Below are 72089 nucleotides of genomic sequence, written 5' to 3' on the forward strand. Positions count from 1 at the left end.
GCTTTCATCTTAAATAATCGTGTACTCTGTTTATTTTTATTGAAAAGCTTTGTAGAAACTGTTAATTTAACAAGTAGTAAAAGCATTTCTTCTATTGTAACAGCATTGTGAGTGTTCCAACACCACATGGGCTGCAGCGGTTCCAAAGGCTGCTCACCACCAAGGGCAACTCAAGATGGGCAATGAATGTTGGCCCAGCCAGCGAAGCCCACATCCCTTCAATGAATAAAAAATAAGGAACATCATTCCTTGAATAATTCCTTGTATCTTGTTCCAAAATAATTCATTGCTATGCATTATTCAGCACCATATAGCAAGTAAAAGAGGAAAAGAGCAACAAATATAAATACTGTAGCACTCCAATCCTGGTAACCTGAATGGATTAAAAAAAAACTTTTATTTCGGAAATATCTCAACTCCATTCCCAGTTATTGCCTCGATCCTGATCGCCATACCTCCTTGGTCGCCCCAATCCCCCGATTGCCTTTCTTCCCACTCCCATTTCCCGAATGACTCGAGTTGGATGGTGGCATACTGATGTCACTGGATATACCCCAGCGTCCTAGGCTTTTGGGCGGCACGGTGGCACAGTGGTTAGCACTGCTGGCTCACAATGCCAGGGACCCGGGTTCAATTCTGGCCCCAGGTAACTGTGTGGAGTTCGCACATTCTCCCCGCGATTTTTATTAATGACTTAGAGGAGGGGGCTGAAGGGTGGATCAGTAAATTTGCTGATGACACCAAGATTGGTGGAGTAGTGGATGAGGTGGAGGGCTGTTGTAGGCTGCAAAGAGACATAGATAGGATGCAAAGCTGGGCTGAAAAATGGCAAATGGAGTTTAACCCTGATAAATGTGAGGTGATTCATTTTGGTAGGACAAATTTAAATGTGGATTACAGGGTCAAAGGTAGGGTTCTGAAGACTGTGGAGGAACAGAGAGATCTTGGGGTCCATATCCACAGATCTCTAAAGGTTGCCAGTCAAGTGGATAGAGCTGTGAAGAAGGCCTATAGTGTGTTAGCTTTTATTAACAGGGGGTTGGAGTTTAAGAGCCGTGGGGTTATGCTGCAACTGTACAGGACCTTGGTGAGACCACATTTGGAATATTGTGTGCAGTTCTGGTCACCTCACTATAAGAAGGATGTGGAAGCGCTGGAAAGAGTGCAGAGGAGATTTACCAGGATGCTGCCTGGTTTGGAGGGTAGGTCATATGAGGAAAGGTTGAGGGAGCTAGGGCTGTTCTCTCTGGAGCGGAGAAGGCTGAGGGGAGACTTAATAGAGGTGTATAAAATGATGAAGGGGATAGATAGAGTGAACGTTCAAAGACTATTTCCTCGGGTGGATGGAGCTATTACAAGGGGGCATAACTATAGGGTTCGTGGTGGGAGATACAGGACGGATATCAGAGGTAGGTTCTTTACGCAGAGAGTGGTTGGGGTGTGGAATGGACTGCCTGCAGTGATAGTGGAGTCAGACACTTTAGAAACATTTAAGCGGTTATTGGATAGGCACATGGAGCACACCAGGATGATAGGGAGTGGGATAGCTTGATCTTGGTTTCAGATAAAGCTCGGCACAACATCGTGGGCCGAAGGGCCTGTTCTGTGCTGTACTGTTCTATGTTCTATGTTCTGCGTGGGTTTCCTCCAGGTCCTCCGGTTTCCTCCCACAAACCAAAGGTGTGCAGGTTAGGTGGATTGGCAATGGCAAAGTCGCCCATTAGTGTCAGGAGAATTAGCAGGGTAAATATGTAAAAAAAAGAAAAAAAGGGGGCGGCACGGTGGCACAGTTGTTATGTTGGGTTATGGTAATAGGGCCTGGGTGGGATTGTGGTCGGTGCAGACTCAATGGGCTGAATGGCCTCCTTCTGCACTGTAGGGATTCTATGATTCCTTCTCTTTCCTATCACAAGGCCGCAATCAGAGGTGTAGCAGGCTGAAAGTTATGGTCTTTATCAATGGTCTGTCTGGAGTCACCCAAAAAGTATCTACAACTTGGATGGAGGCCCAATGTCATTTGGGGCAAGTATCTACCAATTCCGATGTGATCCGGGATTGAAGCCAATCTCCCCACCCTGCCACCATCACCGACCCACCCCAATCCTCCCCACAAGTATCCCAGGGTTAAGGAATGTGGCCGAATGACCTGAAGAGATTGAATTGTTCACATGCTGAAAGAGCTTCAATCAGCAAACCTGATTTTTGGTACAAGTTATTTTTTTAATTATGCTGGGATTTCCTGTGGCCAAGCTGGCCTGAGCTTACTAAAGGACACAAGATGTTAGATGTCACGGCCTGTCCCCAAACAGAAAAAGTTGGTTTCAGGCATTTTGGAGCCACTGTTTACTTGTATGGGTATTAGAATGTATGCTATGTGCACTCAGGTCTAAACATGATGGGGTATGGAGGGTCCCAACCCTCTGTGCTGGCTCGATTGATTGGCCTAATCGAATGATGCAATCAGGTTTCTGATCAATTAATTGGTTGCTAATTGAGGTATAAGAATGCTAACACAAAGAGCTGATGTTCAGTAAAAAATCCAGGGTCACAGGAGGAGGCAACATCTGGAAGAGAAGCCTAATATCCATGTGTCAAAATCCTGGCCAGGTTTCAGACGCAAGGGGAAGTCTACTTTCAGTTAAGCAAAATAACGGATTGTGAGTATTTACTTTATGAATTGCAAGTATTGACTATTGTCTAAGTAGCTACAAAATAAAGGAAATTGTGTTGAAGTATCTAAAGTTGACTTAGTGTCCTTATTCGCTGTTAGAGGTTAAAACACAGGTTTGTAGATCAGGAATCAGACATATCTGGTCATGTGGCCGCCTCTGGAGTGGAAGACAAACCTGCCAATCAGGTTGACTTCAAGTCGGGAAACTGAAAGCTTCACACAGTGAAGTTAAATCTTCCCCTTATCCCATATGTTATTGAATCCCAGCCGCTTCACCTCATCACAGCCCCGTGTGTCACTAAATAAAATCTTCCCCCATCGAATCAGGTAATTGTTGTGTCTGTGAGACAAATGCTGAGCTGCAAAACCAATGGATTTTTATCACATTATCTTCAGACTGTGCAGAATGTAACGGTAATCACCAACTGTGCTGGACTGGTGCGCCAGATGTGGGTCAAATAATGTTGTCTCTTGTAAAGCTGTGCCTGGCAGTGCGACTGAATTCAAACTTATTCTCGAATTGGTCACATTGCTTGTCTGACATCCAGTTTTGAACAAAGAGAAATTTCCTCCAATTAAACATTGGGAAGACATTGGGTTGAAAATTTGGTAAACTCCAAAATTTAACATGGGGATCATGGTCAATCTGTTAAAAATAATGAAGATAGCACACAAACAGCGTACTGTCTGATAATTTCTTTGGCTGTGGCCTCCAACCCATAGCAGAGTAGAGTATGAATGCAGAAATATAGGGGGAATATTAACATAGATGAGTGGGTGGGACTGGTGGGTTAAGTGGGCAAAAATTCTGAGTGCGTTGGAAAGCTAGCCCAACCTTCTGACTTCTGGGATGTATGTAATGAGACAAAGTGTATGAAGCCAACCAACCCTGCAGGAGATGGGTTTGCATTTTAAATATGTTAATAATTTGGAACCCTGGAGTTTAATACGCTTTGGAAATCCAGCAGCTACAACGAGGTGGTCCAGCTTTTTCTGAGGCCTGCACCAAATATAGTTCGCTGCGCTTCTTAATGTCAGACTGCACCTTCTAAAGGAGATGTACATACTGGCTGAGGCAACTCTTCAACTGTCTGGGAGACACTTTACCAGCAGAAAGAAAACAGAGTAATGGCACAACAGGTCAGTGAGAGGGCATCTAGGCTCTCTCCAACTCAACATTGGACGTCTTCATCGAAGAGGTTCAAAGGACGGGAAAGGCCATTTAGAGAAAGGGAAATGCAAGGAGTCTGGCACCTAGTCCTGGGATACAATGGTGGAAGGAGTTTAATGACCTCACATGAGTGGTAAAGGTCAGTGAATGTACCGTCAAATGCCTCATCTTACTATCATTGCACTATCAAAGTCATACACTGCTCAATGAATCACAGCCCTTCACTCACCCAAAAAGGAACAATCTCTTGCAATCTGGAATTATGCCTAATATTCATATGTTGCACCTTACCCTCACATACCTGGGTGCTCTGGTTTCCTCCCACCAGCTGAAAGATGTGTTGGTTAGGTGCTAAATTCTCCCTCAGTGTATCCGAACAGGCGCCGTAGTGTGGCAACTAGTGGATTTTCACAGTAACTTCATTGCAGTGTTAATGTAGGCCATACTGCAAATCTCACATCCACACCTCACAGCTTCCACAACTGCTTGCTGTTTAACTATGATAGGCACATCATCCTACCAAATCACAACACAATCACTGACACTCTTCCTAGTCGCTTGTAGGGCAAGGTGCAAGGGAGCAGCAATGAAACAATGAGTGCACCTACATGTCCTCACCCCCTTGGAGGAGGCTGTGCTCGGCATTATTGGCAAGGGCATCACTGAGATCATGGCAAGGGACATTGCTAACGCCACCCAGGATGGCATGATGTTCCAGCTTAATGCACCTTCTGAAATATCCCTTCTGCTTTGGTTGTGCCAGCATCACAACCTAACATGTATATTCTAAAGTTAAAGTTTATTTATTAGTGTCACAAGTAGGCCTACATTAACACTGCAATGAAGTTACTGTGAAAATCCACTAGTTGCCACACTACGGCGCCTGTTCGGATACACTGAGGGAGAATTTAGCACCTAACCAACACATCTTTCAGATGGTGGGAGGAAACTGGAGCACCCGGAGGAAACCGATGCAGACACGGGGAGAACGTGCAGACTCCACACAGTGACCCAAGCCAGGAATCAAACACAGGTCCCTGGTGCTGTGAGGCAGCAGTGCTAAGCACTGTTCTACCGTGCCGCCCCAACTGCCAACATTTAGGGATGTGGTTAACATCATGATAATGACCAGATAATCTGTTTATGTGATGTTGATTGAGGGATGGATGGATAGAAGCAAGCACAGTGGGGATAACCTCCCCTGCACTTTTTAAAAATAGTTCCATGGGATCTTATATCCACCTGGGCAGGTAGATGGGACCTCAGCTTGACTGTTTTTCGTCAGAAAGACAACACCTCTGACAGTGCAGTGCTCCCTCAGTACTGCACTGGAGTGTCTGTCTTGATTTTATATACTTCAGCCCCGAAGTTGGACTTGAACCCTGAACCTTGTAATCCAGAGGCAAAATTGATCCAACTCAGCCTTGGCTAACACCTTCCTCATCCTGTAATCTGGCATAATGGACAAGCTAGATATAGTAGCATCATGCATCCCAGCCCCACATTCCCCTTCCCAAGCCACCCTTATACATTCATGCTTTCAGATTGCAAAGACCTACTGCCCCACCAGCCAGTAGAGCCTGAGGAGCAGAGACCTGAGGAAGGAGCAATGTCACTTGTTCTGACCCTCACTTCAACCTGCTCAGATACTGCAAACGTGAGTTCATCCATAACTTACACAAAGTCCCATTCACCTGTCACTCCTGTGGTTGCTGAGCGACATTGCCTTCTGGTCTAACAACACCTCAACCTGTTTTCAAATCCCTGCATCGCCTCTCCCCTCCCTACTTTTGCCATCCTCCTCTGGCCGTAGAACCCTCCAAGACCTCAGCACTCCTCGAATTCTGGCTTTTTTGCACCGCTGAGGAAGCATCCAATAAGTCGCTGCCCGGTGGGTGTCTCACGAGGTAGAAGCCATTAGATCGGAGCAATATATTCGCATGGAATACGGATTGACAAAGAGGGAACGGCACGTTAAGTCTCTGCATTGAAGTTTGAGCATGTACTGGATGCCACACACTGGGACTGATGTGATGAAAAGTGTGCTGCAACGCGACCCCAAGGCTGTAGAAAGCCAGGTGTCTTCGAAGGCCGTAACGGTGGCTCTGTTGCCCTAAGGATTGCTCTTCTAAATTTCTTCCGCATCCGGCCTATAAACACTGGTCTGAGATTGGTCGATCCTAACAGTGGGTATTTGCATTATGAAATTGTTGTTTTCCCAATGTTATGATGTGGAGATGCCGGCATTGGACTGGGGTGGGTGCAGTAAGAAGCCTCACAACACCAGGTTAAAGTCCAACAGGTTTATTTTGAATCATGAGCTTTCAGGAGCCGCTCCTTCCTCAGGTGAGTACTTTTCCCAATGCTGACACTTTTCACATCTCCTTAAATTATAAATTTGACTTTCCACAGTATATTGATGGATCGTTTAACTCATAACTGTAGTTACAATTCATTAAAATCAGCTACAGGCATGTTTTTGCCCATATAACACATTTTAACCAACCACTGAAATAATCACTCAAAAAAACTGGGGCCATGCAACTGTAAATAACTCTAATGTAAATAATTCTATAGCAACTCCTGGCATTTAAGCCATGGCCTATTCAGAAACACAAGGGATGTCATCCATGCAAACAGCAATAAACCTTAATTTGAAGGATTTCCAGTCAGCGCCTTTGAAGTGGAGTGTTGCCTGATCCTGAATAGGAAGCAATGAATAAGCAACTGTAAGCAGAACAGGGCACTTGGAGAGCACGTCAGCATCAACAAAGTCTAATGAATAGAGCCCCTACCTTCTGAACTCAGGTGATGGACCGAGTAGGCAATGAGAATGAGGCATGCACCAAGAAAACAACGACAAACCTCAGAATCTAACTGTGCAGAAAGATGATAGAGTGGTTAAGTCCTGGCACAGCACTGACCTTCCTCATTGCCTGCAGAGATGCACTGCTGATCAAAGGTAAACTCCAGTGTCACACCAAGGCCATGTTTACACTGTGCTGACGTAGATGTCACGTTGGAGTGAAGCCTGTGGTCTGCTGACTTTTCATCAAAACACCATTCGAATCTGAGAGAGTTAAATCAGTACTGGATGAACTCCGGAAATGGCACTGTCATACAAAACATGTCTACTCTGTCATCCGGCAAGAAAGTTATGATTCAAACTTGAAAGTTTTATTGAAGAAGCATTTAGTCACTGGAGATGAGTGAAATACTGAGGTTGTTGTGAGGAAAGAAGTTTTTTTTTGTCGAACTCTAATTGTAACAAAGCAATTTGGTTCGGTATGAAGGCAAACATCCAACTCTCATGATGTGAGTTGAACTCACATCATTTTCATTTACTAATAATGAAATTTCTTTCCTTCTTTCATGGGATGTGGGTGTTGTTGGCAAGGCCAGCATTTGTTGCCCTTCCCTAATTGCCCTTGAATTGAATGGCTCACTTTGGAATGTGGGAGGACACCAGAGCACCCAGAGGAAACCCACGCAGACATGTCATGTCGAGAATGTCACCCAAGGCTGGGAATTGAACCCAGGTCCCTGGCGCTGTGAGGCAACAGTACTAACCACTGTGCCACCGTGCCACCACTTTGCTGTGCTGCTTCCACCCTGTGACCTTTGGGTTGGTCCAAGAGGTATTTTTGAAACATTTCTATTGGAGTAGATGTTATTATGAGCTTGATTATTCTGTTGGCTGGCTCTGATACCATAAAGTCACGATCATGCAACTTGCCTCTGCATCTACACGTGAATTAATTAATGATCTCTGTTGATTGTTGTCTATAAGTCATGCATTCCAGATGGTGTATTTGTAAATTAAGCTTCACTTGTAAGTGATCTTCAAGTGTTGATAATATTTTATCTGGATTTTTAAGATCATCATTTGACAGACCTGAAATGTCTGTACAGGCCTTTATTGCCTCCAGCAATTTTAATCTTAATGGCCTGCTTATCTGCTTCAGAGATATTTAGTCCAGAAAACAGAACACATTATTGGAACAAAGTAACCTCAGAGAGGAGGTGCATTGCCTTCCAATTGAGGTTGAAAATGTTGTGGTCATCCTATGGCTTTTTGCAGGATTAATAAGATTATCTGAGACAGGAATAAATATTCAGGCTTTTTTTTAGTCTCTCAGAATTTAGTTTGGCTCCCTGCATTGCAGTACCTGAAGAGGCCACAGGCTTAGCTAGTCATAGGTTGTTGCTGGACTGCAATGGTGGTGCTGCAGAGCTGTAGCCTCACCTTAGCTGACAAAACTGTGATTTTGGTGTGAAAATGTACTGTGAGCTTGAAAGGCAAAATTGAACAGAGAAAAAAGACTTGGTACAGCTTTCTTTCAGCAGTTAAAAGATGTTGGGAGCTGTTACTTCTTCCCTAGTCCACAGTCCAGTGTTTAAACTCGTCTATCTGAAGAGAATGGTCTGAAACAGTTAGGAATTCACCTCAGTTCTGCATGAAGCTAGACCCGCTGGAGCCAGCTTTTTAATGCCTGTTCCTGCACAAACCGTGTAGCAGAAATGTTTATACTACTTAAATCCTCTTGAGTTTAACAATCTTACTGGGACCTGATCAGTCTGATGGCTGGAGTGAGATGCAATGTCCCAGAATGAAGGCACAGTGTGTAGGATTCCTACAGTGCTGCAGAACCACCTACACATGGTGAGTGTTTGATAGTTGTTTTACTTCCACACCAGTTTTTCCACTGTTTGTGGAAGAATTGAGGCTTCTGTACTCCTTAGTTAAATCCAAAAAAAAAACACATTGCCACCATGTTGCATTCTTCTAGTTGTTGGAAACATATTTCTCATATGACAAGGATTGGTAAAACAATAATATTTAAAGATAAGAGTAGATATATAGAGGATTAATTGGAAGGCTGAGTAGGCACAACTGCCTTGATGGCTGATTCTATATGCTGAGTGCAAATTCACGGAATAACACATCACATCCTGGTTAGAAGTGGGTAATGATTGACAGCAGTTCAAAACACCCTCCTTCAAAAGGACATATCACGACACTCATCTTCCAGTCATTTTGTGCTTTGTTTGCCATAATTCTAAGGTGTTTTGCAACTTTAAATCTCCTCCCACACCTTTTAGGCTTCAGAGTGGGACCTTTTATACATGTTGTCTCCCTGTGCAACCCATCACTGGTGGCACTGACCTCACCCACCTCGCTGTTCCTTTGAAATTTTTTTCCCAAATTCCCTCTATCGCGCCGCTGCTTTCCCCAACTTTAAAAACCTTTTCAAAACCCACCTTGTCAACCAAGATTTCAACCTAATTTTCCCACCATGGCTTGGCATTTGTGCACTTATCCCTTTGCCCCGCTCCTTTTTTTGCAAAGCATGGGACTTTTTGTGTGTTAAAAATGCAGTATAAATGTAGGCGTTTGCTACCGGAGACATCTTGGTGGTGTTCTGGAGACTGCTGAGTCAAGCTCCCTGCCCTGTCAATCAAGTGAGTGTACATAAAGCACTTTAACTAGATTATCTCAAAGCATTGTAAATTATCAGATATCACAAAGATATCTGTTGCACAAAGCAAATACATTAGCAAACAGACTTCAACTAAATGTGCTACCGGGGTAAAATATATGGGCACGCAAAGTGCTTCATAAATAAATGTTACGTTTGCAACATCAGAAGTGGCGGAGGTTATTTCAGCTTCTGTTAATTAATGCTCCTTCACCATGCTCTACAGTCTGAGCCCACCCACTGCCTCCAGCTGCTCCTGAAGTCCCTTTGATCCTGGTTGGAGCAAAAAGTTTCAAAAGAAACAAATGTTCCAATCTGAATACCCCAAAATTATAGTGGTTTAGCACACTACAAAAATGAGTGCGAAGATTTTCACGAAGTACCTGTAGATATAGTTTGGAAGTGTTGACCATATTAGTTTGATGCCAGCTTTAGAATCTGTTCACTGAGGAGCAGCCAAGAGCACTTCAATCATTTTGTCCCCTCTCTTCAAAGATGTGAAACCCCTAGTTAGCCTTGTAGCGTGGTTCCTCCGTGACTTCATACTGTGGATGCCAGACATGGAAGTGCTTCGATGGACCCTTTGTGAAATCCAGAACCAAACTGTGAGGTAGATGTGCAATTAAAAGGTAAAATAGCTGCGGGGACAGAGAGATATGGTCTATTGTGACCTTTCACTCAGGTCCCCTCCAGCCCCTCCCCCTCATACACCACCCCCCCCCCCCCCCCCCCCCCCCACGCACTCCCCCCAAGTCCGTTCCACAAGCAGTCATATCATTTTGCCAGAATCCCACAGGAGTTGGACCAATGAGTTAATAAGAAGCAAGCCTAATATGTGGAAATGTCTATGGACATCTGGAACAGCAAAGTGATGAGTAAGTCACAATCAGAATCGTTGTAGAAGCCGGTTATTTGTCATATAGCTAATGTTGAAAGTCTGAATCTTGGAATGGCAGAGGATGGAAGGCACTAAACGTGTACACACATACACTCAGATATCCAAGCTTCCATGAATAGCTTGAAAGGTCTGCAAATCATTGCAGAAAGTTTGCATCTCCGACTTGTGGAACTACTAATATGTGTAATAGGATGCATAGGAAGAACGGTGGCAATGTAGTCTCCAATTTATAGTGACCCCACTGATGGTGAAGTAGACAGTCCAGATCAAGAAGCTCAGGATAAGTTGCCGTTTCTGTTACAGAAAGATAACTGGTGGGTCTACTCCATCCAGACCCGAGTTGAGCAGGTTCTGCTGACGTGGGATATTTATGGTGAAGTCTGTGTCCGTGGAACTCGGCTTGATTTTAAGCAGGGCATCAGAATTGCTCTGAGAAGGAGGAGCAGAAATTCCTCAGGAGGAAAACAGAGCTTAGAAACATAGAAACTAGAAGGAATAGTAGGTCATTCAGCTCTTTGAGCCTGCTCTGCCATTCAATTTGATAATGGCTGATCAAATTCAAAGAACAAAGTACAAAGAATATTACAGCACAGGAACAGGCCCTTCGGCCCTCCAAGCCTGCATCGACAATGCTGCCCGACTGAACTATAACTCCCTACCCTTCAAAGAACAAAGAAAATTAAATTCAATATCCTGATCCTCTCTTTCCCCATATCCCTTGACCCCTTTAACCCCTAGAGCCATATCTCATTTCTTCTTGAAATCAGACAACGTTTTGGCCTCAACTGCATTCTGTGGTAGTGAATTCCACACATTCACCATGGGTGAAGAAACTTCTTCTCACCTCAGTCCTAAAATGTTTACCCATTACCCTCAAACTATGACCCCTAGATCTGGACTCCTTCACCATTAGGAACATTGGGCCTGATTTTACCATCAAGTTGGCCTGTCTTCGGGCCCAAACACTTGGTAAAGTCGGGCATGAGGTGCGTAGCATGGTCTGCACCCGCCTCTGTGCCAGTTCCCCCTTTACCAAGGCTCAAGAATGGCCGCGATTTGGACCGTGCCCAGATGCGACGACCATTTAAATGCATTTGCATGCATTTAAATTGACTTAATGAGCTGCAAAGCCAACCTTACCGGCACTTCCCCCTGTACCACAGCGTTCGCCCATCCAGAATCAGCGCAAAACAGACATGCACCATAAAAGTCCGATTCGGGCGCTCCAGTTAGTGAGGAGGTAACTGCCGAGTGTCCGACGGCTCTCTGCTTGAGATCAGTGTGGGGGAAGGGGGGTCCACTGCCACTCTGCTTGAGATCAGTGTGGGGGAAGGGGGGTCCACTGCCACTCTGCCTGAGATCAGTGTGGGGGAAGGGGGGTCCACTGCCACTCTGCCTGAGATCAGTGTGGGGGAAGGGGGGTCCACTGCCACTCTGCCTGTGATCAGTGTGGGGGAAGGGGGGTCCAGTGCCACTCTGCCTGAGATCAGTGTGGGGGAAGGGGGGTCCACTGCCACTCTGCCTGTGATCAGTGTGGGGGAATGGGGGGAGTGGCCCGTAATCAGTCTGTGTGGCGGGAGGAGGTGGGGGGATATAGTGGGCAGTAATGTTGTGGGGGTGGGGCAATGACGGTGGGGACCAGAGGGAGGCATTATCCAGCCTCGGAGCGATGTGGCAGGGGAACCGCATTCTATCATTTCTCTGCACATGCGTGGTTGAAGGTGCCGATCGGAGCTGCAGGATTTTGGGTGCATTAAGCCCCGCCCACAGGCTTCTGCAGCATGATTCAGAATCACTGATATTTTTACAGGCAGAGTGCATAAGGGGGCGCCTGAGAACGGGTCTAAAAGTCAGATCTGAAACACTCCCAGTTTCAAGTCCGCCCAATACTTAGAATCAAAATGGTAAAATAGGGCCCATTATTTCTGAATCTACCCAGTCTATCTTGTTAGAATTTTATAAATTTTTATGAAATCCCCTCTCACTCTTCTAAACTCCAGTTAATATAATCCTAACCGGCTTAGTCTCTCCTTATTTGACGGACACGCCATCCCAGGAATCAGCCTGGCAAACTTTCACTGTACTCCCTCTGTAGCAAGGATGTCCTTCCTCAGATAAGGACACCAAAACTGCACAAAATACTCCAGGTGTGGCCTCACCAATGCCCTATACAATTGCAGCAAAACATCCCTGTCCTTATACCCAAATCCTCTCGCTATGAAGGCCAACATACCATTTGCTGTCTTTACTGCCTGCTGTACCTGTACGCTTACTTTCAGCGACTGATGCACAAGGGCACCAAGGCCTCGCTGAGTATCCACCTCTCTCAATTTATGTCCATTGAAGAAATAATCTGTCTTCCTATTATTGCTACCAAAATGGACAAACGTATATTTATCCACATTATACTGCATCTGTCATGCAGATACCCACACACTCAGCCTGTCCAAATCATGCTGAAGCATCTCTGCATCCTCCTCACAGCTCACCCAACTTTGTATCATCTGGAAATTTGGAGATAATACATTCAGTTCTCTCTTCCAAATCATTAATATATAATGTGAACAGTTGGGGTCCCAGCACAGATCCCTGTGGAACCCCACTAGTCACTGACTGCCAATCAGAAAAAGACTCATTTATGCCAACTCTTTGCTTCCTATCTGCCAACCAGCTTTCTATCCATTTCAAGACATTACCTGCAACCCCATGAGCTTTAAATTTACATAAAAGTCTGTTGTGTGAGACCTTGTCAAAAGCCTTCTGAAAGTCTAAATAAACCACATCCACTGGTTCTCCTTGGTCAACTCTACTAGTTACATTCTCAAAGATTTCCAGTAGATTTGTCAAGCATGATTTGCCTTTTGTAAATCCATGCTGACTATTTCTGATTATACCACTGCCTTCCAAATGCTGAACTATGAAATGGACTCTAGCAACTTCCCCGCTACTGATGTCAGGCTCTCTAGTCTATAGTTCCTTGTTTTCTCCCTACCTCCCTTTTTGAAAAGCGGGCTTACATTAGCTACCCTCCAAACTGTAGGAACCAGTTCAGAGTCCAAAGAATTTTGGAAAATAACCACCAGTGGATCTACAGTTTCCAGGGTCACTTCCTTAAGAACTTTGGCATGAAGATTATCAGGACCTAGAGATTTATCCACCTTCAATTCCATCAATTTCCCCAAAACCATTTCTCTACTGATGCTGATTTCCTTCAGCTTCTCATTAAAACTTGTTCCTATCAGAACTTCTGGTACATTATTCATGTCTTCCTTTGTGCAAACTGAAGCAAAGTATGAACTGAATTCCTCGGCCACTTCTTTATTCCCCGATATGAAATCTCTCGTTTCTGACTGTGAGGGGCCTACATTCGTTTTTGCCAATCTTTTTCTCTTTCCATACCTTTTACACTCAGTTTTTATGTTCCCCGCAAGCTTACTCTATTTTTACTCTATTTTTCCCTTCTTAATCAATCCCTTGGTCCTTCTTTGCTGAATTTTAAACTGCTCCCAATCCTCAGGCCTATTGCCTTTTCTTACCAATTTGTATGAGGCCTATTGCCTTTTCTTACCAATTTGTATGTTTCTTCCTTGAATCTGATACTGTCTCTAATTTGTCTTGTAATCCAAGGTTTGGCCACAGTTCCCTTAAAACTCTTTTTTAAAATACTTTTCCAATTCAATCAAATCAAGTCCAATTCAGAGTCGCAACAAGTTGAGACATTTCCGATCCAAGCTGACAAGACAGGGCATGCAACCCTTTACCCTGTCTTGGGCCTGATCTACATGAGCCAAGCTGATTGGAGTAGGCGGAGGTTTCCTCCTCCAAGGCTTGATCTCATTTGCATCTTAGCCAAAAGGCCGAGATGCCGCTTTTAAAAATTGCTTCATATGAAAATGAAGCTTAAATGCAACCCAATGACCTCAATTAAGTGCACCATCCGCATAACTACACTTGATCTTAGCCAAAAGGCCGAGAAGCGATTCCCTTAAAACTCTTGCACCAAACAGGAATAAACAACTTCTGGAGTTCACCTATTCGTTCTTTAAATGCCTGCCGTTGCCTGTCCACTGTCTCTCCTTTAAGTAATGTTTCCCATTCCATTATGGCCAATTCATGCCTCATACATCAGTTTGAAAGACTTTGTGAATCACTGAGATCACTAAAATTTGAGTGGACTTCTAAGCCAATTCATAAGATCCGTCTTAGTTACATCTGCCATTCTACATGTAATTCATAGTTTGTGTTCAACCACAATTTGCCTCTCAACTCATGTTTAATTCAGATTCATTCTGGATGTTAGGATATAGAAATAGATAGTATTTAGTGTTTGCTTTGTTGAATCTTATATTGTATTTTTTTCTGTTTTACATAGTGGAATCTTGTGGCTTCCTTCTTTTCTTAAATAACTGGAATTTCATATTTTTTAAAATATCAATTACTTACCTTTGCCGAGATCATAACATTGAATAGTTTGCCAACATTTGTAGGATATGAAACTGCAGCAGCACTGAATAGATTCATTGAGAATCTTCAGCCTGACTTCAGTGGAAAAGAAAACCATCTTAAAATGGGCTTTTGGTTCTCTGTCAGGGTGGCACAGGGGCACAGTGGTTAGCACTGCTGCCTCACGGCTCCAGGGACATGCATTCAATTCCAGCCTCAGGTTACTGTCTGTGTGGAGTTTGCACATTCTACCCGTGTCTGCATGGGTTTCCTCCGGGTGCTCCGGTTTCCTCCCACACGCCAAAGATGTGTGGGTTAGGTTGATTGGCCATGCTAAATTGACCCCGAGTGTCAGGGGGATTAGCAGAGTAAATACGTTGGGTTACAAGGGTAGGGCTTGGGTGGGATAGTTGTCGGTGCAGGCTCGATGAGTCGAATGGCCTCCTTCTGCATTGTAGGGATTCTATGATTCTATAATTCTCTGAAACCATGGCCGCGATTTTCCCATTGCGACCTGCAACTTTTCTGTCGCATCGCGGTGGGAGACGCACATCTCCGGCCTTGAACAAGGATTTGCACATGCGCCGGGAACGCATGCGCATCTCCCAGAACCGGTGAATAGTCACTGGTCAGACCACACTGGAAATCAGCGGGAAGGCAGGCAAGTCATTTAAATCTTTTCTGCATGTATTTAGATATGTTCATTAGTTAATTATCGGGACCTTTCAGGTCCCGATCAAATCTCCCACCCTGCCAAGATTACTTCATTCCAGCAGGGTTCAGACTAGCTCCCCACATTCTGGGAATGAGTAGGAGACCCCGCCGGAATGAAGAGGGGGCAATCGGGGCCCCCCAAGGGATCAGGCAGTGGGGGTGGTGTCCGCTGGGCATGGGCACCCTGGCAGTACCAGCCTGTGCCCCCAGCACTGCCCAAGGGCACCTTGGCACTGCAGTGCCAAGGGGGTGGGGCCTATTGTGGGCAGGGCCTAGGGTTGCTCAGTGGGCGTGGGGGGTCCTGCTGCCACTCTGCATGGGAATCGGTCTGGGATGGAGGGAGGGCAGCGATAGCGGTGGGCTGGGGGAGGAGGTGGTCTGCTGCGGGGGGGGGGGGCTGCCTCTGGGGAGGTCTGTCCCTGGGGGGGTTCAGCAGGGGGGGGAGGTCTGCCGGGGTGGGGGGGGGTGGTAATTGCCACTGCTGGGGGGGTGGGGCCTGGACATCTGGGCGCTCTGGGACAGGGGGGGTCAGGGCTGGCCCGGGAATTGCTGTGGGGGGGCTGTAGGGGCAGCACTGCGGGGGTCCTGGGCTGGCCAGCAAACAGGAGGTTGACAGTTTGGGGCCACTGCGCATGCACAGAGCTCCAGAACGGTCAAACTCCAGCGTGAATAGGCCCCACCCCCACTGGGTTTTCAATGCGATTCCCGACTGGGACCTCTTCAGTGCACAGAGTGCGGAGATTCACGTGAGAAGCTGAACTGACAGATCAGTCGGGATTTAGAACAGTTTCCCCACCAATTCAGCACTTGTGGGAGAATCGCGGCCCACGTCTCAGGTATTTTTTTGTTCGAACAACTCCATATCCTTTCATCATGGCTCGTATGAAGATTGGGGCATGAGGTATGGTATCAGGAAAGCCAATGGCAGCCTGCCTCTGCACAGTGAGCTTCTTCAGAAGAAAAATGGTGAAAAGTAGAGCAGAAAACTCATCCCATTTCAAGTCTTGTGCTGGTCCAAAGATGTACGGGTTAGGTGGATTGGCCATGCTAAATTGACCTTTAGTGTCAGGGGACTACCAGCTTAAATACGTGGGGTTATGTGGATAGAACCTGGGTGGGATTGTTGGCAGTGCAGGCTCGATGGGCCAAATGGCCTCCTTCTGCACTGTAGGGATCCTATGGTTCTAACATTGATTGCCACTTTACCAACTGCCCAGGTACGCATAAATTAATGGGTAGCAGGTATTAAGATGTTTTTAAATTTACAAGTTATTGTTGGAAGAGCAATTCTACAGCATTTATTGTAGATATGATGAAGAGCTTTAACTTTCGATCTTTATCTTCAGCTGTTCAGTACAGAACCTTGAAATTCTCCTGGCATTGGGAAACAACAGGGGGAGCTAAAGAGTAGGGGATTGGTCGGGCTTCAAAAGGAAACAGATCAGCCCTCAATCTCTCACCAGTTTCATCTTTTACCAACAAATAGAACATTCCCTCCAAACAAGCAACGGATCTCGCTCCACAATGGCAGCAGTCAGCTTCTCAGACATGTTTGCGTTAGTCCTTTTAACTCACCCAAATAAAAGCTGTCACCCAAGAGTTGGACCCCAATCAAATGTCTTTCAACTCTTTAAGGGTGGAAAAGTCCTTTGCAACTTTGAATATACAGACATAGTTTCTATCATATTACATCTGTCAAACCGCTCTTTTAAAAATGTGTCATGATAGATACAGGCCAGAATCACAGTCCATTCAGAATAAACTAGGACAGACTAAATAAATTTGACAATTTTTTTAATAGGAGCAATGTGTGTGTCTATCATGAATAGATTGATTGCATTCTTGTTTTTCCACTTTAGCGCTAAACTTCCACTGATGCCCTCAAAGGATCAATGACAGTCCATTGCTTTAAATAAGAATGTCCTACAACAATAAAGGAGTGAAAATCTGTGAGCACTCATGCCAGTCATGCCTGCTGAGAACTTCCAGCACTGACCTTAATACATTGACTGAGGTTGTGATTGGAGGGAGCTAAATGCAATGGCCGGAATTCTCCCATCCCGCCGCCCGCCCCCAGAGGAATTGTTAAGGGTGGGGGGACGGACCATGCAAAGATCCATTGACCTTGGGTGGGATTCTCCGGTTTTGAGGCGAGCGTGGCCGGAGAATCCCACCCTACATCTCCAGATTTGCAGATGATATTGTGAGGAGGATGCAGAGATGCTTCAGCATGATTTGGCCAGGCTGAGTGTGCGGGCATATACGTGGCAGATGCAGTATGATGTGAATAAATGTGAGGTTATTCACTTCGGTAGTAAAAATAGGAAGGCAGATTGTTATTTGAATGGGTGTAAATTGAGAGAGGTGGTTATTCAGCGAGACCTTGGTGTCCTTGTGCATCAGTCGCTGAAAGTAAGCCTGTAGGTACAGCAGGCAGTAAAGAAGGTAAATGGTATTTTCGTCTTCATAGTCAGAAAATTTGAGAATAGGGATAGGTATGATAGGTATAGTCCATTGGTGAAGCCACACCTGGAGTAATGTGTGCAGCTTTGGTGTCCTTTTCTGAGGAAGAATTTGGTGGCCTTGCTATAGAGGGAGAACAGCGAAGGTTTACCATGCCGATTCCTGATATGGAAGGTCTGTCATATATGGAGAGACTAAGTCGGTTAGGATTATATTCACTGGAGTTTAGAAGAGTGAGAGGCGATAGTTATACACTACGCCCAATACATAGAAACATTCAAAGAAAATAGAGGCCGGAGGAGGCTATTCGGCCCTTCAAGCCTACTCCACTATTCATTATGACAATGGCTAATCATCAAATTCAATATCCTGATCCTGCCTTCCCGCTATATCCCTTGATCTCTTCAGCTCTTAGAGCTATATCTAATTTCTTCTTGAAATCAGACAACGTTTTGGCCTCAACTGCTTTCTGTGGAAATGAATTCCACACATTCACCACTCGCTGAATGAAGAAATTTCTCCTCACCTCAATCCTAAAGAATTACCCCTTATCCTCAAACTAGCCAATTAGCCTAACCTCAGTTGTTGGCAAAATTCTAGAATCCATCGTTAAGGATGAGATTTCTAAATTCTTGGAAGTGCAGGGTCGGATTAAGACAAGTCAGCATGGATTTAGTAAGGGGAGGTCGTGCCTGACAAACCTGTTAGAGTTCTTTGAAGAGATAACAAATAGGTTAGACCAAGGAGAGCCAATGGATGTTATCTATCTTGACTTCCAAAAGGCCTTTGACAAGGTGCCTCACGGGAGACTGCTGAGTAAAATAAGGGCCCATGGTATTCGAGGCAAGGTACTAACATGGATTGACGATTGGCTGTCAGACAGAAGGCAGAGAGTTGGGATAAAAGGTTCTTTCTCAGAATGGCAACCGGTGACAAGTGGTGTCCCGCAGGGTTCAGTGTTGGGGCCACAGCTGTTCTCTTTATATATTAACGATCTAGATGACGGGACTGGGAGCATTCTGGCCAAGTTTGCCGATGATACAAAGATAGGTGGAGGGGCAGGTAGTATTGAGGAGGTGGGGAGGCTGCAGAAAGATTTAGACAGTTTAGGAGAGTGGTCCAAGAAGTGGCTGATGAAATTCAACGTGGGCAAGTGCGAGGTCGTACACTTTGGAAAAAAGAATAGAGGCATGGACTATTTTCTAAACGGTGACAAAATTCATAATGCTAAAGTGCAAAGGGACTTGGGAGTCCTAGTCCAGGATTCTCTAAAGGTAAACTTGCAGGTTGAGTCCGTAATTAAGAAAGCAAATGTAATGTTGTCATTTATCTCAAGAGGCTTGGAATACAAAAGCAGGGATGTACTTCTGAGGCTTTATAAAGCACTGGTTAGGCCCCATTTGGAGTACTGTGAGCAATTTTGGGCCCCACACCTCAGGAAGGACATACTGGCACTGGAGCGGGTCCAGCGGAGATTCACACGGATGATCCCAGGAATGGTAGGCCTGACATACGATGAACGTCTGAAGATCGTGGGATTATATTCATTGGAGTTTAGGAGGTTGAGGGGAGATCTGATAGAAACTTACAAGATAATGAACGGCTTAGATAGGATGGACGTAGGGAAGTTGTTTCCATTAACAGGGGAGACTAGGACGCGGGGGCACAGCCTTAGAATAAAAGGGAGTCACTTTAGAACAGAGATGAGGAGAAATTTCTTCAGCCAGAGAGTGGTGGGTCTGCGGAATTCATTGCCACAGAGGGCTGTGGAGGCCGAGACGTTGAGCGTCTTCAAGACAGAAATTGATAAATTCTTGATTTCTCGAGGAATTAAGGGCTATGGGGAGAGAGCGGGTAAATGGAGTTGAAATCAACCATGATTGAATGGTGGAGTGGACTCGATGGGCCGAATGGCCTTACTTCCGCTCCTATGTCTTATGGTCTTATGGTCTTATGGTCTTATGACACCAAGTTCTAGGTTAGCTGGAGGCTCTTGCCTTCACAATACGGTTGAACGTGGCCACCGAGCTGGGATACAATAAGTGAGAAACTCTGATGTGTCCTGCAGGTTTTCAGGGTCCAAAAAGGGTACAATGAAGTTGAATATAACAGCATGACATTCTCTACCAAAAGAACACCAGAGCACCAGAAGCGGCATGGTGGCACAGTGGTTAGTACTGCTGTCTCACAGCGCCAGGGACCCAAGTTCAAATCTGACCTTGGGTCACTGTCTGTGTGGAGTTTGTACGCTCTCCTCATGTCTACATGCATTTCGTCTGAGTGCTCCGGTTTCCTCCCACAGTCCAAAGATGTGCAGATTAGGTGGATTGGCCATGCTAAACTGCTCCTTAGTATCCCAAGCTATGAAGGTTAGATGGATTAGACATAGTGAATGTGTAGGGTTATGGGGATAAGGTGGGGTAGAGGGCCTGGGTAAAATATTCAGATGGGCCAAATGGCCTCCTTCTGCACTGTAGGGATTCTATGATTATATTGATGCTCAATAGGCCTCCATGGTAGCCACCAGCAATGTGCAGGCATCACTTAAATATGACAATCAGGGTCCTATGCCTGAGTCATCATACTCCATCAGTTAAATTGGTATCTGTGCCCACATCAAAAGTCATCTCTTTAACCTGCAGACCAAATGCTGGGCAGGAAGAGACAATAGCAATTGCGGTGGACTGAAAAGATTGAGTACGTGGACTTTAACAAAGAGGTTGTGCTGGAATCTTTGAATGGCATCAAGATAGATAAGTCGCCGGTCCGGATGGGATGTACCCCAGGTTACTGTGGAAGGCAAGGGAAGAGATTGCAGAGCCTCTGGCGATGATCTTTGCGTTGTCGATGGAGATGGGAGAGGTGCCGGAGGATTGGAGGATTGCAGATGTGGTTCCTATTTTCAAGAAGGGGAATAGGGATAGCCCAGAAAATTACCGACCGGTGAGTCTAACCTCAGTGGTTGGTAAGCTGATGGACAAGATCCTGAGGGACAAGATTTATGAGCATTTAGAGAGGTTTAGTATGCTCAAGAATACTCAGCATGGCTTTGTCAAAGGCAGATCGTGCCTTACGACCCTGGTGGAGTTCTTCGAAAATGTGACTAAACACATTGACGAAGGGAAAGCGGTAGATGTGGTTTATATGGATTTTACCAAGGCGTTCGATAAGGTCCCCGATGCAAGGCTTCTAGAAAAAGTGAGAGGGCATGGGATCCAAGGGGCTGCTGCCCTGTGGATCCAGAACTGGCTTGCCCAAAGGAGGCAGAGAGTGTGTATAGATGGGTCTTTTTCTAAATGGAGGTCGGTCACCAGTGGTGTGCCCCAGGGATCTGTTCTGGGACCCTTGCTGTTTGTCATTTTCATAAATGACCTGGATGAGGAAGTAGAGGGATGGGTTGGTACGTTTGCCGACGACACGAAGGTTGGTGGGGTTGTGGATAGTCTGGAGGGATGTCAGAAGTTACAGAGGGGCATAGATAGGATGCAAGACTGGGCGGAGAAGTGGCAGATGGACTTCAACCCAGACAAATGCATAGTGGTCCATTTTGGCAGGTCAAATGGGATGAAGGAGTACAATATAAAGGGAAAGATTCTTAGTACTGTGGAGGATCAAAAGGACCTTGGGGTCCGGGTCCATAGGACTCTAAAATCGGCCCCACAGGTGGAGGAGGTGGTTAAGAAGGCGTATGGTGCGCTGGCCTTTATCAATCGAGGGATTGAGTTTAGGCATCCCGGGATAATGATGCAGCTATATAAGACCCTCGTCAGACCCCACTTGGAGTACTGTGCTCAGTTCTGGTCGCCTCATTACAGGAAGGATGTGGAAAAGATTGAAAGGGTGCAGAGGAGATTTACAAGGATGTTGCCTGGATTGAGTGGCATGCCTTATGAGGATAGGCTGAGGGAGCTCGGTCTTTTCTCCTTGGAGAGACGTAGGATGAGAGGAGACCTAATAGAGGTATATAAGATGTTAAGAGGCATAGATCGGGTGGACTCTCAGAGGCTTTTTCCCAGGGTGGAAATGGCTGCTACGAGAGGACACAGGTTTAAGGTGCTGGGGGGTAGGTACAGGGGAAATGTTAGGGGGAAGTTTTTCATACAAAGGGTGGTGGGCGAGTGGAATCGGCTGCCATCAGTGGTGGTGGAGGCAAACTCAATAGGGTCTTTTAAGAGACTCCTGGATGAGTACATGGGACTTAATAGGATGGAGGGTTATAGGTAGGCTGGGGTGTGGAATGGTCTGCCCGCAGTGATAGTGGAGTCAGACACTTTAGGAACATTTAAGCGGTTATTGGATAGGCACATGGAGCACACCAGGATGATAGGGAGTGGGATAGCTTGATCTTGGTTTCAGATAAAGCTCGGCACAACATCGTGGGCCGAAGGGCCTGTTCTGTGCTGTACTGTTCTATGTTTCTATGTTTCTAATAGGTAGGAATATGTTCGACACAACTTGTGGGGCCGAACTTTGTGCTGTAGTTTTCTATGTTTCTATGTTTCTATAGCAACGTTTACAAGAAATATTGAAAGAAATTCTCACCTTCTTCAAAGTGAGCCTCTGGTGAGTTGTTTTACGGCTGCGAGGATATTTCTGAGCCAGGCTATTGCTTGATGTGGCATTTATTTCTCTCTTTTATACTTTCACAAAGTGAGTTTGTGAAGGGCAAAATATGTGTTTCAGAATCTGTTATTCTGAATTACCTTCATTAAAACAGAAGGGGCAAAAGAAAAGAAGTGGTGTAGTTACAGCAATGCGGTTGACTCTCAACTGCCCTCCAAGGACAACTAGGGATGGGCAATAAATGCTGGCCAGCCAGCAACGCCCATATCCCACGAATGAATAAAACAAATGTCATATCTGTCAGGAACAGCTGTGAGATAAATAAAGTTGGTCTCATAGGATTGGGTAAACCACAGAGTGCGGTGCTGGATAAAAATCTCGAGTGTGAAAAATCCAATCTAACACTACATAACTCCAGGCCAATAAAGAGAAGAGGACTATCTGCTTCAGAATGTGATAAGAAAGGCAGGTGAGAATAGGGAAATCACCTTATAATTGGAGATTTCAGCCAACCAAATATAAATGAAGACAGTTCTAGGGCTTTCAAGTCAGAGTTGGCGTAAAGCAAAATCGCTTCATCAAACAGTGGGAGTAATCATTGACTGAGGGTGATGATGTAAAATGGGAGATATACTGATACAACTGACATATCGACTGAATCAATGTAGCCTATTGTCTAAAGTCAGAATTATTGTGTGTGTAAGGAAGCTCTGAAAAACAATGTCCACATCAACTAAATATCTGTACGTGAGCTGAACACCAGAGAACATGATTCCTGGCACTCTTGGAAGCCAGGCAGTACTGAACAATCCAGTCTACCATGATCCGATAATCATTTAAATCAAAACCCAGGAACCTATGTTTATACTTTAAAAGGCAAATAAAACTTGGAAAAAATTCAAACAGATTGGAGAAAGATGTTTATCAGCTTTTTAATAAAAGACAAACAGAAAACATGTTTAAAAGAATAATTCTGGATGTGTAGGACAGGTACAGAAAGATTAGGAAGATCAAATTCAACGGGTGCAATTTACTGACCTTACCTGAGGCAGGTTTGAAGGTGCAGGATGTACTTAATCAGGCCAGAGTGAGCTCCCAACCACCATCCTGCCTCTGCTCTAACGAAGACCAGGCAGGAAGGGTCACGGACAGCTTTCCTGCTCCAATGCCAATTGAAGCCCTTAAGTGGGCAATTAATGCTCCATCATCAGCTGCTATGTCTTCAGTCACCAAGGCTCTAAGCTCTGCAGTCCCCTCCTTAAACCTCTCCACATCCCTACCATCCTCTCTCTTCCTTTTACAACACTCCTTAAAACCTACATCTCTGACCAAACTTTTAATGACTGATCTTAAAGTTTCATCAGATAGATCATTAACAAACTTTGTGAATCATCTTGGGATGGTTAACTAACCTCTCTTACAACCAATATGGGCCACGGTTGCTGGCTGTCCATCTTCCATCCTCATGGTGCTCCACAGGTGTTCAGTGACTTCCTTGACCCAGGGAGGCAACACACTATCCTGGATTCAGCCCTATCCCCGAATATTGAATTTCCTATCATTATTGTCATGTTCCAATATATTATCAATGCTTTATAGTTTTGAAAACCACAAGAGGGCAATAAGAAGATGGCCACCTGAGGATCAGCTGACTTATTTTGTGAATTGAAACATTCTGCTGTCTCAAGGGGAAGCAAAAGACATTTTCCCAACTGATGCTGACTCAATGGCCGGTATTTTACAACCCTGCTCGGGCGAGGCTTGTAAAATCCCACCCGAGACCAACGGAGAATTCCATTCCGCAAGCCTCGCCCGCCCTGGTATCGGGGCGGGCGTGCCAGTAAAATTCCGGCCGATGCCTTTCCCCAAAATAAATTCAAAAAGATAATTTCAAACTGAATGGGTCTTTCAAATACAAAAACACTCGCCGTCTCAAACTCTCAAGGTCATCACACAGGATGTATAATCGAATTGGTCACCCACCTCATTAGGACAATGATTTGGATTTGTAACAGGGGAGCCGATGGCCTAGTGGTATTATCACTAGACTATCAATCCAGAAACTCAGCTAATCTGGGGACGCGGGGGTTCGAATCCTGTCACGGCAGATGGTGGAATTTGAATTCAATAATAAAATCTGGAATTAAGAATCAACTGGTAACCATGGACCTGATTTTACCATTTTGATTCTAAGTGCTGAATTTGGGCACAATTCAGATCCGACTTGGAAACCTGCTCTCAGGCGCCCCCATACACACTCAGCCTGAAAAAAAAAATTGCGGGTCTGAATTGCGCTGTGGGCGGGGCTTATTTCGCTCGAAACGCTGCTGCTCCGATCGGAGTTTTGAACTGCGCATGCAGTTGAAAAACGCACCCCTGTCACATCGCTCTCGGACAGCAAAAAGCAGATAAAGTGGCCCAGGAGCAAAAAGCCGGAGTGATGGCCCCCACACATATCGCCCCACCCCCACAAGATAACTGTCCCCCTTATCCACCCACCCACCGCCCCCCCCCGCTACCCAGACCAATCGCGACCAAGTGCCCCCTTTCCCCCCCACCGATCACCCATAGAGTAGCAGCGGACCCCCCTTCCCCTGCCCCCCTGACCCCCCACCAGAGAACCATCTGGCCCTCCCACCAGAGAATGATCAGGCCTCCCTCCGCCCTCCCCCCACCAGAGATACTACATCTGACCCGCCTCCTCCTCCCTCCCCCCCGCCCTACACCAGAGAATGATCTGGCCTGCCTCCCCCTCCTCCTTCCCCCTCCCACCAGAGATCCATCTGGCCTCCCTCCTCTCCCCTCCACCAGAGAATGATCGGGCCTCCCAGCTCCGCCACCCCCCACCCCCCCCTCATCAGAGAACCATCTGACCTCCCTCCCCCCCAACAGAGAACCATCTGGCCTCCCTCACCCCCCCCAACAGAGAAACACCTGGCCTCCCTCCCCCCCTCCCCACAAGAGAACCACCTGGCCTCCCTCCTACCCCCCCACCACCCCCCCCAACCAGAGAACCATCTGGCCTTCCTCCTCCTCCCTCCCCCGCTCCACCAGAGAATGATTGGGTCTCCTTCCTCCCCCCCCCCCCCACCCCTCCAGGGAATGATCTAGCCCACCTCCCCCTCCCCCCCCCCCCCCCCCCCCCCGCCCCTCCTACCACCTATCTTAGTCAGAGAGCTGTTAGAAATTCTGAACTTACCTCTTCAGAAGCTGGAGCGCCCCAAACAGACCTTTGCCGAGCAGGCCTGTATTGTGCCGAATCTGGACTCGCGAACACGATGGTAAAGGGGAAATTCAGGTAAGATTGGGCATCCAGCTCATTAAGTCAATATAATTGCGTTTCGGGCGTGGGTCGAATCGCGGGCACAACGCAATGGTAAAATCGGGCTCCATGAAACCATTATCGATTGTGGTTCACTAATGTCCTTTAGGGAAGGAAATCTGCCGTCCTTACCTGGTCTGGCCTACATGTGACTCCAGAGCCACAGCAATGTGGTTAACTTTCAACTGCCCTCTGGCAACTGTGGATAGGCAATTAATGCTGACCAGCTGGCGACACCCATGTCCATTGAATGAATGAAAAAGGCCGCCGGGATGAGGCAGCCATTTTTGATGCCCGCTTTTAAAACAGTGAGAGTCAGCACTGCAGAGACAGTGAGACCGTCAAGAAGTCATCAAACAGGCTACAGTTACTCATTCCCTCTCTCCCTGAACATTATTAAGCCACTGGGTGATAGTATCTATAAACATACTATCCACGCAGCTCCTAATATTATAGATGCACCTTAGTGATGCCAGGTGTTGCTTAAGCTCCAAAACTTGGTAGTTCAAGCTGTCACAACTGACAACCAGAGCACAAATGATTATCCAGGACTTGAGGGAAGCATCTTAGAGTTCCCACATAACACAGGATGTACACCTGGAGGTCAGAGCAGTCCTGCCATTCGTCTATCTATTAGTTAATAAATCTTTCCACTGCGATAACCCCAATGCTGCTAATAAACCTTACTACTGCAAATAATCCTCACTGCTATTAATAAACTTTAGCAATACAAATAAACCTCACCACTAGTGATTGGGTTATAGGCTTTCCTAAAATATCTCAAAAAGCTTAGTCTGTGTGAAAGAGAGTTGAGGTCAAAAGTTTCAATGGCTCACTGTGTCAGAATGTAGGAGAAGATTCACACTCAGATTGAAAAGAACAAATTTGTGAGCCTGGCACCCTGGCACTGCCCACCAGGCATTCTGACACTGCCAACCTGGGGGCCGGGCCTGAGGGGTGGGGCCTAAGGGGAGGGATGGTACCTGGATGGGGGAGGGGCCTTAGTGGAGGCCGGCAGGGGGAAGCTGCACATTCTGCAACCAGCGATCAGCAAGTGGTGGGTAGGGGGCTGATCGGCCAGGGAAGCCAGTGATCACGTGCTGGGGGCAGGGGGAAGGCGTGCGATACCCAAGTGGTGGAGGTGACTGACAGATCTCTCTGTTCTGTTGCACATTACGTCCTCTACTTTGAGCTGCCGGCTTTCCGGCGAGCATAGGCCCCGCCCCCTTCTCTACTGGTGGATTCTCTGGATTCTCCCAAAAGTGCTGAATTGGTGGGAAAACTGTTCTAAATCCCAACTGTTTTGTGAGTCCAGCTTTTCACCTGAATCTCCGCACTCTGCGTAATGCAGAGCTCCCAGTCGTGAATATCATTAAAAACCCAAGGGGGCGGGGTCTATTCGTGCCGGAGTCTGACAGTTCGGGAACTCTGCGCATGTGCAGTGGCCCCAATCTGTCAGCCTCCCATTTTCTGCCCAGCCCGATCGCTGGCCAGACCGGTACCCCCGCAGTGCTGCCCCTCCAGCCACCCCCTGGCCCGATCGCGGCCCCCACAACAATTCCCGGGCCAGCCCTGACTCCCCCCCCCCACCCTAGAGCGCCCCGATGTCCAGCCCACCCCCCAGTAGTGGCAATCCCCCCACCCCCCTCACTCCAGCAGACCCCTCCACTGAACCCCCGCAGAGGCAGGCATGTGTCCCCACCCCCCCCGCCAGCAGACCACTCCTCGCCCCCCCCCCCCCCCTCCAGCCCACTCCAATCGCTGCCCTCCCTCCATCCCAGACCGATCCTGATGCAGATGGCAGCAGGACCCACCACCCCCACCGATTGTGCCCTAGGCCTCGCCCACAATAGGGCCCCCCCTTTTTGCACTGCCTGATGCCCAGTGGGCAGTTCCAAGGTGCCCCCTGGGCATGGGCACTTTGCCCCTTGAGCAGTGCCAGGGGGCACAGGCTGGCATCTGCCCGACCCCGTGGGGGTCCCCGATTGTCCCTTCATTCCGGCAGGGTCTCCCACTAGTTCCTCGAATGTGGGGAGCTAGTCTGAACCGAAGTACTCCTGGCAGGGGGGCGGGGGGGGGGGGGGGGGGGGGGGGGAGGGGGGGTGGGGGGGGGGGGTGGGCGGGGGGGGGGGCGGGGGTGTGGGCGGGGGGGAGCGGGGGGGTGGGGGGGGAGATTCAATTAACAAATATTCATATTTAAAATACATGCAGAAAAGATTAAATGACTTACCTGTCTTCCTGTCGGTTTCCAGCGTGGTCTGACTAGCGACTGCTCGCCAGCTCTGGGAGATGCGCATGCGTTCCCGGTGCACGCGTAAATCCCTGTTGAAGGCCACAGACGCACGTCTCCCACCGCCAACCGACAGAAAAGTTGCAGGTCGCAATGGGAGAATCGTGGCCAGATTGTGCTTCATTTTTTTGCACAGTTGGCATAAAGATTGGACTTGTGTCTTTGCTGAGAAAATGGATCTGAAACTCTCCCATTTTCATGCTCATTCGGGACTTTTTGTTTTTAATGTTTTGTTACAGCAAACACCTTAAAACATAAAATTTACCGTCATTCTTTCAGCTTTTAACTGGAAATTCAAATTTCTTGAAAAACATTACCAGCTTCTCTGGAGATTGTAACAAGGCTGAGGAACAAGACCATCTGTCCCAGCACACTTGGGCCTTTAGTCTGGTGTTTAATACAAAGAGGAATAAATACCAGTATGCGCAGTTTCCTGAGAAGTGTTGGAAGCTTTTATTTCAACAGTGAATATTTTACTGCCAATATGATGGAGAGGGGCAGGTAGATATTTTTCCTGAAAACTGCCCCCCATGTGAGACTTTCCCCATCTACAAAGTGGCTGGTTCCCGTAAGATTCAGTTGAATTTAGAAAGAACTAGAAGTTACGAAGGTCAATGTGAAGCTGTATCACTATCATTGCTACTATTTTAAGATTACACGGTTATTAACTGTGGCTATTGGCATGAGATTCCCAGTACAGACTCTTGCTGACAGGATCTACAGTAAAGCAATCACTCTTCTGTACAATGAGTCAGAACTCTGCTATGGTGTGCCCTGAAGTGTGAATAGCAACAATGCAGATATGGCAGAAGTTAACATTACATTAATGCCAATTCCTTTCCAGTTTATTTTTGGTTTCAGACTCATATTGTAGGGTGTTGAGTCCTATTGAAGAATGAATAGCCCCATGCTTCCTTAAAGGGGTTGGAATCCATGGTAACTTATTGTTAAAGCAAATTATTGGGGCACCTCAATGGATAAAGGCATAAACCTGGTGAACGTTGAACATGATGTGGAGATGCCGGCGTTGGACTGGGGTAAACACAGTAAGGAGTCCAACAACACCAGGTTAAAGTCCAACAGGTTTATTTGGTAGCAAACGCCACTAGCTTTCGGAGCACTGCTCCTTCGTCAGGTGAGTGGGAGATCTGCTCATACACAGCAAACAGGGCATATAAAGACACAAACTCAATTTAACTGAACGTTGAACATACAGAGCTGGAAATTTCCAAATTGATCTCTTGTCCTGTGTTTCAGTTAGTTTTTTGTCAGCCATTTTAGTATTCCTTCCTGGGCAGTTTTGCCGCAAGTCTGGGATTTACTGCTCTTTCCCAGTTGCCCTGAAGAGATGGCAATGGGCTTATTACTTGAATTGTAGCAGCCTGATACATGTCAGAGAAGAGTTAAGAGTCAACCACATTGCTGTGGGACTGGAGCGTGTGTTGGTCAGACTCAGTTAAGGAAATGGGTCTCCTTACCTAAAGGACGTTTACTGAAGTAGTTGGGTTTCTGACAATCAGACACATTCATGGTCAATAGGGGGGATAGTGATAATGTCCCTGGACTAGCAAGAAGTCCAGGCTAATACTTTGGGGACTTGGGTTCATACCACACCACAGCAGCTGGTGGAATTTTACCAGTGACACCACACCTCATGAAATAATTTTGAAAAGCAGATCTAGGTATCAATGAAGTTTCCACTTCCAAGTGTTTATTTTTTTTCCATTCCTAACGTAACATTAATAATTTTATCATGTTAATTTAGATTTGTCTAAGAGACATCGCGGCTGCCACCAGAATGCATGTGTACACAACACAAAAACAAAATACTGAGGCAAAAGGAAAGCGGACAAGAAACATTCAGCAATTGAGACAGCAAATGTGGAGTGAAACTGAGTTAATAGGATGAATTTTCACCCTGCCAGGATGTCTGGGACCTGCTTGCGGACAGACTGAAGGTGTTCTGCAAAGCGACCACCCAGTCTGCGTTTGGTCTCTCCGATGTAGAATAGACTGCATTGGGAGCAGCAAACGCAATAGACTAGCTTGAAAGGAGGTGCACTTGAAGCGCTGCATCACCTGAAATGAATATTTAGGCTCTTGGATGGTGAGCAGGGAGGAGGTAAAGCTGAAAGGGCTACACTATGTGGAGTTGATTAAGGATGTGCGTGACGGCAGCCATCTGTTTCCAAGGCTACTCATTTAGGCATGGTTTATTCCCTTCCAAGGATGGTCCCATCATTAGGATGTAGTATTGATATTATTACAATCATTGTACGATTTGCATCGAAATTGATCCACCGCCTTTGGACACCTGATGGTAAGACTGGTAAAAGGCTGCAGCCAGCCACAGCATTGGTGGGATTGAATCATTATTGGCCAATTTCCCCGCAGTTGGGAGGCCCCAATCTTTAATTCAATGTGAGCAGCTTTGCATCCGAACTAAAACACGTATTCTATAAGGACATAAGAACCAGGAGCAGGAAAACGCCATCTGGCCCCTCGAGCCTGCTCCGCCATTCAATACGATCATGGCTGATCTTTGTGGACTCAGCTCCACTTACCCGCCCGCTCACCATAGCCCTTAATTCCTTTACTGTTCAAAAATGTATCTATCCTTGCCTTAAAAACATTCAGTGAGGTAGCCTCAACTGCTTCTGCTGGAAATACTTTACAGCGACACAATCTGTGTCTTCAATAGGAACACGGCAGGAAAATATGCTTCATGTGATTGGACAATCTAATAAGACATAAGAAGTTTATGTTTAAACTGGGCTATTACTGTAAAGGGAAGCTTGTTCAGCAAAGTACACTCTCCCCACCCCCCCAATATTTAGTCACTGTTTGGAATCATTCTATCCAAAGAAGAATCTGCTTTTTGGATTGCTTTCCACAGCCTCGGAGGAGAGTTGATATTCTGGGTGGGACCAGGCATTGAGGAACTGCTCAGCTGTCTGCAGCCGGTCTATCAGCAAGTGACTGTGTGGAATCAGCTGAGACCTGATTCCTTTTTAGCCCTGGATACCAACCTCCAGCCTTTTTAAAAATGGAACTGCCCAAAGGGGCAACAGTATAGGTCGATAATGAGAATCCCAGCTAATTGCTTAGTTGACATTGGTTCAGTGTGATTTTAATGAATGAGGTTGGGACGGGTGGGGCTCAGACCCAGAGTTAGGTTGTTTTACATTCAATTTGCTTTGACTTGATTTATTATTGTCACATGCATTGGGATAGAGTGAAAAGTATTGTATCTTGCGCACTATACAGACAAAGCATACCGTTCATGGGGAGAAGGAAAGGAGAGGGTGCAGAATGTGGTGTTACAGTTATAGCTAGGGTGTAGAGAAAGATCAACTTAGTGCGAGGTAGGTCCATTCAAAAGTCTGATGGCAACAAGGGAAGAAGCTGTTCTTGAGTTGGTTGGTATTAGCAACATAAAAATAATCCTGTTTGAAAAGGTTTTCCACTTGGGAAGTTTAGAATCTCTTTAAAATGATTACATAGTAAAAGATTATTTCTAACAAGATTATTCCCAATCTTAAATTATACATTTTTGTATGAAATTCTGTTGGAATATTTTCATACCTTTTCCTTCCAGAACGAAAATGTGACCAATAAATGGATTGCACATTGGAATAGATGCAGAATATTCTGGAATAACCTAAGCAAGTAATTTAGTATACATGAGGATAAGCAAAAGCTATTTTGATTTGTCCCCTCTATTGAATATGATGGCAGGTGACTGGTGGCACCTGTCCCCTGACAGAATAGCAGGATCCCATCCCAGATTCTGCGTTCAGAATCTCATTAATTATGCATAAGCGAGTTCCCCTTCAACTCTCTTGGCGGACTGGCAGTTGATTCATCCGCCCTCGCTCAGGTGACGGGTTCAAAGCTCCCGGCACCATACTTAAACACCAGTTCACACATTCATAGCACTCTCTCCAACCCACTTGTCTCCACCAGACCATGCAGGATGTCACAACCCAGAGGGAAAAGGCTAGCAATCTCAGCCCGTACCTCGATGCAACCTCCCTCCCCACAGCCCAGCACCTGCCCCCCATCCCTCCACAAAATCCATCACAGATGAGATGCCCATGCCACACTTGGACCTCTACCCACCACATCTGCAGTCTGCGTGCATCCCCTTCCAGTAAACGCTGTGATGTCTCTATGTTTTTAACCTTTTTTATTAGTGTTACAAGTGGACTTACATTAACTCTGCAATGAAGTTACTGTGAAAATACCCCAGTCGCCACACTCCGGCACCTGTTTGGGTACACTGAGGGAGAATTTAGCATGGCCACTGCACCTAACCAGCACCTCTTTCGGACTGTGGAAGGAAACCGGAGCACCCGAAGGAAACCCACGCAGACACGGGGAGAATGTGCGGATTCCGCACAGACAGTGACCCAAGCTGGGAATCGAACCCGGGTCCCTGGAGCTGAGAGGCAGCAGTGTTAACCACTGTGCCGCTGCCATTGTGAGCTTTTCATGCAGTTTTATTAGGATCCAGCTTCCCTCCACCTGGTCATCCCTCTGCCTTCCATTCTTCAACTCCTTGCCTCCACATTGACCCCTTGTCTTTATCGAGCCACATACACCGCTCCCCCCCCCCACTCCACCCCCACCACGACACCATCATCACCAACACCTACCTACCAGCCTCACCCACCACTTGACTCCAAATCAACATTCAGACCTTTGTTGTGGTGGCTGCGTGAGTGCAGTGAACAGTGAATTGAGACAGATGCTGCCAGACCTGCCGAGTTTATCCGGCTTTTCTGGTTTTATTCGAGCAGAGTATTTCCCCAGTTATGCCCTCTCGCACTGAGGGGGCAGACAGAAGATCCACCCATGAATCCAGCACCAACAAGCTTTAAAGCAACACAATCCCAGCAAAGTCAGCTTCTGCTCTAAGTAGACCACCAGAGCAGAATTCTCGCTTTAACAACAGGCCCTGGGGGTCCTTAGTATCTGAAGTGACCACTTGGTCGTTTTCTCAATTGGTAGGCCAGACACTTCCTACGACACATAGAATCCCCACAGTGCAGAAGGAGGCCATTCGGCCCATCGAGTCTGCACAGGTCACAATCCACTCATGCCCTATCCCCCTAACCCCACACATTCACCCTGCCAGTCCCCCCCCCCCCCCCCCCCCCCGACACTATGGGCCAATCAACCTAACCCACACATCTTTGGACTGTGGGAGGAAACCCACGCAGACACGGGGAGAATGTGCAAACTCCACATGGACAGTGACCTGAGGCCAAAATTGAACCCGGGTCCCAGGTGCTGTGAGGCAGCAGTGCCAACCACTGTGCCACCGTGCCGCCCCATAAGGGAATTTATTTGAAGAAAGCTGGGAAAGACAATCGAACAAGCCATCGGAAAAATCTCCCACAGCTTGACAGCTTATCAGCTTTTCGAAAACCGAGAGTTTCTGCTTACGCTTCCTGCTTTAATTCACCGTGTTTGACAGCAATGTATTTCTTCATTTTGTTCGGTTCTCTGCTAGGGAAGCAGAAGTCTACAACGTACTCAGATTACCGCGGAATAAGAGCAGCATCTCAGGGATATAAATGTCCAGGCCCATTCACACCTGCATACACTCATCCGGCACTTAGAAACTGCCAGTAGTTAAAAGCAGCTGGGATTAGGGGGACAACGTTAACAGAGCGAAAACAAAGACAATCTGTATGAAGAAAATGCACTGGGTGACAGCTATAAAATGAGAGGAAAATCATCCGCACTGACAGACATTAAATGATATCTGACACCACCAAGAATATTGACAGAGAGAGATGGGAAACATGTAGTCACAACTGTACAGACTAAAAATTGAAAATTTGGACATGTAATGAAACAGATATTAAATGTCTAAAGAATTAAACTATATGTTGCTCCAGATCAAATCTTTAGAGGTTAAAACTTACTTTTTTAGGCAAATAAGTGACGATTACAACAAGGCTTCACTATACTTTAACTAAAATGTGGAGAAGCGGTTTGTTTCAGAGCAGATACAGTGGCATAGTGGTTAGCATTGCTGCTTCATAGCGCCAGGGACCCAGGTTCAATTCCAGCCTTGGGGTGACTGGCTGAGTGGAGTCTGTGTGTTATTCCTCCAGGTGCTCCGGTTTCCTCCCACAGTCCAAAGATGTACAGATTAGGTGGATTGGCCAGGCTAAATTCTCCCTTAGTGTCGGGGATTAGCAGGGTAAATAGGTGGGGTTACAGGGACAGGATTGTTGTCGGTGCAGGCTCGATGGGTTGAATGGTCTCCTTCTGCACTGTAGCAGTTCTATGAGTCAGAGAGGTTTACAGCATGGAAACAGGCCCTTCGGCCCTTTTTTTTAAACCCCTAAACTAATCCCAATTGCCCGCATTTGGCCCATATCCCTCTATACCCATCATACCCATGTAACTGTCTAAATGCTTTTTAAAAGACAAAATTGCACCCGCCTCTACTACTACCTCTGGCAGCCTGTTCCAGACACTCACCATCCTCTGTGTGAAAAAATTGCCCCTCTGGACACTTTTGTATCTCTCCCCTCTCACCTTAAACCTATGCCCTCTAGTTTTAGACTCCCCTACCTTTGGGAAAAGATATTGACTTTCTAGCTGATCCATGCCCCTCATTATTTTATAGACCTCTATAAGATCACCCCTCAGCCTTCTACGCTCCAGAGAAAAAAGTCCCAGTCTATCCAGCCTCTCCTTATAACTCAATCCATCAAGTCCCGGTAGCATCCTAGTAAATTTTTTCTGCACTCTTTCTAGTTTAATAACATCCTTTCTGTAATAGGGTGACCAGAACCGTACACAGTATTCCAAGTGTGGCCTTACCAATGTCTTGTACAACTACAACAAGACATCCCAACTCCTGTATTCAATGTTCTGACCGATGAAACCAAGTGTGTTGAATGCCTTCTTCACCAGTCTGTCCACCTGTGACTCCACTTTCAAGGAGATATGAACATGTACCCCGAGATCTCTTTGTTCTGTAACTCTCCCCAAAGCCCCCTACCATTAACTGAGTAAGTCCTGCCCTGGTTCAATCTACCAAAATGCATCACCTCGCATTTGGCTAAATTAAACTCCATCTGCCATTCGTCAGCGCACTGGCCCAATTGATCAAGATCCAGTCACTGTCCACTATGCCGCCAATCTTGGTATCATCTGCAAACTTACTAACCATGCCTCCTATATTCTCATCCAAATCATTAATATACATGACAAATAACAGTGGACCTAGCACTGATCCCTGAAGCACACCGCTGGTCACAGGCCTCCAGTTTGAAAAACAACCCTCTACAACTACACTCTGGCTTCTGGCAAGAAGCCAATTTTGTATCCATTTACATACCTCACCCTGGATCCCGTGAGATTTAACCTTATGCACCAACCTTTCTTTGTTCTTTGTTCTTTGTAACCTACCATGCGGTACCTTGTCAAAGGCCTTGCTAAAGTCCATGTCGAAAACATCAACTGCACTGCCCTCATTTACCCCTTCAAAAAACTCAATTAAATTTGTGAGACATGATTTTCCACTCACAAAGCCATGCTGGCTGTCCCTAATCCGTCCTTGCCTCTCTAAATGTCTGTAGATCCTGTCTCTCAAAATACCTTCCAACAACTTACCCACTACAGATGTGAGGCTCACTGGCCTGTAGTTCCCAGGCTTTTCCTGCAGCCCTTTTTAAACAAAGGCACAACATTTGCCAGTCTCCAATCTTCAGGCACCTCACCCGTGACTATCGATGATTCAAATATCTCGGCTTGGGGACCTACAATTTCCTCCCTAGCCTCCCACAACGTCCTGGGATACACTTCATCAGGTCCTGGGGATTTATCTACCTTGATGTGCTTTAAGACTTCCAGTACCTCTTTCTCTGTAATATGTACACTCCTCAAGACATCACTAGTTATTTCCCCAAGTTCCCTAACATCCATGCTTTTCTCAACAGTTAATACAGATGAGAAATATTCATTTAGGATCTCACCCATCCCTTGTGGGTCCACATATAGATTACCTTGTTGATCCTTAAGAGGCCCTACTCTCTCCCTTGTTACTCTTTTGCCCTTTATGTATTTGTATAAGCTCTTTAGATTCTCCTTTGCCTTATCTGCCAAAACAATCTCGTGTCCCTTTTTGCCCTCCTGATTTCTCTCTTAACACTACTCCTACACCCTCTATCCTCTTCAAGGGATTCACTTGATCCCTGCTGCCTATGCATGTCATGTGCCTCTTTCTTCTTCTTGACCAGGGCCTCAATATCCTGAGTCATCCAGGGTTCCCTACTTCTGCCAGCGTAGCCTTTCACTCTAAGAGGAATGTGCTTACCCTGAACCCTAGTTAACACACTTTTGAAAGCCTGCCACTTACCAGACGTCCCTTTGCCTTCCCACAGACTCCCCCAATTAACTTTTGAAAGTTCCTGCCTGATACCATCAAAATTAGCCTTGCCCCAATTTAGAATTTTAACTTTTGGGCCAGACCTATCATTCTCCATAGCTACCTTAAAACTAATAGAACTATGAGCTGAGGTACAAGGTGGCCACAGTTAATTCCGAAGCTCTGAGCACTGCCTTGATGTAACTGAATAAATCCATCTTCAGACTGATGGCTGATGAACTCCTGAGCCAAACATAGGGTGGGATTCCCTTCCCCCAGCTTTGTGGCTCGTCCACCATTGACCAGCAGTGAGGTGTTCTGGTCCCACCGCTGTCAATGGGGTTTCCCGTGGTTAGCGCCCTCTTGAGGAACCCACAGCATGAGGGTCATCGTCAACGGGACCAGAAGACCACATCGGTGGGAACAGCCAAAAAATCCAACCCATACGTTAAGAATGGCTATGTTCACATTGCCAGGGAGGTTTATCTGCATAGAATTTATTTGATTTGATTTTTAGTTAATGGTTTCATGGAATCCTACACCACCAGAGGAGCCTGTGCTGATTCTTTGAATCCGATTACTTGCACTCTCCTGTTCCCTCATCATAGATCATAGAATTCCCATAGAATGGAGGCTATTTAGCCCATCGAGCCTGCACCAACAACAATCCCACCAGGCCCTATCCCCACAACTCCGCATATTTACCCCACTAATCCCTCTAACCAATGCATCCCAGGACACAAAGGGGTACTTAAGCCAATCAACCTTCAAACTGTAGGAGGAAACCGGAGCACCTGGAGGAAACCCACGCAGACACGGGGAGAACGTGCAAACTCCACACAGACAATCACCCAAGCCTGGAATCGAACCCAGGTCCCTGGAGCTGTGAGGCAGCAGTGCTAACCACTGTGCCACTGTGCCCTGTAGATATTTCCTCTTTTATAAGTTACCCCTTCATGCAGGTCATATAATACATTGCATAAAATAATTCCTCCTCACCTCCCCTCTTCTTCCTTTGGTCAAAGACCTTAAATCTTTGTCCTTTTGTTAACGACTCTCTTGCCAATAGAAACAGCTTTTATCATTCACTCTATTTTTTGTTAGTGGGTGCAGTGGTCACCAAGCCAGGTAATAGCTTCCACAGTAGCAAGATGGAGCTCTGTGAGCCCTCCGCTGCATTTTGTCAGGGGACAGTCTTCAGTGATGTGAGTCATTGATTGGGGTGCAACACAATGCTGTCCCCGCAAGGCCCAATTTGCAGCATAAAGATCTTGGCCAGTGCAGTAACAGTGTCCAATGTTGGCATGGCAGGTTAAAGTCGGGTGAGCAGGTTGTGTGATCTACGATAAGGAGGTAGTTTTTACTGGTGATGTGTCGGTTCAATTCCTAATACCACAAGGTCTCTGCTGTTATTCCTTGGCACAGTGGTCTTGGTCATATAGGCTGGTGTATTGGGAGGCGAGCAGCAGGTGGATTGGTAAGGTCCTGGTGTCGTGGTAGTCTTGGGTTGATGTAAACCTTCTCCAGGAGCTTTCTTGTTGCAACCTCCTCCCTAATGTGAGGGAGTGGGATGTTGCTCAGGACTGGGAGCCGGGGGAGTTGAGTTGATCAGAGGGCACCCGAGATGATACACATTATTGAATTGAGCTGGGTATCTGCAAGTCCACAAATCCTTGAAGGTGGCAACACAGGTGGAGAAGGTGGTGAAGAAGGCATATGGTATGCTTGCCTTTATAGGACGGGGCATAGAGTATAAAAGCTGGAGTCTGATGATGCAGCTGTATAGAACGCTGGTTAGGCCACATTTGGAGTACTGCGTCCAGTTCTGGTCGCCGCACTACCAGAAGGACGTGGAGGCATTGGAGAGAGTGCAGAGAAGGTTTACCAGGATGTTGCCTGGTATGGAGGGTCTTAGCTATGAGGAGAGATTGGGTAGACTGGGGTTGTTCTCCTTGGAAAGACGGAGAATGAGGGGAGATCTAATAGAGGTGTACAAGATTATGAAGGGTATAGATAGGGTGAACAGTGGGAAGCTTCTTCCCAGGTCGGAGGTGACGATCACGAGGGGTCACGGGCTCAAGCTGAGAGGGGCGAAGTATAACTCAGACATCAGAGGGACGTTTTTTACACAGAGGGTGGTGGGGGCCTGGAATGCGCTGCCAAGTAGGGTGGTGGAGGCAGGCACGCTGACATCATTTAAGACTTACCTGGATAGTCACATGAGCAGCCTGGGAATGGAGGGATACAAACGATTGGTCTAGTTGGACCAAGGAGCGGCACAGGCTTGGAGGGCCGAAGGGCCTGTTTCCTGTGCTGTACTGTTCTTTGTTCTTTGTTCTAAGACTGGTGTGGGATGTATTGTACCATACTGGCACATAGTACTGTGCAGTTGAGTAGATGGTGGCATTTATTTTATCAAAATCCCTCAGAGTTCTGAACACCATTAAGTTTCTATACAGGAAAACAGAATTACATGCCAGTGCTAGACAGCATAATTGTACAGGGTAAGTTGGCCATTATCTCTGTATAGATTAGCATTTTTCTGTGCCATACCTTTGCCTTTCTTGTTCTCACTTCTTCCTACTGAAGCTTGCCGCTGTGCACTGTGATAGCCATCAGTATCATTTCTGTACATCAATTCCTTCCTCTCAACCCACATGCGGCAGACAAAAGCCCGAACACAATAAGAAAGCTGACGCCAAGCTGTTCAACACTGGAACTGACAGCGAATAGTAGTCTGAATATACCCAGATGCATTTAAACTAAGATGGGGTTGATTGTATTCTCAACATACCAATGTGAATTTGGACTCCTATACACACAAGCTCCTGATCTTATTGCTCCATACCACAATCTATTTATTATCATAAACTGTCAAAACAATTAGGCACTTCCTCTTCATTTGAAGCAGCGACCCTCACATAACAAGCTTCAGTCTTTCAAGTTGCAGATGACCATGGCATTTTTTGACAATACACGTTTAAGGGAAAGGAGTTGTTTTAAACCTGTGCATATAAAAGTGGGGTCACCTTATCTTTCCTCTTTAGCTCAGTCACAACAAGCAAGCAGTTATTACTCACTCGGAAAAGCATTTCCTCAACTCCCAGAGGTATGTGGTCCTGAAATTGTAAGGAACTGTTGGTTGTTCTGGCCTGTGGAATGGGCAGCTGTGAGTCAGGATTTCTGGCACATTTCAGAGTCAATTTTAGCAGCAAGAAAATATGTGGCAAAGGGAAGCTTTGCTGCTAAGGGGTGGCATGGTGGCACAGTGGTTAGCACTGCTGCCTCTCAGTGCCAGGATCCCGGGTTCGATTCCCGACTTGAGTCACTGTCTGTGTGAGTTTGCATGTTCTCCCCGTGTCTGCATGGGTATTCCCTGGGTGCTCCTGTTTCCTTCCACAGTCAGAAAGATATGCTGCTTAGGTGCATTGGCCATGCTAAATTCTCCCTCAGTGAACCTGAGCAAGCACCAGAGTGCAGATACTAGGGGACTTTCTCAGTAACTTCACTGCAGTGTTAATGTAAGCCTACTTGTGACACTAATAAATCAACTTAAATTTTAAAACTGATTGCGTTGAACAAACTCTCCCCATAGTTCATTGCATCCAAATCTCAATTGATGAACTGATAAAACAGCTTGATCTAACCTAATTCTTAAAACAACCTCTCTCGTCTCCTTTTTAAATATATTTCTGTACCTAACTATAGCAATCTTGTATTTCCAAAGTTGTATTTGTTCTGATGGAAGCTGAGGATAGGAATACGCATTTAGAAAGAAGAAAGACTTGCATCTCCCTTGTGCCTTTCACGAGTTCAGGATGTCCCAAATCATTTACAGCCAATGAAATGCTTTTTGAAGTGTAGCCACTGTGGTAATGTAGAAACAGTAAGAAGTCTCACAACACCAGGTTAAAGTCCAACAGGTTTATTTGGTAGCAAATACCATAAGCTTTCGGAGCACTGCTCCTTCGTCAGATGGAGTGGATATCTGCTTAGTATTCATGCCACCCCTTAGTATTCTGTAACTTGATTTCTGTGTCTGTGCACTGTTTGAGAGCAGATATCCACTCCATCTGACGAAGGAGCAGTGCTCCGAAAGCTTATGGTATTTGCTACCAAATAAACCTGTTGGACTTTAACCTGGTGTTGTGAGACTTCTTACTGTGCTTACCCCAGTCCAACGCTGGCATCTCCACATCACGTAATGTAGAAACACAGGAGCCGCAATCAATCTGCAAAGTCATAGAGCCATATCATAGAAATCATAGAAACCCTACAGTACAGAAAGAGGCCATTCGGCCCATCGAGTCTGCACCGACCACAATCCCACCCAGGCCCTACCCCCACATCCCTACATATTTACCCACGAATCCCTCTAACCTACGCATCTCAGGACACTAAGGGCAATTTTTAGCATGGCCAATCAACCTAACCCGCACATCTTTGGACTGTGGGAGGAAACCGGAGCACCCGGAGGAAACCCACGCAGACACGAGGAGAATGTGCAAACTCCACACAGACAGTGACCCAAGCCGGGAATCGAACCCAGGTCCCTGGAGCTGTGAAGCAGCAGTGCTAACCACTGTGCTACCGTGCCGCCATAGAGATATACAGCATGGAAACAGGCCCTTCAGCCCAACCCGTCCATGCCGACCAGGTTTCCTAAACTGCCAGCATTTGGTTCATATCCCTCTCAACCTTTCCTATCCGTGTCCACAATCAGCAATGAGATAATGACTAGATAGCCTGTTTTATTGATGAATGGTTCAAGAGCTGAATATTGGTGAGGATCTTGCAGAGAAGTCCCCTGCTCTTCCTGACCATGGGATCTTTTAACGTCCACCTGAGATGGGACTGTTTTATTTAAATTTATTCTCTCATGAATGTGGGCATCACTGGCAAGACCAGCATTTGTTGCCCATTCCGAATTAGCCTTGGACTGATTTGTTTAGTCATTTCAGAGAACAGTGGATCTAGAGTCACATGTAATCCAGACCAGGGAAGGACAGCAGATTTCCTTCCCTAAAAGGATATTAGTGAACCAGATGGGTTTTTACAACAATCAACAATGGTTTCATGGTCATCATTCCGGAGACTAGCTTTTAATACCAGATTTTATTAATTGAATTTAAATTCCACTAGCAGTCATGGTGGGATAGGATCATTAGCTTGGATCTCTGGATTCCTAGTCCAGTGATATTCCCAGTATGCTCTGTATCTCCACTTAGTTTAACATCTTAACCAAAAGACCGTACCATACTGCCAACATTCTGCACTGGAGTTTCCGTCTAAATTTTGCACTCCAGTCTCTGAAGTTGGGATTTGACAATCTTTATGATTCAGAGGCCGGGGTCCTACAATCGAGTTACAGTTAAGATCTAAGCAATTCTTCCCCTGGTTATTTTGATACGGAGGTTTCCATCTTTGCACAGCCCAGAAGCTGGGTTGATTTGTTCTGATTTATTATTGTCACATGTATTGGTATACAGTGAAAAGTATTGTTTCTTGTGCGCTGTACAGACAAAGCATACCATACATAGAGAAGGAAAGAAGAGGGTGCAGAATGTTGTATTACAGTCAGAGCTAGGGTGTAGAGAAAGATCAACTTAATGCGAGCTAGACCCATTCAAAAGTCTGATGGCAGCTGGGAAGAAGCTGTTCTTGAGTCGGTTGGTACGTGTCCTCAGGCTTTTGTATCTTTTTCCCAATGGAAGAAGGCGGAAGAGAGAATGTCCGTGGTGTGTGGGGTCCTTAATTATGCTGGCTGCTTTTCTAAGGCAGCTGGAAGTGTAGACAGAGTCAATGGGTGAGAGGCTGGTTTGAGTGATGGATTGGGCTTCATTCATGCCCCTTCGTAGTTTATTGCAGTCTTGGACAGAGCAAGAGCCATACCAAGCTGCGATACAACCAGAAAGAATGCTTTCTATGGTGCATCTGTAAAGGTTGGTGAGAGTTGGAGCGAGCATGCCAAATGTCCATAGACTTCTGAGAAAGTAGAGGCATTGGTGGGCTTTCTTAACTATAGTGTCGGCATGGGGGGATCAGGAGAAGTTGTTGGTGATCTGGACACCCAAAAATCTGAAGCTCTCAACCATTTCTACTTCATCCCATTTGAAGTAGACAGGGGCCTGTCCTCCGCTATGCTTCCTGAAGTCGATAACTATCTCTTTAGTTTTGTTGACATTGAGGGAGAGATTATTGTCGTCGCACCAGTTCACCAGATTCTCTGTCCCTTTCCTGTACTCTGTCTTGTCATTGTTTGAGATCCGACCACTATGGTGGTGTCATCAGCAAACTTGAAAATCAAGTTGGAGGGGAATTTGGCCACACAGTCATAGGTGCATAAAATGTATAGTAAGGGGCTAAGGACACAGCCTTGCGGGGCACCAGTGTTGAGGGTGATCATGGAGGAGGTGCTGTTGCCTATCCTTACTGATTAGGAAGTTCACGATCCAGTCACAGAGGGAGGTGCCAAAGCCCAGACCATGGAGTTTGGAGATATGTTTCGTAAGAATAATGATGTTGAAGGCTGAGCTGTAGTCCATTAGAAGGAATCGGACTTAGGTGTTTCTGATATCTAGGTGTTCCAGGGTTGAGTGCAGGGCCAGGAAGATGGTGTCTGCTGTGGATCTGTTGTGGCAGTAGGTGAACAGTAGTGGATCCAGGCAATCTGAGAGGCTGAAATTGATTTGTGCCATGACTAACCTTTCGAAGCACTTCATGATGATGGATGTCAAAGCCATCAGGCGATAGTCATTCGGACATGCTGCCTCGCTTTTCTTTGGTATGATAGTCGTCTTCTTGAAGCAAATAGGGACCTCACATTGTTGTAAAGAGAGGTTCAAGATGCCTGTGAATACTCCCGGCGGCTGGCCCCCACAGGACCTGAGTGCCCATCCGGGTACCCCATCCCGGCCCCCCATCCCGGCCAGTCGCTTTCCGTTGATTGACCTTTGAAAAGGCTGCTCTGACGTCTGCAACGGTGACCTCGGATATACGTTCATCCGAGGCTTCCGGGATGAAGGGCGTGCTCTCGCTGACCTCTTGCTCAGGTGAATTGAGACTCAATCAAAGATGGAATATAAATGGAAATTGTGCTATTTTACTTCTTATGTGACAGCACTTTAACTGACAGAGAAGTCAAATTTCACACCCGTTAGCGCCTAAATATGAATACCATTTGAGTTACAATTTTGATTCCTCTCTGCGGCGTACACACCCAAATTCTATCAACACTTCCTGACAATAATTGGCTTCTGGAACACAATCCAGCTTTATAATCATATTCCTAGGCAAGTTTCCACAATCATTCTCGTGCTTTTTTTTGCATTCTTTCCATTCATTTCCTTATTTTTCCCCTTCAAATACTTGTCAAAGTGAGAGATAACAATAAAAGGAACTGTAATTTTATTTCACCTGTCATTAAAAAGTGCTCGTAGGCAGAGAATGCCAAGGATTTGATGTAATGTATGTAACAACGCTCCAGTCTTGAGTTTTGTCACACACCATTTCTGCACCGATGGGCGAAATCGTGTTGAAATGTTGGAGGCGGGGCAGGGGGAGGGGCGGGCAGTCGAGGGCTGTCTCTCCGCTGGCAGCTGGAGACCACTGAGAGGCACACGCTGCCTCTTTTCAGGAAAGTCTGCTGAACCGTAAGCCAACCAGGCAGTGGCTAGGCCAGCCGTGAGTCTTCCCCTGGAATCAAGACTCTGAGGGCGCAAGTCTCGCCTACGCTGGCCTGCTGGCCAGTCAGAGGCCGGCTGCAACTGTGCTCAGCAGCGCCACTGGTGAGGCCATGGCTGCTGACAGAAGGACAGACACCTGAGTGTCCCAGGACTGTGGAATGATCCAGGCACAAGTAAAGGATGGCGAGGTGGGGGAATTCCCAAGCTGAGGGCTTGTGCAGAGAAGAATGCAGGAGGGTCAGTAGATGGGGTGGGGGTGGGGGGGGGGGTTGCCTCTTAACGGGGCCCCCATTCCCAATTGGACATGGGCGGTATTGTGGCACAGCGGTTAGCATTGCTGCCTCACAGCACCAGGGACCCGGGTTCAATTCTGGCCTCAGGTCACTGTCCATGTGGAGTTTGCACATTCTCCCCATGTTTGCATGGGTTTCCTCCGGGTGCTCCAGTTTCCTCTCAAACTTCAAAGATGTGTGGGTTAGGTTGACTGGCCGCCTCTTAGAATCAGGGAGATGAGCAGGGTAAATATGTGGGACTACGGGGATAGGGCCTGGGTGGGATTGTTGTCAATGCAGGCTCGATGGGTCGAATGACCTCCTTCTGCATTGTAGGGATTCTAGAATTCTCTGATTCTATGACATTAGACATTGGTCATTACTGAATGTCCCTCAATCAGGCACTGAGTATCTTGAATTGAGGGATCCCTTCACCTGGAGGTGATGAGCTAGTTTAAGATGCTGAACATGGTGCATAGTGACAGGCCTGCTTGCAGCTGGGTTAATACCAGTGGGTGATAGGCTGTAGTTCTTAATTAGTCATTAATTGGACACTTAAGGGTCTCAATATGCAGCGAGTAGGAAGGCCAACTATGGGCCTAAGTCTGGTGAAGGTGGGAAGTCGATGGCATTCAGGTACGCAACCATCCTGCCTAATTACATGCCCTTCCCTCAAACAGGTTCATCAGCAGCAAGCGCAGAAGATTCCAATCTAATAAATTCAATTTACCGTACATTCTACCGTATGACTTTACAAAAGAGAGTGGCAAGTTACTCGTTCCAGTTCAAAACAAATCTATTCTGAGGAATGAGAAGAAATGGTTTCAGTGATAGGTGGGTTGGTAACCAGGGAGACACCAATTTAAGATCATTAGTAAGAGAACACCGGGGATTAGGAGGTTTTTTTTTAGGAGTTTGAAAATAAGTGGTTTCCTTTGTAAGGTAGAAATGAGAAGGAAATTCTTCTCTCGGAGGGTGGTTAGTCTTTGGAATTCTCTTCCCCAGTGGAGGATGGTTCATTGAATATATTCAAGGCTGAGTTAGACAGATTTTTGACTAGCAAGGGAGTCAAGGGCTATGAGTGGCAGCCAGGAAAGTGGAGTTAAGGCCGCAGTCAGATCAACCATGATCTTACTGAATAGTGGAGCAGGATCAATAGACCTACTCCTGTTCCTTTTTCTTCTGATCTTAAAAGTCTCTGATCTAGTCTTGTAACAACAGCTTTCAACTGCACAACTTACAAGGGGAAATCCTGCGTGGTCTACCTTGTGGAATGTTAACAAGTACGAACCTTACTTCAATATGATCCAACAGCTTCAGTGTGATTTGAAAAGTTGGTTTCCCAGAATATTGCATCCATGTTTTAAGGGGCAAATGCAAGCACAGAGGAGGTGAGGGCCTCCCCTGTGGTATTATTGCTAGACTATTAATCCAGGAGTGGTATTATTGCTAGACTATTAATCCAGGAAACTCAGCTAGTGTTCTGGGGACACGGGTTCGAATCCAGCCATGGCGGATGGTGGAATTTGAATTCAACAAAAAAAATCTGGAATTAAGAATTGTTGATTGTTGGAAAAACCCATCTGGTTGTGGTGAACCATCGTTGGTTACCACTGGGGGTTGTTCTTATGTTACTGTTGGGTTAGGGTGTTGTCACTGTGGGGGTTGTATAATGTTGTTGGGTTAGGGTGTTTACCTGTGGTAAATGTTATTATGGCACATCCCGGTGGGGCCCCGCCTCCGGAGGAGAGGTATAAGACCCTCTGCTCCGGCAGGACCCCTCCAGTCTGAACTGGTGTACTCGTGTTAGTTAGTTCCATTGTTTGATAATAAAAGCCTTCGATAACTGAAGCCTTGTTCCACGTGCTTGATTGTCGCGCATCACTGGTTCACTAATGTCCTTTAGGGAAGGAAATTTGCTGTCCTTACCTGGTCTGGCCTACATGTGACTCCAGAGCCACAGCAATGTGGCTGACACTGAACTGCCCTCAGGCAACTTGGGCTGGACAATAAATGCTGGCCAGCCAGCGACGCTCATGTGCCATGAATGAATAAAAAGATAATAATTTCAGTATGTGGTCCATTGTTGAATAAGGAAATGTGTGGAACTGAATCCATCCACACTGGACCAGTTCCTTTCATTCTGATTTGGCTCAGATTAATGTAAACTTTGTTCTTTATATAATTCATGTTTGAAGACTTTTTTTGCTGTTTAATTTTGTATGTAGAAATTGCAAAGAAAAATGGTAACTCTAGTCATGTCTGACTCATGGGGCAAGCATCGCATTCCACGCTGAATAAATGGCGTGTGTGTGATCCATGGTGTAGATTAATTCATTGTAACTTGAAAACACAGCATCACTGAGCTTCCAGAGGAACTGTGCTCTCCATGTATCACCTTCCATCCAATTAACAAAGACATTTCTCAACATGAGCAAGAGTTTCTGGGCACCAGGACATTTTGTATTTAATATTGCATTTCTAAGGTTTTTAAAGTGCCCAATACTTGCAAATGATGTTGAACATAAACCAAGTAATCTGAAGACCACCCCCACCCCCCTTATCAAAAAGGAAATTTGAGGCCCAGTTCCATCAAAAAATCACTCAAGGCACTGGGTCATCCCTTGTGACATGCTGATGACTTTGCTGGAGTCTGAATTAATTTACAGTATGTGCCTCCTTCACTCGACAGAAGCTCTGCCGCTCCTCATAACTAGGAAGCAGTTTGCCTTGATTAGTTACTCAGCCTAATGGAGTCCGTGCCCTTTGATCTTTAGGAACAACAAAGAATATATATCATTACAGGTGACAATCTTATAGGTCTCCTCAGTTTCTGGAACATTCTGAAGAGTTTGCTGCACCAAGCTGCAATTATCTCCACTCTGGTGATTTGTGCAATTTCCTGCCTTCCTCCAGCCCCGCACTTCTCTTCCAGTGATTCTCCCAATGTAATCCCAGAGTTTCCGGTGTATTAGCGCACAGCCCATTAGTGCCAGCCTTTGAAACTCCCAGGTAAGCAGCCTGATTGAAAGTTAATTATGTTTCAATTCAACTGCTTCAGTGATGTGACTGGAAAATCAATATTCCCAAATCGTCTTAGCAACAGGCATTCTAACTTCAGTGTTACTCCAAAGAGTCCAGGAATCTATAGTGGTATTATTGTGCACACCTGCACCGAGAATCTCGACCTCACCCGTGGCTGGGATATTCCCGTCCTGCTACAGTCATGGAGTTTTGGCTGGGCGCCAAATTCTCACTGGCAGCGGGAGATCGGAGAATCCCGCCCCTGATTTTAAGTATCTTTGCCCAGTTTAAATGGGGTAGTGGTTGAGTGTTAATGATGTCACATTACTGACTGCCCTCTTTAAGCTAACATCTACCTTCTGATTCTTAGAATCATAGAATTATAGAATCCCTACAGTAAAGAAGGAGACCATTCGGCCCATTGAGTCTGTACCGACCACAATCCCACCCAGGCTCCATTCTTGTAACCCCACATATTTACCCTGCTAATCCCCCTGACACTAAGGGCCCAATTTTACCATCAAGTAAACTCGGTAAAGTTGGGCGTGAGGTGAGTAGGGCAATCTGTGCCCATCTCCGCGCCGGTTCCCCCTTTACCAAGGCCTGAAAATGGCCGCGATTGGGACCACGCCCAAAATGGGTGCGACAGCCATTTAAATGCATTTAAATTGACTTAATGGGCTGCATGCCCAATCTTACCGGCATTTCCCCCTTTACCACCACGTTTGCCCACCCAGAATCAGCATGAAACAGACATGCTCCACAAAAGTCCGATCCGTGAGCTCCAATTAGTGAGGAGGTAAGTGCCGAGCATCCGACAGCTCTCTGCTTGAGATCAGTGGGGGGGGGGGGGGGGGGGGGGAGAAGCGGGGAGTCTGCTGCCGCTCTGCCTGAGATCATTGAGGGGGAAGGGGGGTCCGTTGCCACTCTGCCTGAGATCATTGAGGGGGAAGGGGGGGGGTCTCCTGCCACTCTGCCTGAGGCCAGTGGAGTGGAAGGGGGGTTCCGCTGCCACTCTGCCCAACATTGGTGGGGGGACGGGAGAGAGGGGCCCGCGATCAGTCTGGATGGCAGAGGGGGTGGGGGGATAAGGGGTCAGTAATGTTGTGGGGGTGGGGCAATGTCTGGGGGGGCCAGGAGGAGGCATTATCCGGCCCGGGAGCGATGTGGCAGGGGTGCGCAGTTGGAGGCACCGATTGGAGCTGCAGGGTTTTGGATGGGTTAAGCCCCGCCCACAGGCTTCTGCAGCACGATTCGGAATCGCTGATATTTTTTCAGGCAGAGTGCGTGTGGGGGCGCCTGAGAACGGGTCTAAAAGTCGGATCTGAAACTCTCCCAGTTTCAAGTCTGCCCAGCACTTAGAATTAAAATAGGGCCCTCAGGGTCAATCTAGCATGTCCAATCAATCTAACCCACATAAGTTTGGATTGTGGGAGGAAACGGGAGCACCCGGAGAAAACCCACAAAGACACAGGGAGAATGTGCAAACTCCATACAGTGATCTGAGGCCAGAATTGAACCTGGTTCCTAGCGCTGTGAGGCAGCAGTGCTATCTACCATGCCACTGTGCCGCCCTCGGATTGTGAGTTGGATAAACCACCTGTATGAAGCAGCAGGCTGCTTACAATGTGCAAACTGAGGTTCTCTGACGCACATGGGACCCTGATTGCACTAATGAAGTACAAACAGATGGAGGGTGTACCACGCTAGCTGTGTCCATATAATGGACCATTGAGTCATCCTAACCCAGGGTTCGTAAAGGGAGTGCTGGAAGCAGCTCAGAACAAAGAACAAAAAACAGTACAGCACAGGAAACAGGCCCTTCGGCCCTCCAAGCCTGTGCCGCTCATTGGTCCAACTAGACCATTCGTTTGTATCCCTCCATTCCCAGACTGCTCATGTGACTATCCAGATAAGTCTTAAACGATGCCAGCATGTTTGCCTCCACCACCCTACTTGGCAGCGCATTCCAGGCCCCCACCACTCTCTGTGTAAAAAACGTCCCTCTGATATCTGAGTTATACCTCGCCCCTCTCACCTTGAGCCCGTGACCCCTCGTGATCGTCACCTCCGACCTGGGAAATAGCTTCCCACTGTTCACCCTATCTATACCCTTCATAATCTTGTACACCTCTATTAGGTCTCCCCTCATTCTCCGTCTTTCCAGGGAGAACAAGCCCAGTTTACCCAATCTCTCCTCATAGCTAAGACCCTCCATACCAGGCAACATCCTGGTAAACCTTCTCTGCACTCGCTCTAAAGCCTCCACGTCCTTCTGGTAGTGCAGCAACCAGAACTGGATGCAGTACTCCAAATGTGGCCTAACCAGCGTTCTATACAGCTGCAACATCAGACTCCAGCTTTTATACTCTATACCCCATCGTATAAAGGCAAGCATACCATATGCCTTCTTCACCACCTTCTCCACCTGTGCTGCCACCTTCAAGGATTTGTGGACTTGCACACCTAGGTCCCTCTGTGTTTCTATATTTTTGATGGCTCTGCCATTTATTGTATAACTCCCCCCACAGAAAGAGCCACAGTTCATTTTAGAAACTTTGATATCTTGCCAGCCTGTAGGAGAACAACTCTGGCCCATTGCGGGCCTATGCTGAGCTTTTCCCAGGGCCTACCTGTCCCCATCCAAGCACTGACTGTTGCCTAGTTCCCCATTGAAGTACACTGATTTCTTTTCCCTCTTCAGCCAGTGAGCTGCCTCATGGATTGCTGCCAGTTCCCTTGTGTCATATAAAGAACCCTACTAGGCTTCATTTTTACAAAATGGAATGGGAAGCCTCTTTGGGTTTAATTTTTGAATGGTGGGGGGTGGTAGAGAGCAGTAAATGGAAGTCAGGACTGTGTCCAGGACCCAAACCTTGTCTGGGGTGGGGGGAACTGATTTGTTTTATTATTTTCAGAGAGGTAACCATTTAATTAATGTGGAGGATAGTAGCGGAGGCATAATGGCCCAGTGGTATTATCGCTAGATTGTTAATCCAGAAGCTCAGCTAATGTTCTGGGGACCCAGGTTTGAATCTCACCACGGCAGATGGAAGAATTTGAATTTGATTTTTAAAAATCTTGAATTAAAAATCTGCTGATGACCATGAAGCCATTGTCGAGTGTCGGAAAAACCCATCTGATTCACTAATGTCCTTTAGGGAAGGAAATCTGCCATCCTTATCTGGTCTGGCCTACATGTAACTCCAGAATCACAGCAATGTGGTTGATTCTCAACTGCCCTCCAAGGACAACTAGGAATGGGCAATAAATGCTGGCCAGCCAGCGATGCCCAAGTCCCACGAATGAATAGAAGAAAGATAGGTTTGCCGTCCAATTAGAGGCCACAGGGGTGAGAAGAGGTGTGGGCCAGATTTAAACTTACAAGGGCAGCCATTACTGAGGCTGCTATTTGACCAAAGGGGAGGATTTGCAGAGAGTTTCAGAGACTTGAAGCAGATGTCAGCAGAGGCCTAGTATCCAGAGCTGTCTCAGAAGGATCTGGTGTCAGAGAGTTTCAACGGCCTGATACTCTGGCAAGGTGAGTGCTACTCGCAACCCCAAGGACAGGCCTCTGGGTATTCCCTCTCCAGCACACACACCACCTGAGGAGCCGGAGAGCACATGCTGCTCCTGGATGTGAGAGAGGTGCGTGAGATGGGCGCTTACTCAGAATGACTCATAGCCCTGGTGCTGCTGAGTACCTCGAAACAGGATATGCGCACCTTCTAATGAAGAGGGACACAGACAGTGGACACGGAGGACAGCAGGATCTTATCTTGCTCCGTTTTGCCCTTGAAGGAGAAACAGGAACATATTGAGCTATATTTTCCTGTCCCGCCCGCCACGGGAATCATAGCGGGCGGGACATGGACCATGCGAAGGTCTGTTGACCTCGGCAGGATCTTCCGGTTTTGGGGTGAGCGTGGCCGGAAAATCCCACCCATTGTCTGAGAACGGGCCCAGATGGAAGGAGAGGCGTCACTTTCCCACCACAATTTGCCAGTGGTGGAGAGAGAGCCCTGGACATAACCAGGATAGTGGGCAAAGAGGAGGCCAGCCCTGGCGAGCCAGGAAGTCATGATGGAGCTGGTGATTTTGGAGGACAATGTGGCCATTAAGGGGTCACGACCTGTCTTGCGTTGAGCTTCCTCAATTCTGCAGGCTCTTCTCGACTACCCCTCATGATCTCTTCCTGTGTTACCCACAGGCAGAGATGTCCAACTGAGCGGGTCACTGGAGTCTGTTACTGTCTCTGTCCATTGGTTTCCTCTCTTTGTGCCATATAAACAGTGACATTTATTGCTGCCGTGCCAGGAAAAAGAAGGTACATGGTGCTTGGTCTCGGGACTTGAACCAACAAAATAAAGTAGAAATCCATCCAGATCTAAATCCTACAGGAGGATTTATTGTTGGCTTTGGGGCCTTCTGGCTGCTGTCCAGAAACAGCTGCCAGAAACCCTTCACAGCTGAACATCTCTTGAGGGTTTGTGTATTAAGTTATCATAAAGAGTTATTAGTAACCATACACAGCCCATGAATTTCAATTGTGTGTTTATGAACCTAATTATTGCATTCATTGCATATAAGGATTCAGTACCACATTTAAACTGGAGGCACTGCCAATACTTGTAAGCATCATTAGTGCTCGTACACTTCCAAGCATCTACAAAGTGCTGTCCTTAAAGCTGATGCCTTATAGTATGTGCGGTCTGGCCTTTCTGCTGAATCAGAGTGGAGTATATCCAGATGTAATGTTAGACACATCTAATGTAGGATGCTAGTGTCCGTTCCTCTCTATGCTATCCATGCACAACCTCATATCATTCACTAATCTCAATTATATACTTTTCAAGAACTGCATTCTGATTACAAATGTAGAATTATAGGGAGAAATTGTGTTGGGGTATATTCCGAGGTGCACTGGATTCTCCAGCCTCGCCCACAGCACAGTGACACAATGGTTAGCACTGCTGCCTCACAGCGCCAGAGACCCGGGTTCGATTCCCGGCTTGGGTCACCATCTGTGTGGAGTCTGCACGTCCTTCCTGTGTCTGCATGGGTTTCCTCCGGGCGCTCCGGTTTCCACCCACGGTCTGAAAAGACGTGCTGGTTAGGGTGCATTGGCCATGCTAAATTCTCCCTCAGTATACCCATATAGGCACCGGAGTGTGGCGACTAGGGGATTTTCACAGTAACTTCATTGCAGTGTTAACGTAAGCCTACTTGTGATGCTAATAAAAAAAAAATAAATATTAAGCTAGGCTCCTCCGGTCGGATCCCGCTGCAGTGAATAGAGATTTGGCTGAGCGCCAAATTCTCCCCTCTCGCTGGCATCAGCAGGGCGTGAATGGCTGGAGTATTCCAGCCTGAATTATCTTGGCACAGCCAAAATCAAGGAATGGACTAGTGAGAGTTAATAGCAGCAAAAGAACCTACCTGGTCTTTCCCTTCACCTAATGGAAAGGAAATTTGGGCAAATTTATTTTTAGAAATCCTCTCTAACTTGATTTTTCAACATGTGTCTGGGTAATCCAGGGAAATCTCCCAGCTAATCTGCAAGGAAGATATAGCACTTGTCGTGACCTCATTATTCCAAGTACTTTTGAAATGAAGATGCGGTGCAGAGAATGCAGCCACCAATATGTGCACAGCAAGCTCCCACAAGCAGATGTGTTATAATGCCCGGGTAATTTGCTTTTAGGGTTGTTGGTCGAGGGAAAATTATTGGCCAGGTCTTCAGGAAAATCCCCTTTGCTCTTCTTCAAAAAGCACCGTGGAATCTTTGATATGCACTGGAGAGGCCAGGTGGGATCCTGCTTTAAAATTTGATCCAAAAGATGGTCTTTCTTACAGCGCAGCACTCCCTCAGTACTGCACTGGAGTATCAGCCTGGATACTGCTCCCAAGGGAAGAATTGTAATCCCAAACATAAATTGATGTGGTTGGGAGATAGACGTGTTCAAAATCTGATTCCCAACCCCAAACTGCCTTTTTAAATTCATTTGTGGGACAGTGACATCACTGGCTCACCAGCATTTATTGCCCATCCCTAGTTGCCCTTGTCCAGAGGGCAGTTGAGAGTCAACCACATTGCTGTGGCTCTGGTGTCACATGTAGGCTAAACCAAGTAAGGATGGCAGATTTCCTTCCCTAAAGGACATTAGTGAACCAGATGGGTTTTTCCAACAATCGACAATGGTTTCATGGTCATCAGTAGATTCTTAATTCCAGTTATCTTTTATTGAATTCAAATTCCACCACCTGTCGTGGTGGGATTCGAACCCATGTCCCAGAACATTAGCTGAGTTTCTGGATTACTAGTCTAGCAATAATACAACTCGGCCATTAACTGCCCTGCTTCCAACACACCCAGTCTGCAGCACCCTCCCGCGCACACATCACCCCCCACCCCTGCACTGCGTCCCTTCCCAATGACCTCCAAATTACCCTGGCCCTTTACAGCCCCAGTGATTGGATCCTCTCCCTGGGATTGGATCTCCCCTGAAATATCAAATTCCCTGGGACTGGATCCTAAGCTAACACCCACTGCATCCCCCCGGGTCTCTCTCAGGATCTGCTTTCTCTGGAATATTGGACGCCCCAGATTATAATCTGCTTCAACCATCTCCACCACTGCTAGCTTCAGCATATTCACGTCTCCATCTCCTGATCCCCCCCTCCCCTCCCCCAGCTCCACTCCCCCCATGGTTCATGGTCAGATCCACCTAGTCCTTCTCGAACTCCAAATGGAAGCCAAGTCTGTCAATCCGGCTGACTTCCAGCCAGGAAAGCTGTAATCATGCGCATGCTATTGAGTTAAAATCTCAGGGTTACCTGCACACTGTCAGGCCCCCTACTCCCAGCGGATCAAAAAATTGAAACCCCCCTCCTACCAACCCTTGCCGCCTCTAGCCTCATGGAGTGGGATTTGAACCCACAATCTTCTCACTCAACAATCAGTGTGCTCACTTTAACACTGCTATCATCTATTAGCACTATGAAAAAACTAAAACAACAAAGGTGCAGAACTTGTTGCCTCTGCCTGCTCTCCTTGTGTTGATGCATTGCCAGAAGATGTATCCCATTCTTAACTCTGTGGCTGCCCTCATACACATCCCAAAACAGCGAGCAGCTGACGCAATGGAAAGTCCCAGCCAGCTGCTAAAAGATGTGAAACGCATGCTGCAGCGAGGCATGTTATCTGCAATTTCGGAGCAGCTGAACACAAGCAACGTAGACACAACATCGAGCAGGTTCCAGCTACCACCCAGCCCTCATGCTAAAGCTCCGGAATAGATCTGCCTTATTATAAGGAAAGCTGGTCTCCTAATGCCTTCATGTTATGGGATGCTCACTATAATGTGTGTCTTATTAAAAAAAACTTTAAAATATTTGGTTCCCTATAGTCATGTTAAAATGAGGTGGAGTGGATTACGGTGTAAAATTAGTAGCTTGAACAGTTGTTCGTTTTCACCTTGTGTGTGTAACAGATACCTTAGTTGACTTTTATGTTGCAATTATTAAATTACCAGTTTGAAGGACCGAATTAGCATTTTTTTTTAAATTTAACTTATTACAGAAGAATGTAATGACATGGTAGTTTTTCAACAGATTTCTCTGTGATTACTGGTTGTCTGCCCAGCTATTATGAGTTAACTAACACTTGCGTTAAGATTTATTTACAGACTCCATTAAAAATGAACGGCTTGTTTCTGGGCCAAATATTTAACTCCTGAAGTAGGATTATTTGGGATTAAAGGCAATTTTTCGATCAGAAATGTTAATCCTATTTTCTTTTTGGTTTACATGATAAACTTTGTTCTTATTTTAACTTCTTTCCAGATGAAGGGATTGGGCAGGCAAATGAAACGAAGGTACAGATCGGCCATGGTCTTACTGGGGCGGTATGGTGGCACAGTGGTTAGTACTGCTGCCTCACAGCGCCAGGGATCCGGGTTCGATTCCTGACTTGGGTCACTGTCTGTGCGGAGTCTGCATGTTCTCCCCGTGTCTACGTGGGTTTCCTCCGGGTGCTCCGGTTTCCTCCCACAGTCTGAAAGATATGCCGGTTAGGTGCATTGACCATGTTAAATTCTCCCTCAGTGTACCCGAACAGGGGCCAGAGTGTGGTAACCAGGGGATTTTCACAGTAACTTCATTGCAGTGTTAATGTAAGCCTACTTGTGACACTAATAAATGAATAAACTTAAAAAAGTCACATAATAAATAAACACTGAAAGTTGCAGCGGGCTCAAAGAGCCATATAGAACATAGAACATAAGACCATAAGACATAGGAGCGGAAGTAAGGCCATTCGGCCCATCGAGTCCACTCCACCATTCAATCATGGTTGATTTCAACTCCATTTACCCGCTCTCTCCCCATAGCCCTTAATTCCTCGAGAAATCAAGAATTTATCAATTTCTGTCTTGAAGACGCTCAACGTCTCGGCCTCCACAGCCCTCTGTGGCAATGAATTCCACAGACCTACCACTCTCTGGCTGAAGAAATTTCTCCTCATCTCTGTTCTAAAGTGACTCCCTTTTATTCTAAGGCTGTGCCCCCGCGTTCTAGTCTCCCCTGCTAATGGAAACAACTTCCCTACGTCCATCCTATCTAAGCCATTCATTATCTTGTAAGTTTCTATTAGATCTCCCCTCAACCTCCTAAACTCCAATGAATATAATCCCACGATCCTCAGACGTTCATCGTATGTCAGGCCTACCATTCCTGGGATCATCCGTGTGAATCTCCGCTGGACCCACTCCAGTGCCAGTATGTCCTTCCTGAGGTGTGGGGCCCAAAATTGCTCACAGTACTCCAAATGGGGCCTAACCAGTGCTTTACATAGAACAGTACAGCACAGAACAGGCCCTTCAGCCCACGATGTTGTGCCGAGCTTTATCTGAAACCAAGATCAAGCTATCCCACTCCCTATCATCCTGGTGTGCTCCATGTGCCTATCCAATAACCGCTTAAATGTTCCTAAAGTGTCTGACTCCACTATCACTGCAGACAGTCCATTCCACACCCCAACCACTCTCTGCGTAAAGAACCTACCTCTGATATCCTTCCTATATCTCCCACCACGTACCCTATAGTTATGCCCCCTTGTAATAGCTCCATCCACATATAGGAACTCCTGTTTCTACTTTTTGTATGTACTAATGTTGCATTGGCAGTTTTAAGAATATTAGAGTGTAACACTGATTTCTGTCATAATTATTTGAGCATCATATCGCTTGCTAAAATAATGAAATCAAATTGGCATTTATCCTTGTTTGAATCCTACTTTCCAAACACTGAATTAAAATTTAAGGATCATTACTGTTCACCAATTGTGAGGAAATGGAAGCAGGATTACTGCAATCGACTGCGTAACTGGAGAAAGATCTGACCTCACTGGAATTAATCCTATTTGGTCTGTGGCTGATGCAGTTTGCATGGACACTGATTTGCAATTGATGGGTCAGAACATAATGAAAGCAGCAGCATTTGAAGTACCACAGAATTATTTTAACCATGCTATTTGTCTCAGCTACATTGATGAGCAGTTATGGAAGATCAGTAAAGGTATGTGTGTGGAAATTCCTCCTTTGATGGTGTGAATGCTATCCCACATGTACTTGGGTCTAGGAGCAGATGTGGAAGGAATTCTCAGTCACGAGGCAGATTGTCCAGATAATCCTTGCCAAAGTTATTTGACACCTAGAATTATGTTCAACGCATAGTCTCCAGGCATAGTGCAGGACTATCCCTGTAGTAAGGGAACCACTCGCACTGCTTTCATTCCTGCATCACCATGATCTGTTTGAATGGTGGAACAGGCTCGATGGGCCAACTGGCCTACACCTGCTCCTATTTCTTATATCCCTATATATTTGCAATTCTTGATAATGTTGCTCCATCCATTTCCCTCTCATGCCCACAATGACAAGCTATGCCCCAATGTCAAGCTCTACACCTCTACCCACTCCCCATGGCCCCTTATGGCCCAATGCTAAGTTACGCAGGTCCACCCACTCACATGGCCCATCATACCTCCACTGCCAAATTATGGTACGTCCATGTCCATTAACCAACTATGTACCGTATAGAACCAATGGGCCTTATAGTGACAGGCAAATGTGTAAAGTACAAAGCATTAAAAAAAGTAATTCATTGGGGGGGGGGGCGGGGCATTCAGGTGAGGGGAGCATGAGGTGGCATGGATCAGCAAGGGGGTGTAGGTGGGCCGGTGAGGTGGTTTGAAGGATGGGAGCTGGAGGGCCCTTTTGTGTTTTTATTTTAACTCTATTGAAGCCCCACTGAACTGAATGCCTTTCGAAAGTCCATGTATACCAGATCAACACATTACCCTCATCAACCTTTACTGTTACCTCCTCAATAAACCCCAACAAGTTAGTTAAACGCACATCAAAAACCTCTGGCCTGGTCCGCTGCTGGAATTCTCCTGTACCATTGCCTTGAATGGAGTTTTGGCTGGAACGCCAAATTCTAGCAGTCGGCGGGGCAGCCACGGATGAGATTGGAGAATGTCTCCCATGATTTTCCCTTTAGAAATCCATGCTGGATCTTCCTGATCAACCCACATTTTTCCATGTGACTACTAATTCTTTTCCGAATAATTGTTTCTGGAAGCTAGTCCGCCACTGATGTGAAATTGACTGGCCTGTAATTGCTGGGGCTATCATCACAATCTTTACTTGAACAAGGGCCTAACATTTGCAATTCTCCAGTTGTCTGGTATCTCCCCTGAGTTTAGAGAAGACTGGAAGATCATGGCCAGCGGCGTGGAAATTTCCATTCTCACTTCCTTCAATATCCTTGGATGCATCTCAGCTGGTCCCAGTGCTTGTCAACTTTCGGTGCCGACAGTCTATTCAACACTTCCTCCTTATCAATTTTGAACCCTTATTGGTGAAGAATTTCTTCATCTGTTGCCATGTCCTGGATAGCATTTACCTGCTTGGTAAAGCCAGATGCAAATGATTCATTTAATACCTCAGCTATGCCCTCAGCCTCCAAGTGTAAATTCCTTTTCGGATCGCTAATCGGCCCTACTCCCCCTTTTACAATGTATATGCCTATAGACAACTTTGGGATTTCCCCTTTATGTTGGCTGCCAGTCTTTACTCATAATCCCTCTTTGCTTCTCTAATGTGCTTTTTCACGTCCCCTCCTGAACCTTATGTGGCGGGTTTCCCAGTGGTAAGGGATGCATTCAATGGGAAACCCCATTGACAACAATGGGATCACGAGGTCCCACCGCCGGTGAGTAGCGCGCCACCTCCTGTGGCCGCAAAACGCACTGTAGAGAGGGAGGAAAATCCTACCTGTATTCTCTAATGGTGGATTTACAGCTTTGGTATGCAAAGCCCAAAGTGGAAATCTTTCCAAAAGACCTTCATGTTGCACCTCTTGGTTCACAATCACCAACAATTCCCAACATATAATACCTGGTTTAACATTGCGGTTGATAACAAATAGATTGTGAGAATACTAATCAGCCATCTCCATTCAATCTGTCAGGTTCAACATCTCACTTCTTACAGTATATAGCTAACCCAATTTTACCTTCTCAGCCCTGACAGGAAGCTGCACCTCTACCTGTAGGAAGGTAAGTCGAGTGGTCGATGATTCAAGACTTTGACGCTGATTTGTTGGTCTTGTCAATTAAAATTTACATTCAAACCCACAGAGGGGCTGATTCCTGATTCCAACCTCCTTTCACCTTGATGTTATTACTGTTATCTGATTATGAATGACGTGAGCCTTGTTGCGATGAATCTGTAAGGGTCCAACCAGCAGTACCAGGAGCTGGATCTGGTTACAGTACTGCATGGGCAATGGGGTTTCTCCACACATGATGATAGCTCTCCCCATTTGTCTTTGACGGGAGTACTTCATCCATTCTCACACAGCATCAGGCACAGACCACCCCGTCAGCACCATTTGCAGTAAAGATTAGAATCCATGATAGGGTGACCTCACACAAACTATTGAAAAGCAGGCTTGCAGTCTTGTGCTGATACTGAATCGACATGCCAGCATTCTCCCTGGTGAAAAACAATATGTCAATTAAATATAACCAAAGCATCAGCTTAAAATTCTAATGCTAAGAGCCTTGACAGCTGGTAAGCATCAGTTTGGACTGTGGTTAGGTGGAGTGTACGAAGTTTTCCAAAATATTGGAAAATGCATTACGACCCCTTAATCCATGAAAATCCCTTTCCTTGCTCACCCATTATTATTACTGCAACAGCAACATGTATCTTGCTGTAAGTCTCTTCATATTCAGGAACATAAATTAGAATTAGAATTTGATTTAATTTAGTATTGTCACATGTATTGGTATGCAGTGATAAGTATTGTTTCTGGCACGCTATACGAAGTATATCATACATAGAGAAGGAAAGGAGAGGGAGGCGGCACGGTGGCACAGTGGTTAGCACTGCTGCCTCCCAGCGCCAGAGACCCAGGTTCGATTCCCAGTTTGGGTCACTGTCTGTGTGGAGTTTGCACGTTCTCCCCGTGTCTGCGTGAGTTTCCTCCGGGTGCTCCGGTTTCCTTCAACAGTCCAAGGGATGTGCTGGTTAGATACATTGACCTGAACAGGTGCCGGAGTGCGGTGACTAGGAGAATTTCACAGTCACTTCATTGCAGTGTTAATGTAAGCCTTACTTGTGATTAATAAATAAATAAACTTTATGTGTTACAGTCGTAGCTAGGGTGTAGAGAAAGATCAGTTTACTTGTGTTGCACAGTATGCAAAAAATAAATCTAGGCCCTAAAGAATAAAGTTACATTCAGCAAGCCAATGAAATTCTGTCAAAGTGACATCTATTTTGTAGCTTCTTTACACAAGTTAACATGCTGCCATATTTGCTGAGTACAATTTGACACGGAACTCCTCAATAATTATTTCTGAATTGAAAATTTAGCTATTTTAGTACAGTTTTGATGATTTCTCAGCTTAATTTATCTCAAACTTCAAGTAATACTGTATTCATGGCACCCTGTACAATAACAATGAATAACTCAAGCAGACTAAAAGGTTATGGTCAGTTTAGTATTATGGTACTTGACTAGTATCCAGATGTCCAGATTTGTCCATTCAGAATCCCAGCATAGCAAAATGCGAAAATGAATTCAATAACAGTAATTTGTGGGCTGACCCCAAAGAAATGACCATGAAAGCCGCTGGATTGCCATAAAAATGCAACTGCATCACTAACGTTCAACAGAGAAGGGACCAGCACCAGGATCTAGTCTGTTCTACACATGACCCCAGACCTACATTACATGGTTGATTCTTGATAAAAACAAAGAACAAAGAAAAGTACAGCACAGGAACAGGCCCTTCGGCCCTCCAAGCCTGTGCCGAACATGATGCCCCAACTAAACTTAAAAAAACACCTTCTGCCCTTACTCGGTCCATATCCCTCTATTCCCTCTCCATTCATGTATCCATCCAGATGCCTCTTAAATGTTACTAATGTGCCTGCTTCCACCACCTCCTCTGGCAACGCATTCCACACACCCACCACTCTGCGTGAAAAACTTGCCCCGCACATCTCCCTTAAATTTTCCCCCTCTCACCTTGAACCTGTGCCCCCTAGTAATTGACACTTCCACCCTAGGAAAAAGCCTCTGACTGTCAACCTCTTAATACCTTAAGGGCAACAATTAATGGGCAGTTAATCATGTTTTTACAGTGTCATCTGCATCCCAAATATGTTTTCTAAAATTATACTGTTAAAGACGTTGGAAATATTAAGACAAAATCTTGAGGACTACCCCTAGTGGACTCTGGGTCTGTACTCATTGGAGTTTAGAAGGATGAGGGGGGATCTTATTGAAACTTGCAGGATACTGCGAGGCCTGGATAGAGTGGACATGGAGAGGATGTTTCCACTCGTTGGAAAAACGAGAACCAGAGGGCACAGCCTCAGGCTAAAGGGACGATCCTTTAACACAGAGATGAGGAAGAATTCCTTGAGCCAGAGAGTGGTGAATCTGTGGAACTGTTTGCTGCAGAAGGCTGTGGAGGCCAGGACATTGAGTGTCTTTAAGACAGAAATAGATAGGTTCTTGATTGATAAGGGGTCAGGGGTTATGGAGAAAAGGCAGGAGAATGGGATGAGAAAAAAATCAGCCATGATTGAATGGCAGAGCAGACTTGATGGGCCGAGTGGCCTAATTCTGCTCCTATGTCTTATGGTCTTATGGTTATTTCTGACAAAACCATTCCCACCAGTGTGAAATTGGTTAGGGCTCCAACCACTGAGGACTCACCTCATTTTTGATGTGCAGTACGTATTCGCCAGCCTTTGAGTCTGGCTGAAAGTGCTTTTACATTCGATGAGAGAGGCGAGGGGGCAGGAGAGGTGGGAAACAAAATCAGATAGACTCTGTAATGGGCAGCCAATTCACAAGTGCCAGTTTTCCATCTGTGTCCAAAATGAAAATCCTGCCCCCTCAAAACTCCCCCGAAAATTTCCCCTTCGCCCCGCCGGCCTCTGCAATGTGTGTGTTGTTATTCCCACAATCAGTGCTACAGATTTTGTATTTGAATTGCTCTGTGTTGTATTTCCCAAACTTCATGCCAAATATTGTCATGGGCTTACCACTCTCACGTTAATTTGACATGAGCGACAAGATTTTAACCAGGATGGGGATGTTAAAATGACAGCTGGGTGTTACTCACTGCATTCTCACTTAACCCACCACTTTAATTCCATAGAGTTTTGAAAGCTTCCAGGACACCCACCACAAACAGGAAGTTCCTCATTAACTCAGGCTTATGATGGTATTGCCCAGATTGGAAATGTCCAGGGAAAGCTAATGAAAAGCTAACAGATTCAAGAAAGGCCTAATTAAGTTATCATTTTAGTAGCAACATTCACACCAAACAAATGCCAGGCAATGACCATCACCAATAAGAGGCACTCTAACCACCGCCCTCGACATTCAATGGTGTAACCACCACTGAATCCCCCACTGTCAACATCCTTGGGGTTACCATTGATCAGAAACTCAACTGGACTTGCCACATAAACACAGTGGCTACAAGAACAAGTCAGAGGCTAGGAATACTGTGGCGAGTAAATCATCTCTGACCCCCCAAAGCCTGTCCACTATCTGCAAAGCACAAGTCAGGAGTGTGATGGAATACTCCCCACTTGTCTGGATGGGTGCAGCTCCAACAACACTCAATAAGCTCAACACCATCCAGGACAAAGTAGCCCGCTTGATTGACACCACATCCACACACATACACTCCCTCCACCACCGACGCTCAGTAGCAGCGGTTTGTACTACATACAAGATGCACCAAAGACCCTTAGACAGCAACTTATAAACTCATGACCACTTCCATCTAGAAGGACAATGGCAGCAGATACATGGGAACACCACCACCTGCAAGTTCCCCTCCAAGCCACTCACCAATCTGACTTGGAAATATATCGCCGCCATTCCTTCACAGTCGCTGGGTCAAAATCCTGGAATTCCCTCCCTAACAGCATTGCGGGTCAGCCCACAGCACGTGGACTGCAGCGATTCAAGAAGGCAGCTCACCACCACCTTCTCAAGGGCAACTAGGGATGGATAATAAATGCTGGTCAGCCAGCGACGCCCATGTCCCATGAATGAGAAAAAAATATATTTTTAAATTTAAAGGTTTCTTTGTGAGTCAGTAAGTAGCCCCACTTGGGCCTCTCAACACTGGCAGTGACTTATTGGGCCAAATGGCTGTATTTCTGCTGCTTTGGATGGATTTGAAATACCAGAATTCAAACTGAGATTGACAAGTTAAAATGGAAAAGTAGAAAGAGAAAATGGGAGCCTACAACTCAATGACTTAAAGACTGTATAAATAGCTTAGCAATTTCTCCTTTGTTTGCTGTTTCTCTATTAGTGCATCAGGCAGACTTTCATCCTTCCCCAAAGCAGTCGCTAACTTGTTGAGGGGCGCCACTGCACATCGAGCATGGCTGACCAAGAGGCTCTCCCACTTTTACCATCTGCGTGTGTTGGAAGGATTTTGCAGTTTCATATCCAAACTCCCGGCCATATTATGGAAGCACCTTCCTTAGCCATCAAGTCCTGCAGTGGGAATTGAAACCAGAGCTTCCGGTTCAGAGACCGGAATGCTACCTATTGTGCTACAAGACGTCCTAACTCCTCCTTTACCAAGTTCAGAAATGTTGATACACATGAGCATTTTTTTTTTGCTGTTTTAATATGTAAGGGTATGGGGTGTATTCACCAGGTCTGATACTCAGTCAGAGGTTGACACAACTTTTGCTAATGTATTCTGATAGTAAATTTTTGGGGCAAATATTATATCCATTGAACACCTGCCAGGGTTTAACACAGCAAACAAGCACAAACCACAGCTACAATGTTTTAAACATTCATTTACAATATAAAGTGTTGAAATAATACAGTGCTTCCAGTTGTGCTGTCGTTAAGCAAACATTTGTTTTGTCATATTCAGTTCATGGATAGTCTAAAAATAAACAGCTGTTGGAAATTTAGGGAGTAATTCATCCAAAAGTGCTGAATTGGTGGGAAAACCGTTCTAAATCTGACAGTTCAGCTCAATGCCCGGTGAGCAGTGTCAAGGTGCTCCCTGGGCATGGGCACTTTGCCTCTTGGGCAGTGGCAAGGGGCACCGGCTGGCACTGCCAGGGTGTCCACACTCGGGGGGCACCACCCCTCCACTGCCTGACCCCCTGGGGGACCCCGATTGCCCTTTCATTCCGGCGGGGTCTCCCGCTAGATCTCCAACATGGGGAGCTAGTATGAACCCTGCCAGAATGACTGTGGTGATATAAACAGGGCCTCGTTTTAAGGCTGATAAAATTGGATATCCTAAATTAAAGAATTGGGCATATTGAAATTAAACACAGTCAAACCTCAGGCAGGCCAATTGTACAATACACAAATGTGTCTGTGCCTGACCCATCAACCACCCATCAAAGGTCATTACACTCTACTTGAGACTTAGCAGGAGATCATGGCACCTCATTGAAATGCATCGGTCTATTGTTAGAAGCCCAGATCGGGCCAGACTTTCTGTCACCAAGAGTTCCTGTAGATACCTTATCTGATAACAAGTTCAACAACATGGAGATGGACACCTGGGGGGTGGACCCTGGTGTCCTGTCAGGCAGACATCAAGAAACCCACTGGGTATTGGAACCCCCTCCTGGGACCTCATTGGCCGGAAGCCAGAGAAGTTTCTGGAAAGGCAAGCAGGCTGGGGATAAAGGGACACACTCAGAGGCACACTGCAGCGAAGACTTGACGAGGGAAGCAGTTGTGACAATTCGGAAGACTGACCAGAGAAGGAAGAAGCTGCCATCGAGACTCACCTTTGTGACGACAGACCAGAGGGACTCAGAGAATCGGGCCTGCAGTTTAACCAAGCCATCTTTACGGGTAGTATACTTGAATCTGGGGTATCCTCTTGTTTTATGTGGGTAATTTAAGAGTTAATAGTGTTATTATTAATAAACTTGTTGAACCTTTACTTGTGTTTGTCCTTTGTCCTCCTTGCAAATAAGGGCACTGGGGTAAAACCTTGGAGTAAGCAAACTGGTTGAAAGTATCTGAGAATTAACAGGTACAACATGACGTTTTGAGAATCTGTCTCAAATCTGTTTCCTTTGTTTTCCTTCCTTCCAGAAAAAAACTGTAGTGCCCTTGAAGGCTAATCTTTCTTCATTTTAATTTTCTGTGTCTTTCCAAACCTCTTGACTCGCCGGCCACGCTGTGTTCGCTACTTCGACTGCCCCTCAGGGTTTGGAACTACCACCACAACTCTCTCTGAGTCTCTTTGCCCTCAAACAGACATTGGGACGTGTGTGCCTCATTTCCAAACTTCAATTGAATTGGATACTCAGAGGTAAGTTGTGTCGTCGAAACTGATCCCATCCTCATCGCCAGTGTGTAACAGCGTGGCACCCCCTTAGGCTTTGTTAGGGACAAAGTGTATTTATTGATAAAGAGAAATCAGTTACAGGGGATTGCGTCCCATGGCTGCCTTAGAGCTTAGCTCCTGTTCCTATATGCTTACTACATGGCTGCTCAAAGATTCTACCCAAGAGAGGATACCCCGCCCTAAGGTGATCATTCGCTCTCCGTTTCCATTTGTCCCTCAAGCCAGGTGACCCTCTTTTGCCATCTTGAAGAGACAGGCACCATCATTATTTTGCATGTCTGGAAATGGCCACAAACACAACATAACAATATGACACAAGCTAGCTTAGCAGCTGCAGAATATGTTTATAATAAACAGCAACACTGGTGCCAACAGTTTCTGTTTTACAGTAACTACTTGGCAGCTGCTATACTATTAATTCAGTTTGATATTGCTGTTTTAAATGATTTAAGTGCATCTTTTATTAAATTTGAGAATTTGGTATTGTGTCGAAGTGAATTGCAAAATCGGAATTGCTTTGAGCAACTTTAAGCGTAAGCTCAAAGGAAGCCCATACAACCTGACAGCAATTCACACCTGTCCTGAACCAGTGTAAATGTGGGAAATTTGCAATAAAGTTCAATTGGACAGGGAGATGCGAACAAGCAATGAAGGGTCTGGGTGCAGGGCTGGGTGAACTGATGGAAACGTTTGAGGTCATTCCGATGCAATGGGCCAAATCTTCCTTGGAGTGGAAATCACCTTCAGTTTGCCACTGTGCTCCATTTCCTCAGCTTGGAACTGTGTATTCTTCACCTGGACGCCCCACCCGGGACTGCTGGGAAATGTGGAGCTTCGCCGCTCCTCGAGTCCCTCACTGTCGTGCAGCAAATGAAGATCCACCTCCTTTTTGCAACACTAATTGCCATAGGCCAGTTAGATTCATAGAGGTTTACAGCATGGAAACAGGCCCTTCAGCCCAACTTGTCCATGCCACTCTTTTTTTTAACCACTGAGTCAGTCCCAATTGCCTGCATTTGGCCCATATCCCTCTATACCCATCTTACCCATGTAACTGTCTAAATGCTTTTTAAAAGACAAAATTGTACCCGCCTCTATTACTATCTCTGGCAGCACATTCCAAACACTCACCACCCTCTGTGTGAAAAAATTCCCCCTCTGTACACTTCTGTATCTCTCCCCTCTCACCTTAAAACCAATGCCCTCTAGTTTTAGACTCCTCTACCTTTGGGAAAAGATGTTGACTATCTAGCTGATCTATGCCCCTCATTATTTTATGGACCTCTATAAGATCATCCCTAAGTCTCCTACGCTCCAGGGAAACAAGTCCCAGTCTATCCAGTCTCTCCTTATAACTCAAACTATCAAGTCCCGGTAGCATTCTAGTAAATATTTTCTGCACTCTTTCTAGTTTAATAATATCCTTTCTATAATAGGGTGACCAGAACTGTCAACAAGACGTCCCAACTCCTGTATTCAATGTTTTGACCAATGAAACCAAGCATGCCGAATGTCTTCTCTTTGTTCTATACCCAACATCCTACCGTTAACTGAGTAAATCCTGCCCTAGTTTGACCTACCAAAATGCATCACTCGCCTTTATCGAAATTAAACTCCATCTGCCATTTATCAGCCCACTGGCCCACTTAGTTTAAATAAGTTTAAATTTCCCAAGTTATGTCAATGGGTAGGATTGTTTGGGGGGGGGGGGGGGGGCGGGGAGGGGGGGGGTTGGAGTCTAGAGGGTGATCATTTGGTCAGAGTGGTAGTCGGTTGTTGAGGTGGGTCAGCAGTTGGAGGGACTAATTGAGTGTATTCGAGGTTTGGAGGTGTGTGTGTGTTAGCAGGCCGGAGCTGTGGTCAAGAGGATAGGGGGATTGGAAGGCTTGTTGGGTGGTCAGAGGGACATTAAGGGTGGGATAATTGGGTGGTAATGGGGCAAATCCTTGCCTGGAGACTTCCGAGGTGCCCCAACAGATCTTCTGGGGTATGACCCTCTGGGGAATGGAAATTTCTGGCTCATTGTAACAAATGTAGGGGCGAATTTTCCCGTTCCGCCTGCCACGGGAATCGTAGCAAGTGAGAAACGGATCATGGAAAGGTCTGTTGACCTCAGGCAGGATTTTCCGGTTTTGGGGCGAGCATCGCCGAAAAATCCCGCCCGTAATTGGTTTATGTTTGTTCTTACATCAGACCAGAATTTTCTCAATTTATTTCACCAATATTCTTACTTTAATCAAAGAAGAGATAATTGGTCATTGAGCCTGTTGCTGCTTGTGGAAGCTCTCTGTGCCTGTATTTAGTTGTTGTGTGTGTCAATTTGGTTTCAATATAATCCCAGAGGCACTGTAAATATACCACTGGGCAGCATGGTGGCACAGTGGTTAGCATTGCTGCCTCACAGCGCCAGGGACCCGGATTCGATTCCCAGCTTGGGTTATGTCTGTGCAGAGTCTGCACATTCTCCCTGTGTCTGTGTGGGTTTCCCCTGGGTGCTCCAGTTCCTCCCACAGTCTGAAAGGCGTACTGTTAGGTGCATTGGCCATGCTAAATTCTCCCTCAGTGTACCTGAACAGGCATCGGAGTGTGGCAACAAGGGGATTTTCACAGTAACTTCATTGCAGTGTTAATATAAGCCTACTTGTGACACTAATAAATAAATTTAACTTAAACTTAAACTTCCCCAACCACAGTGAACATCACTTCTTAACCATCAGTCAGTTGACAAAAGCAGGCTTGATCCCTCACTTGATAGCAAGCGTTCCTCATTAACAATCTCCTTTTTATCCGGTTATAATATTATCAATTACCTCAAAGACTCAATCCAGCGGACTCTGTTGTGAAGGAAAATAAGCAGCCTAGCTCTGTAAATACTTGACAACTGGGAAGGAAAGTATTAATAGATTGACAGAACACATTCTAGACCCATTCAATTCTGGGCCTGTGGTCACTAGTTGGATGTTTCTGCGGTTTGAATAATTGAATTTAACATGCTGCTTCATTCTTCTGGTAACTTTAAATTTACTGATGCAAAATTTCCTATATGTATAAACTGCATATCAGTGTTAAACACAGTGCATTTTGGATTAAATACGAATAAATGTTGCATATAATACATTCTTTATAATGTAATAGATGGGAATGACTAAAGGAAATGATCTTAGCCAGATGTTCAGATAAACTGTTTAAACTTTACAGTTGTGGTTTGCCATCATTTGAACCTTGTAATCACGTTAGACTACTCCGTGTTCTGTTATTAAATATATAAACACAACTATTCATTATTGTTGCCTATTACATTAGCACTCACAGAAAGTATTAAGATTATAAGTGATTAAAGCCTAGGAATTATTACCTGTAACATTAGCACGGAAATCCTTACTGTAACATTTGCAGTCCTCTTGCCTGCCACTTGAAATAAGCAATAGCAAGCTTATTTCTAAGAGGTTCATGCTTCCGTTAAAATAGGTCCCTTTTCCTAAGGAAGGATATACTTGTCTTAAAGAGGGGATGGAATGAGGACTCACCAGATTGATTCTTGTGATGAGAATGTCGCCTGATTGAGTAGAATGGCCATATATATCCTCTGGAATTTAGAAGAATGAGAGATGGTCTTAGAGAAACATTTAAAACTCTTGAGGGCAGCTGTTGAGAAATGGCTGAAGCACGTGATGGGGTCATAGTTCGAGTAAGGGGTGGACCATTTAGCACTGAGATGAGGAGAAAGTTCTTCACGCAGGGGTCTAGGAGTCTTTGGCAATCTCTAGTTTGTTCAGTTGTTGAAGCTCGATCGTTGAGTATATTCAAGTCTGAGCTCAGTAGATTGGATTCTAGGGGCATCAAGGCATATGGGGACAGGGTGGGAAAATAACATCGAGGTAGAAGATCAGATTTAACTGACTGACAAAGTGGCCTGAGGATCTGTTTGACCCACTTTTTTTAAATTCATTGATAGGAAGTGGGTGCCTCTGGTCAGCATTTATTGCCCATTCCTCAGGACATTTAAGAGTCAACCACATTGCTGTGGATCTAGAGTCACATATAGGCCGGACCAAGTAAAAATGGCAGATTTTCTTCCCTATAGAACCTGCTAACACTCAACTTGAGGGCTTTTAACGACAGTTGTTTCATGGTCATCTTTCGACTTCTAATTCCAATTTTTTAATTGAATTCAAATTTCACCCTCTGACATAGTGGGACTCAAATGCAAGCCCCCAGAGCATTACCCTGGGTCTTTGAATTATTAGTCCAGCGACAATACCACCACTTTCTCCCCTAGACAAGTCACTCAAGGCTGGAATTGGACTTGGGTCCCTGGCACCATGAGGCAGCAGTGCTAACCTCCATGCCTCCGTGCTCATATTTTTAATGTTCGGGCCTCAATGGACAAGTGGAGTAAGTGCTTCTCCATTTTTTTTCATGGATTTAAAGTAAGACCAACTGGGGGATAACTGGGGGAAAAGGTGCAAACAACAATTAAATGAGTGCTGTGCTAATTAGACACACTTGCTTGAAAATTCAGTTTGCACACACTATTTTGGTCCTAATTGCTGATGACCATAATTGGATCTTACCTAGAGGCATTAAAACAGACAATAGCACTCAAGCAGTCCAGCCCCGATCGTCCTCCTTCCCCCTTGCAGAGTGGCAGCGGAATACCCCCCAAACTGATAATTCCACCACCCCCACCGCCCATAGGCCCTGCAGTCCAGTATGCCCCACCCCCCTGGCCCCACTTCCTTGGCACTGCCAGTTTGGCATTGCCCAAAGGGCACCCCCCCTTGCCCCCGACCTCCCGGGGAGGGGGGGGGGGGTGGTGCTCAATGGCCTCTGTCCCCACCAGCAAAGTGAAGACGCCTGTTTCCTGTTAATGGGGAGCAGTTCTAAACCCCATTAGTGGGAACCACTCCCGGCAGGTTGGGAGACGCTAGCGGCCCTTGTGAATACCATCCCGGGCTGCCTTCTAATCATATAGAAATCGGTGCGGAGCTGATTGCACTAAATAAAAGTACTTGAGGGACTCAAACCTTGCGCAATGCCTCCCGCTGGTGTCCTCCAGTCCACTGTGCTACTCGAGCAGTGCAGCAGGCCAGGAGAATCCCGGCCATGATGTTTATCTGTCCAACTTCAAAATGTACTTCACACATGAGAGGCTGTCGTCTGCCATTAGGCAGCACGAAGAAAACCTTTTTCACATCATTTAAAGAAGCAATTCTTGTGAGGTTAATAAAAACTAAAGTCACTGTTGAAATTAATTGTCACAATCTGCGATCTACTTTGTAAATGATGCTGCTTCACACTGCTATTGAAAATTTACTCCAAACGTCCTTCAAAAGCAACTTGAATATTAGTGAACCATGTTACCTCACAGGCAGCTGAGCCAATGGTTTACCCCGATCTGTATCAACAAACAAATTAAATGGATTAAATCATCATAGAATCACTACAGTGCAGAAGGAGACCACTCGGCCCATCGAGTCTGCACTGACAACAATCCCACCCCAGGCCCTATCCCCACTTATTTACCCCGCTAATCCCTCTAACCTACACTTCCTGAGAAACTAAGGGGCAATTTAGCATGGCCAATCAACCTAACCTACACATCTTTGGACATAGTATGGGCATGGCTAGAATGGTGAATTTCCAACACTTTCACCACACTGAACTCCATCATTTGCAGAAAATTGTTTGAAATAGCCCTAATGCATTCAATTTTTAGGAACATTCAAATTAAAGAACAATTTGAACTGCTGAAATTAAACAGGGGATAAACTAGAACTTCATTCTGACCATTTCACAGGTCTGAAATAAGATAAAAAGGTTATGTTGTTCAGGCTCTCTCTGCAGCATAAACGGAGGCCCATAACAGGGCCAGTGAAGGCCACCAACATAAAGGGAAGTTCTTTTTTTCTTTTCCACTTACCTCAACGTAGAACCAGTTGGAATAGGAATTTACAGCAGGCTGCCCTCTGCCAATTCCCTCATCGCTCTTTCCCCTTCCAGGAACTATTTGAGGATTGCTGCTGTTGGTGGTGATGACACAGTTTAATGGAGAAAACACAAGAGCCACCTCAGGAGGTCAAACAGATCTCAGGAAGCCACTTTACAGCGGCCACATTCTGAGCATGCTGACCATTTTGGGCCTGAGAACAAGCCTAGCGATATCCTCCCCCACAGTTGCACGCAATGTATGCAACTTAACACAAAAAGATAGAATCATAGAATCCCTACAGTGCAGAAGGAGGCCATTCAGCCCATTAAGTCTGCATCCACTCTCCGACAGAGCATCCCACCCAACCTTAACCCCGTAACCCTACATATTTACCCTGCTAATCCTCCTAATCTATACATGTTTGGATACTAAGGGGCAATTTACCATGGCCAATCCACTTAACCTGCACATCTTTGGACTGTGGAAGGAAACCAGAGCACCTGGAGGAAACCCACACAGCCACAGGGAGAACATGCAAACTCCACACGGAGAGTCAAGACGGGAATGGAATCAGGGTCTCTGATGCTGTGAGGCAGCAGTGCTAACCACTGTGCCACTGTGCTGTCCCCATGAAGGAATGCTTTGAAAGAGAGGAAATTTTACTTTAGTTGATTATTTTAACTCCCAAATTTAAATGCATTAACCTGTCTCATAAATGCCTGCAGTGAGAGAAAGTGGGTATAAATCTATGAAATTTGCAGATTTCATTGACTTGACTGAGGGGTGCAGCTTTGATAATCAGTCTTGCAT

Source organism: Mustelus asterias, chromosome 10 (assembly GCF_964213995.1).
Source record: "Mustelus asterias chromosome 10, sMusAst1.hap1.1, whole genome shotgun sequence".
NCBI classification, from domain to species: Eukaryota; Metazoa; Chordata; class Chondrichthyes; order Carcharhiniformes; family Triakidae; genus Mustelus; species Mustelus asterias.